The 72,089-nt window shown below is 37.4% G+C and overlaps 1 protein-coding gene and 3 non-coding genes across 4 annotated transcripts; 1 reads left to right on the top strand and 3 right to left on the bottom strand.

The window, feature by feature from the left end:
• Positions 1-28,639: 28,639 nt before the first annotated feature.
• On the bottom strand, positions 28,640-28,743 carry LOC112725825 (small nucleolar RNA R71). The gene has a single exon (XR_003164907.1). It is a non-coding gene; the product is annotated as a small nucleolar RNA R71 (small nucleolar RNA).
• Positions 28,744-38,189: 9,446 nt separating this feature from the next.
• LOC112725171 (small nucleolar RNA R71) lies at positions 38,190-38,297 on the bottom strand. The gene has a single exon (XR_003164295.1). It is a non-coding gene; the product is annotated as a small nucleolar RNA R71 (small nucleolar RNA).
• An 18,798-nt stretch (positions 38,298-57,095) lies between these two features.
• On the bottom strand, positions 57,096-58,724 carry LOC140176161 (uncharacterized). The gene is made up of 5 exons (XM_072206050.1): positions 58,526-58,724; positions 58,241-58,435; positions 58,069-58,169; positions 57,857-57,951; positions 57,096-57,411 (listed from the first exon to the last, which is right to left on the bottom strand). Exons 1-5 carry the CDS (start codon positions 58,722-58,724, stop codon positions 57,096-57,098), a joined length of 906 nt encoding a protein of 301 aa, XP_072062151.1.
• Positions 58,725-65,369: 6,645 nt separating this feature from the next.
• Positions 65,370-65,473, top strand: LOC112726087 (small nucleolar RNA R71). The gene has a single exon (XR_003165155.1). It is a non-coding gene; the product is annotated as a small nucleolar RNA R71 (small nucleolar RNA).
• The last annotated feature ends 6,616 nt before the right edge of the window (positions 65,474-72,089 follow it).

Raw genomic sequence — 72,089 nt, 5'->3', positions numbered from 1 at the left:
CTTCTTGTTTTACTTTCTTAACAAGAATAAAAAAAAATCAAACAAAGAAGAAGAAGAAACACATAATGCTGCAAAATTATGATGAACCTATATTCATTTAACTAAAAAAAGAAAGAAATAAGGAAAAAAAAGAAGAAAAAATGCAGCATTAAAAAAATATTTTTGTGTATTTGTAGCAAATTTCATTGTAAAACTAAGATATTGATGAGTATTGTTAAGAATTTTGGATGTATTTGTACGGATAAGTTCTGCATAATATAAAACTCTTCCTCTTCCTTCTCCTCATCTTCTACTACTTCTTCTTCTTCATCTTCTTATATTATTTTCTCATAATTTTTCTTGGGAGGAAAGATTAAACAAAGAAAAAAAACATACATAATATTGCAAAATCAATAGAAAGAGGAGGAGGCAAAAAATACAGCAACAACAGTAGCAATAAAAAGTACGACGAAGAGGAAGAAGAAGGAACACAATGAAAAAGAAGGAGGAGTGCAAAGAAGAAGAATAAGAAGGAGGAAGAGGAGGAAGAGGAGGAGGAGGAGGAACGCCGGATGGAAACGTTGGAGGAAGAATGGCGTAATTTTACGCTCGCGTTGTTAGAAAGGGGAGAGGGAGCAATAGGAAAAATATTTGAGTATTTAAGTTGTCTATTCAAGTTGTCTGGAATGATACAATATAAAAGGGTATTTATAGGTACTAAGAGAATCGTAATAATAAAGACGTAATCTCCTATAATAAATATTCAAATATACTAAATAATACTAATTGATCCTAACTGATCCTAATTATATTCTAGCATCCCCCCTCAAACTCAAGTAACAACATGAGTTTGAAATTTATTTAAAACAACGAAATAAAGAGAAAAAAAACTGCATAAACTAATAAAACGGGTGCAAACGGAACTGCCGGAAGAAAGCGCAGATGGAACTGCTGCTTGTCTGAAGGAAGCACAGATGGAACTGCCGCTAGTCTGAAGGAAGCGTAGACGGAACTGCTGCTTCTTTGAAGGAAGCACAGACGCAACTGCCGCTTGTCTAAAGGAATCGGAGACGCAACTGCTGCTCTCTGAAGGAAGTACAGACAGAACTACTGGAAAGAAATGCAGACGGAACTGCCACAAGGAAATACAGACGAAACGCAGACGGAAAACACAGATGAAACTGCCACGAGAGAACACAAACGGAACTGCCACGAGAGAACGCAGATGGAACTTCCACGAGAGAATGCAGATGGAACTGCCACGAGAGAACGCAGATAAAACTGCCGAAAGAGAGTGAAAACTATATGATTTCTTCATGAGAATAGGTAAGCAGCGAATGAGAATGGTGTTTGATCGTTCAACTCAGAAAAACAGAAGACAACGAGAATAAGCTAGTCGGTGAGGTGAAAAAGTATCAAAGGAGTGACAAAAGCTAAGGAAAAATGGCATAAAAAAAAGTGCAAAAACTACGGTAATTTTACCGCAAGGAAAATAACCTATCATCTTCAAGGAGGATACCATGGCTCTGATACCATGTTAGAAAGGGGAGAGGGAGCAATAGGAAAAAATATTTGTGAGTATTCAAGTTGTCTATTCAAGTTGTCTGGAATGATACAATATAAAAGGGTATTTATAGGTACTAAGAGAATCGTAATAATAAAGACGTAATGTCCTATAATAAATATTCAGATATACTAAATAATACTAACTGACCCTAATTGATCCTAATTATATTCTAACACGCGTTATGTAAGTCGGTTTTATTGGGTTAGGGTTAACTTATTTAGATTTGTTTGCCAAAAAAATTGTATGTATAGCAAGGCTAATAAAAATAATGGTATCTAACAAACAATTTGAAAATATTAAAATAACAAAATAATTTGAGAAGATATAAAAATTTAACAAACAAGGTTAAATGTCAAGTACGTTTTTATTTAATAAATTGAAAACTAAGATGAAGTTGTATAATGTAGCATAGTCTCTAAAGGAAGAAAAAATCGTATGGATAATTTGTATGGTGAGACACAACTTGCAAAATCGTGCACAATAAATAATCTTCCTTTGCATCATTATTTCGCGTGTAGAGTAAAATGAGAAAAGGTTTCTGCGTTTTTGTGAACGGAAGATAATAATTTAGTTGTAAGTTGCAATTTGGGACATAAAATACAAACACTCTTGCTTGAAATTTTATTTAAGCAGAATAAAGAGAAATTAACATTATGTGGTTGCAAGGAATGAAGTATGTGAGAATAAAGGCCAATGAATTAGACATCTCTGATTTTAAGTTTTGGTATACAGAAAAGGTAGAAATAGATAGAATAGGCATTATTGTTGATAAATAGTGAAAAAAGGATGTTTATTATTGTCGTGGTTACTTTTATCTTTTTATTGTTGTCAATTTTATTTTATAGGTGTCTAACATGGCATTTTGTTGTATAGTTGCGTAGTTTTAAAGTGTTCTGTAAAGAAAAAGGTTTAACCAATTGATTTTGAAAGAAGTTGATGTAAACTTTTAATCGACCCCATTAACAATATAGAAAAGAAAAGAAAAGATATGTTAATTTCTAAAGAGCCTTTAATAATTTTGTTCTTTAGAAACATAAATTGTAGTTAGGACAGAGAACTTTCTAAGTTTTGAAATAAAAGATACCATTCAATCTTGAAATCAATTCTTCTTGTTTCGGTGAGTTATGTAAGAACCGCAATTAATCAACTGGTTAATCAAGTGATTATATTGCCCCAAATTAGATTCCGAAAAGTTAGAGAGAGAATTTGAGGATTTAAAGGAGATTTTTGGACTCAGTGGATCTTTCCGAGTCAGAAAATGTATTTTCTATGAAAAACTGTGAAAAATCATGAACTGGCAATTGAACCAGTTGAACTGGTTCAAGCCTGCCCGGTGCTGCGCGAGAAAAAGTGAAAACAGTTGAAAACCTTAGAAAAACATTAGAAATGGAAAACCGGGCGTTAATTATAAAGGTTTGACTCGAAGTTGGGCCAAACGGGCTAAAAACGCTAACGAGTTGGACCGGGCCCAAGTTGGGCACATGTCCAACATATATAAGGGTTCATTAATGAACCCTTCACCCATAAACTCACACACACCAGCTGCAAAGAAGAGAGGAGAAGAGAGAAGAGCACTATTCACTTCTCCATTCAATCTGCGATATCTTGAGCTACGGTGCTCTAATTCGTGTGCCGTCAGTGGCTACGCGAAACTCTTGCTGAGCCCGTCCTTTCTATCTAATAATTGTGGTAATTTTCTCGAGTTTCCTTGCCCAGTTTTCGTGCCTTTTAGAATTTCGAGTTTTAGGGTTTGGTTTTGAGTGAAATCTTGTGTCTTGGGTGTTTTAGGTACACTCTAGCACTTGATTGTTAGTGGTTTTGGCTTTCAAAACTGTTGGGCAAGGTAAGAACTCTTGAAACCTTCATTAGATTATGTTTATGTTGAGCCCTAGTTTGATTAGTGATGTTTGGTGTGTATATAGCTTGTTTGATGTGAGTTTGGAGCTTGTTGGTGATTGATTGGAAGCTTGGATTGTGTTGGAAAGCTTGTTGGTGATCTTTGTAGTGCTCGTTGTGGGTAAAGGACATTTTGGAAATCGGTCAAGGTATGGTTTCGGTTTTCTCTATGTAGTATATAATATTTATGGACATTTAGGCTAGTGACCCATAGGATAGGATTGAATTTATGTGGATGTTGATGATGGTTAGTTGATGTTGTATGTTGAATTAATATGGTTATGTTGAGAAATAAAGATATTGAGATTACGATGTATGATAAATTGGGGTGAATGACTATTGTTGTTTATGGCTTAGAAGCATGAATGAGTTTGATGATAGAAAATTGATGTTGATATAATGATGAATGGTGAGTGTGTTGGTGGAAAGCTATTGATAATTGTGATATGATGATATTGATGTTGATAATGATGAGGTATGATGAGAGATTGGTATAAATTGTGGTTTGTGACCCAAGAGGGTTATTTTTGGTGAAAAATGGATTTTGGAGTGACTTTAAGTGGTTTGGTATGATTTAGAATGTGTATGGTAAGAAATTGTATAAATGGTGAAGTTTGGTAAAATTGAGTTTTTGGTAAACTTTGTTCGATCATAACTTTTGCCTCGGTTTTCGAAACTGATTGAAATTTATTTAGAATTAAAGATCTTTTAAAACCCTTTAAATCGATATAAAGTTTGTGAAAATTAGAATTTTGTAGAGAAAGCTATGATCATTCAAAGTTGGTGTTAAAAATCTGAAATTCTGCAATGTTGCAGAATTTCATGATTTCTGATATGTGCGGGCGCACATCCTTGTGCGGACGCATACCCTGCGAAAATTTTGACCTGTGCGGACGCACACACCTGTGTGCACGCACAGGCAGGGAAGTGCGTTCTGTTCGCAGCGCTAGCACAGCTTGTGCGCGCACATATCCAAGGAAAAACTTCAACCTGTGCGGACGCGCACGTCGGGAAGGTCAGTCTGTTGGGGGCACTGGCACAGGTCGTGCGGGTGAACAGATTCTGAAAATTTTGTCACCTGTGCATACACACACCCCTGTGCGTACGCACATATCTTAAAACTTCCTGGGCGTGCGCACGCACACACCCCTGTGCGGCCGCACACCCCCTGTTTCTCAAATTTTGTTTGTTTTTCAACTATTCTTCCTTCCCAACAAGGTTGTAAGTTTCTATAACACCATTCTAGGACTTTTGGGCCTAGTTTTGAGTATTAGAACATGGGATATAACCTAAGGGTTCTAGTAGATGATTTAATGATAAATTAGAGAACGGAGGCCTAGGTTTCTGGTGTGCTGAGAATGGGTTGGGTGGAGATTTAAGAAGGATTGGTATATGAGATGAGAACTGAGGAACTATGAGTTCGGAATGGAAATCATGAATTGAGGATGGTTGAGATGAGTCGAGGACTCGTAGAGAAATGATGATATTGATGAGTATTGAGAATTGATAACTGAAAGTGATTTGAGATGAGAAATGGTAATGTCTGGTGATGATTTGACGATGAGGAAATGATTGGATTATATGAGAGTGTGTGGAGCCTATATCTCTGGCGTGGCAGATGTTTCTGTCGCATGACTTGTTGAATGTTGAGAGTGTGCGGGGCCTATATCTCCGACGTGGCAGATTATTCTGCTGCATGATTTGTTGTGGTTGGTTCTTTCTCTGCTGCAGGAAGTGTGTGGGACCTATATCCCCAGCGTAGTAGACTCCATACTACATGAGTGTGCAAGGCACTATATCCCTGGCGTAGCAGAAGAGCTGCTGCATGAGTGTGCTGGGTACTATATCCCTGGCATAGCAGAAGAGCTGCTGCATGAGTGTGCAGGGCACTATATTCCTGGCGTGGTAGAAAAGGCTACATCCAGGAGGATGTGTTGGGTTGGCATTTATGGACCAACAAGTGATATCACGAGCCAATAGGATAGACATTCATCATATGCACTTCTTATGTGCTTGTTTGCTTTGATTACTTGAGTTTGCCTAAATGTATAATATGCTTACTTGCTTCTTGAATTACCTGTTATATATTTGAAGATTACCTGTGTTTTACTTGCTTGTATTATCTGTGTTTGTATGGACTTTGAGGAGGTTAGGTAGGCAGTGGCGATGGGATCGCACGGAGAGTAGGATGGCGAAGGCTGTGGGACAGCGGTGAATAGTTTAGTTAGCAATCCCCTAAGATAGATTTCCTTCTATATGCTATTAAGGTTTTAAGTCAAGATAAGATTTATGTATATATGCTTTATGGTTTTTAGTATGCTTTAAGATGAAACATTGTGATGGATATGGAGCTTAGGATTGCCTTCGGTGTCCCGGGGTCTTATATCCTATATCACTGGGCACTGTTACGATACTGAGAACCTCCCGTTCTCATACTATATATTTGTTGTGTTTTTCAAATGCAGGTCGCAACTGATAAACCCCATATTTAGGGTTTATCTTGTGTTGAATTTAGAGGGTTTTGTCAACCTTTCTCCTATTTATCCAATTGAATAGCATGGTTTTATAACTTCTCCTTTAATTGTGCTTAAGAGTGAAAACATGCTTTTTAGGACTCAAAATATCTAAATTTAATTCACCTTGATTCCATTAGATGCCTTGATATATTTGATAAGTGATTTCAGATTTAGGAGGCAAAGATTGGATCAAGGGAATGAAGGAAAAGCATGTAAAAATGGAGAACTCATGAAGAAATGAAGGAATCGCAAAAGCTGTCAAGCCGACCTCTTCGCACTTAATCGACCATAACTTGAGCTACAGAGGTCCAAATGATGCGGTTCTAGTTGCGTTGGAAAGCTAACATCCGGGGCTTCGAAACTCTATAAGATTTGCCACAGATGCTACACGTATGCTGACGCGAATACGCACTGTACACGCACACGTTGTTGCTGCCATATGATCCACTTAAAGCAATTAGTGGCCAGCGAATTCTAAAGCCTTGTGGGCCCAATCCAACTTATTTCTTATGCTATTTGACCCAAGGTTTGAAGGGGAATGAGACATCTAGTCATTAGTTTAGTTTTATTTTAGTTTTATCATGCTTTAGTTAGTTTCTAGAGAGAGAAGCTTTCACTTCTCTCTAGAATTAGGAGTAGGTTAGATTTAGATTAGGAATTCTTAGATCTAGGTTAATTTCATGCTTTGATTTATTTTTTCTTTTGCAATTCTTCTTCTTCTACATCTCTTCTCTCTACTTTAGCATTTAATTCTTGTAATTATTTACTTTTATGTTGATGCACTTTTGTTCTTCCATTTTCCTTTAATGCAATTTATGATTCATGTTCCTTTATTGTTGATTTGATTTGTTGTTGTTTAATTCCTTGCAATTGAGTAGTGTAGATTTACTTTCCTTGCTATTTTACTATGTTTTCCTTTTATGCCTTCCAAGTGTTTGGTGAAATGCTTGGTTGGATTTTAGTGTAGATTTACATTCCTTGCAATTTTACTATGCTTTCCTTTTATGCCTTCTAAGTATTTGATAAAATGCTTAGTTGGATTTTAGAGTAGAATTTTAGTGCTCTTGGCTTGGGAAGGTAACTTAGGAACTCTTGAGTTACTAATGTCCAAGTGATTGACGATTGGGAGCCATTAACTCTAGATCTCACTAATTGATTTGGTGTAGAACTAGGACTTATGGACTTGGATTGACATAGCTCATTTGACTTTCCTTTATTAGTTAGAGGTTGACTTAATGGGGTTGATCCTTGCCAATTCTCATGTTGTGGTTAGTGATTAGGATAGAGATCCTTGACCATCAAACCTTGCCAAGGCCTTTTTGTTATTTGAATTTCATTTCCATTTACTTTTCATGTTTCTTATCAAAAAACCCCAAAATACCTCATAACCAATAACAAGATACTTCATTGTAATTCCTAGGGAGAACGACCCGAGGTTCCATATTTCAGTTTATAGATTTTAGGGGTTTGTACTTGTGACAAATAAATTTTTGTATGAATAGACTATTGTTGGTTTAGAAACTATTTTGCAACGAGATTTCATTTGTGAATTCTAAACCACACAAAAGTCTGTTCATCAAAATGGCGCTGTTGCCGGGGAGTTGGAATGGTGTTGTGTTATTGGTTATTGTATATATGTGAATATTGTGAATAGCTTGATTTTTGAATTGCTTGTTAGTTTTTGCTAGTTTTAGGATTTTGTTTGATTATTTCTTATTAGCTTTAGTTTCTTATTTCCTCTTGCTATCATGAATTCTCACTTTGGCGATGAGCTTGGTTCTAATTGTGTTGTAGGAAATGTGAACTTCAATGATGACACTCATTATGGATGGAACACTTCAAGATGGAAGGAGCCTCAAGGAATTAATCATTCCTATTGGCAACAACCTCCGGATGCGTATAGGTATAATTTCCATCCTAATGTATGTCAATTCAATGGCTATGGTGAAACCTTTTGTGATAATCAACTACCACCATCATATGCCTATAACTCTTATCCTCAACATGAACCTCAAGCATTATCACAAGCCTCTCCATACCAAACACTTTCCTATGATCCATATCCATCATATGACCAATCACCCATACCATATTCTCATGACCATTATGAGCAAGAACCTTTGGAACCACCACAACCTTATCATGACTACTATGAAGAACCATCTCAATGCACACCATCTCCATACCCTTACCAAGAAGAACCACCTTCCTACTATGAACCCTCTCTCCAAAATGATGAACCCTCTCATCCACCCCAAGACCCAATAGATGATTCTCTCACCTTGCTACTTCAAGGACAAGCGGATATGCAAAGGAACACTTTAGAGTTTGTAACTAACTTGACCAAGGTAGTGCATACTTTAGCCTACCAATGCTTGAACACTCAAGGTGCTTCCATGGCCACATGTGAAGAATCAATTGAAGACCATAGCATGAAGGAGAGATTGGAAACCCCGGTGGGTGATGAGGGATGCCACTTTGTGTTAGAAAAATTGGAGAAGCCTATGGTTATTGAAGAAAAAGAAGAAGTGGTTGAAGATTTAGGAGATGTTGAAAGTCCATGGGAATGTAGCATCAAGGAGCACTCTTCCAAGAAGCTTGATATTGATGTTGATGAGGGTGCGCAACCTCCAAGGCATATCATAGTTGGAGACTTGGAAGGGGTTTATCAAGAGATGGATTCAATCATGGATGAATTTCTCTCTACAATGGAATCCTCTCCTATTGGACATGAAGTTGAAATTATAGAAGAATGTGCACAACCTCCCATACCCTTGGTGAGCAATGAGAAAGAGAGCGAATCGGAAGAAAGCTACCAAGGAGAAAAAAGTTGAATTGGTGTATATCGAAATTGAAGAATATGAAGAGGTTGATCAAGAGATGAATTCATTTATCAATGAATTCCTATCCAAAATTGAATCACCTCTCATTGGGCAAGAAATTGAAGTTCTTGAAGACAACACCAAGCCAAGTGATAAAAGGAAAAAGGTTGAAATTGAAGAAGCTTGCGAAGAGGTGGAAGTAACTAAAGAAGAGCCTAAAGAAGTAGACCTCGCGTTGTCTAAGTGTGGGGAGGTTTCCCTCCCCAAGTCACCATCCAACACAACATTCAAGTGGGTAAAATTCTTATCCCTAAGCTTCACTTTCTCACTTGAATATGGTTTGATTGAAAATGATGGTCAACTTAGAGCTCTTTGTGGAGTTAAAAGTAGAAGAGAGTTGTGTAGTGGTTGGAAACATCGTTCTAAGTTCATGATGGTTGCATGCTCAAAGTTGTATAGTAATGATTGGTGGAGAACCAAATTGCATGGGTCTAGGAAGTTGTTTGGAACCTTCTATAAGAATTCTAAGGTCATGCCACCCGGATGGAATATTGATGACCAACTCAAGGACGGGTGTCAAAACAAAGTGTGGGATCCCAGATCGCACAAGGAAAATCAAATTTGGGAGCTCATGGTTTGTGAAGAAATCCATCAAAGCTTGAAGATATTAACTTTGAAGAATGGAGCTTATTGGAGATTCAAGCATTGATGGATGTTCAAAGATAGCTTCAAGCACAAGCCTCCTTGATAAGAAGCTCCCCATAAGTCCAACTTAAGGACAATAAATAAAAGTGCTAGGTGGGAGACACCCCACCATGGTAAACTCTTTCCATTCTCTTGTATGTCTACCTGATAAGTGATTTGAGTTGCCATCATAGGTAGTTTTCTTCTTTAATATACTCTTATACATTTTGTTTTGATTGATAGGTTGTTATAGTGTGTTTTGATTGGTTTAGATTGTTGTTAAAGTAGGTTACTTGAAGTGCAAGTTGTGTTTGTTTTGACTTTGAAAATTTTTCAAAAACTTAAAGATTTTTGTTAAATTTGAATTTTGGTTGCTTTAGAGTGTTTATAGGTTAGGAGAGTGTCAAATTCTATTTCTATGCTTCTAAACAAAAAAACGCCATGCGCGCGTACGCGCACTGCGCGCGTACGCGTGCATTAAGCATTTTCACCAATCCGCGCGCACGCGTGGATTGAGAAATTCTACCCCCAAGCCAAAAACCCGAGAGTTGTGCGAACGCTGCGCGCGCATTGTGCCTTTGGCACAAAACCACTGACGCGTATGCGTACATGACGCATACGCGTCACTCTCAAAAAAAAAAAAAGAAAGCCATCGACGCGCGCGTGCCATGCGCGCGTACGCGTCGATTTGCACCCTATTTTTCTCCTTTCTCCTTTCTCCTTTCTTCTTCTTTCTTCTTTTCTTCTTCTTTCTTTCTACCTTTCTTCTTCCTCTCTTGAAATAAAAATATTTTTATTAATAAAAAAAATAAATAAATAAAAATAAATAAATAAATAAATAAATAAATAAATAAAATTTTTTTATTTCTTTTCTTCCATTTTCTTTTATTTCATTTGCTTACTTTCATTCATTGCATTTTAATTTTGATTTTATAGCTTGTTCTAATTTTCTCTCTTTAAGTTTCTTATTTTAATAATGGTGTTGAATTTTTCTATTCAATCGCTGAGAACTTCTTGCATTATTTTGGTGCCTCTTGACTTGTTTGATATTGATGGGTGATGAAAACTTTTAAATCAATGCTTCATCTTTTATGTCTTTTATGACCCACTTTTTCTTATTTGATCTTGATGCTCAATATGCTCTTCATGCTTTGACTTTACTCTTGCATCAAGTATTAGTTAATATGCCATTAGCTTATATTGCTTTCTCACTTACATGCGTAGCTAACATGTAGTGAGAACCGTACTCTTATTTGGCATTAACCCTCGCCTATGCTCTATTTGTTTTGATATCTTTGTTGTAGGCTTAATTTTCTTTCTTTTTCTCTCCTTTTAGGTTGGCCACCAAGAAAGGAGGAAAAGGAAAAGCTTCAAGATGGGGCAACGAACAAGTCATCCGCACAACCTTTCGGAGAAGCTCATAAATTGTAGCAACCCATCCACCTTGCTCTTCTTTGCATGCACCGAGGACGGTGCAATCTTCAAGTGTGGGGAGGTCGTCCGACCGATCTCCATGGGTAATAATTTCCTTTTCAACACCAATTCTTAGTTTTCTTTGATAGATTAGTTATTGCATTGCATGATAGGTTGCATGTTAGTTAGAATTTGTACATATTTTTGCTACTTCTTTCTTATTAGGACTACTTGGTTAGGGTGATGATTTCTTTTCCAAGAAATTGTTTTTAGGGCAACCTACCAATTTAAAAACTTTTTGTTGAACTTGCTTGAAAGAATTTATTTTGGAACATAGTTTTTGAGCTAAGAACACAAGCTTGTGAGATTTGAGCCTAATGGTGTGGTTACATCTTATAACCACTTATTTACCTTCTTGTGTGCATTATTCTCTTTCTATGATTGTAAATTTGATTTGTTTGATTTTTTTATGTCCATTATTTTGTGTATTCATGCATTTATATGATTGAGGCCATCATTTCATTTAGCTCACTTACCCAAATAGCCTTACCTTTTATCTCCCATTGTTAGCCAATTTGAGCTTACGATTAACCCACTTTGTTCATAATTTTAGCACATTACAAGCCTTAAAGCGAAAAACAATAAAAGTTCTTATTTGGATCTTTGATTAGCTTAGGCTAGAGTGTGTGTATCATTCAAGTGTGGGAATCTTGGGACATTGGGGGAATAAAAGGGTAGTTTTGTATTTCTATTGTAAATATTGGGAATTGGGTACATGCTCATGTGTAATGAATGTAAAACCTTATGCATTGATGATCTTGTATATAAAAAAAATGAGAAAAAAGGAAAAAAAAAACAATATGGAAAAGAAAAAAAATAGAAAAAAGAAAGAAATAAAGAAAAAGAAAGAAATAAAAAGGGACAAAATGCCCCAAAGCAAAGCTCAATAAGGGTCAATGCATAAGTGTTGTGAAATGAAAAGGAGTACATGAGTATGTGAAAAAGTGGTAAAAATAGGTAGTTAGGTTAGCTTTAAAATTGTATAGGATGTCATAGGTTAGGTGGGAAGTTTAAGCTTATCAAAGATTCAAATTTTAAGCTCACTTAACCATATATGCATCCTACCTTGTCCCTAGCCCCATTACAACCTATGAAAAGACCTCATGATACTTGTATGCATGCATGAAATATATGTTGATTGTTATAAGAAAAACAAATCTTAGAAAGCATGATTAGGGAAGAATTGAGAGAATCGACCCTACACACTTGAGCGACTAGAGTGCAAACACTTCCGGTGAGGGTTCGATGCTCAATTCCTTGATTCCCAGCTTTCATGAGCATTCTTCTTGCAAGTCTACTTGAACTTCATTTTGATATTTAGATTGGTAGGATTCATGAGTCGTCATAGGACCTTAGCCCTACTTGTGCATGTATGTCTTGGAGATTGAATTATTTTTAACCAAGTAGGTAGAATCATTTTGCATTTAGTTGCATGCATATAGATAGGTGCATTTAGTTAGATCTCATTGAATAAATGTTGATACCCTTTGCTTTCTCTTGGTTTAAGCATGAGGACATGCTTGGTTTAAGTGTGGGGAGGTTGATAAAACCCATATTTAGGGTTTATCTTGTGTTGAATTTAGAGGGTTTTGTCAACCTTTCTCCCATTTATCCAATTGAATAGCATGGTTGTATAACTTCTCCTTTAATTGTGCTTAAGAGTGAAAACATGCTTTTTAGGACTCAAAATAGCTAAATTTAATTCAACTTGATTCCATTAGATGCCTTGATATGTTTGATAAGTGATTTCAGATTTAGGAGGCAAAGATTGGATCAAGGGAATGAAGGAAAAGCATGTAAAAATGGAGAACTAATGAAGAAATGAAGGAATCGCAAAAGCTGTCAAGCCGACCTCTTCGCACTTAATCGACCATAACTTGAGCTACAGAGGTCCAAATGATGCGGTTCTAGTTGCGTTGGAAAGCTAACATCCGGGGATTCGAAACTATATAAGATTTGCCACAGCTGCTAGACGTATGGTGACGTGTATGCGCACTGTATGCGCACGCATCGTTGTTGCCATATGATCCACTTAAAGCAATTAGTGGCCAGCGAATTCTAAAGCCTTGTGGGCCCAATCCAACTCATTTCTGATGCTATTTGACCCAAGGATTGAAGGGGGATGAGACATCTAGTCATTAGTTTAGTTTTATTTTAGTTTTATCATGCTTTAGTTAGTTTCTAGAGAGAGAAGCTCTCATTTCTCTCTAGAATTAGGAGTAGGTTAGATCTAGATTAGGAATTCTTAGATCTAGGTTAATTTCATGCTTTGATTTACTTTTCCTTTTGCAATTCTTCTTCTTCTACATCTCTTCTCTCTACTTTAGCATTTAATTCTTGTAATTCTCTACTTTTATGTTGATGCACTTTTGTTCTTCCATTTTCCTTTAATGCAATTTTTGATTCATGTTCCTTTATTGTTGATTTGATTTGTTGTTGTTTAATTCCTTGCAATTGAGTAGTGTAGATTTACTTTCCTTGCTATTTTACTATGTTTTCCTTTTATGCCTTCCAAGTGTTTGGTGAAATGCTTGGTTGGATTTTAGTGTAGATTTACATTCCTTACAATTTTACTATGCTTTCCTTTTATGCCTTCTAAGTGTTTGATAAAATGCTTAGTTGGATTTTAGAGTAGAATTTTAGTGCTCTTGGCTTGGGAAGATAACTTAGGAACTCTTGAGTTACTAATGTCCAAGTGATTGACGATTGGGAGCCATTAACTCTAGATCTCACTAATTGATTTGGTGTAGAACTAGGACTTATGGACTTGGATTGACATAGCTCATTTGACTTTCCTTTATTAGTTAGAGGTTGACTTAATGGGGTTGATCCTTGCCAATTCTCATGTTGTGGTTAGTGATTAGGATAGAGATCCTTGACCACCAAACCTTGCCAAGGCCTTTTTGTTATTTGAATTTCATTTCCAATTACTTTTCATGTTTCTTATCAAAAAACCCCAAAATACCTCGTAACCAATAACAAGACACTTCATTGTAATTCATAGGGAGAACGATCCGAGGTTCCATACTTTGGTTTATAGATTTTAGGGGTTTGTACTTGTGACAAACAAATTTTTGTATGAAAGGACTATTGTTGGTTTAGAAACTATATTGCAACGAGATTTTATTTGTGAATTCTAAACCACACAAAAGTCTGTTCATCAGCAACCCACCTCGGTGAATTGTTTTGGATGGTGACAGAAGCGGAGGATCTTGGATTGATTTGGAGTCTTTTTGGTTTATCTTGTTTATACATCTCTCTTTTGTATTTTGTTTAGCCTAGAGGCTTGTATTTGAGAGAACAAACTTGTATAAGCTGTTTTTTCAACTGTCAGGTTTCTGTATAGTTCTGTATATCTGTATATGGCTAGCCGGCTTAAACTTCGCGAGTCGAGACTAGTTTTCTATGATATTATATACTTATATTTTGTTGTATCTTATCTGTTTCTTGTGCCTTAAGATAGTAGCTTCATTAGTACATTTTGCGCTTTTGAAATCCTGGTTTTGAGCTATATCTTTCATCGGGCTTTTAGATTATATTATTTCTTTTATATATTATACGTATGAGCTTTAGAACTGTCATAATCTCTGATTAACCTTTGCTTTATGGCGCGAGGTAAGGTTTAGGGTAATTAGGGGGTTACAAGTTAGCTCTCTTGTGATATGTGACTTTTGATTCTCTTTATTTCCATCATTTAATTAATTTTCTTTTTTGGTGCTAGAACTAAGAATGAAAAACATAAAAGAAGAAAAAGGAAAAGACTCTAAGCTACATTACGCTGCAAAGTCTGCTCTGGGGGTGCAAGCAATAGAGAAGAAATTGTTTCCCACTGAGCTCCCTGCCTTGCCAACCAGTCAGCGGCCATGTTTGTCTCCCTTTGAATCAAATTGAACCTCATTGACCAGCTCGAAAATTCTTGGAAGCACATCAAGGTCCGCATGTCCTTCAGGGAGCTTCCAATGATTTACCAAGAAATATGCTTCTGCCGAATCTGTCTCACACTCAATTAGAACACTACCACCTTCGAAAGCTAATGTAGAGCTCTATACGCTGTCTCTAATGCAGAGCTGATCCCATTTTTAAAAGTTGAATCATTCCTATTCTGCCAGAGACTCCATAAACCGGCCACAAACCTTACTGAGTTCCTTCTGGCAGTGTTGTCCTAGAGCCAACGATGGAAATTTGCTTTGCATAGAAGGCCACACTATCAAAACCATGAAGCTCCCAAACATCTCTTACTTTAGGACAATCACGTAATCAATGCAGGCTATGCAGCAAAGTTTCTGCACGTTGAAGACAACACTGACAAAATGAATTTGATAAAGAACCCACGTCCCAAATCAAAATTTTCCTTAAAATCTCAGCTGCTTTACTTTCAAACAGAGGATGAAGCACTCCCTGGTAGTCCCTGCTTTGCCTCAAAGATGTTACGGTTCTTTAAATATTTGTACCCAACGCTTGTCATGATGATGAAGGATTTGCCAAACCAACTTGCCAAATGCCAAGAAGAGCAATATTAGCAATCTGAGAATCCTGAAGAGCTAAGATGATATCAGCTACATTTACTACTATGCTTATAATTACGTTCATAGTAATCCAAATCTTTAAACAAAAAGTGATATAAGATGATCTTCTAAAAAGTAGTAGGACTATTGAGATAAATAATAAGAATTATTCTCCACATCTAAGTAATTTTAGCATCCAAGTTTATCCAAGTTATTTAGAGTCACGCATTTTTTTTCCGTTTTATTTTCCATCCGCGCTTCTTCTTCTTCACCCCTAATGCTACGTCTTCTTCTTCTTTTCATCAATTTTTTATTATATTTCACTTTCGTTATCATCGTCACCACCATCACCACCACCTCCTCCTCCTCTTTCTAATTCTTTTCTCATTTTTTGTTCATAATTCAATTTTTGTTTGTGTGTTTGTTTTCAAATTGAGTTTATGTGTCGCAATCATTAAATAATTTCGGTTCATCCTGCATTTAAATAAGATGCACTTGGTCTGTTCTTGTTTTGAAACGAGTTTACATTATGAATTTAATTTTCGGTTCATTCTGAATATAATTTCAGTTCATTTCTGAATATAATTTTAGTTAATTTCTGAGTGAATTATTTTGTTATGATTCTTCTTGTTTCACGATCTTGAGAGGAATAAAACCAAGAAAAAAGAAGAAAAATCAAACAAAAAAAGAAGAAACAAGAAAAAAAATTCCTCAAAACTTCTCATCATGTTCTTTTTTTTCTTGTTTTGTTCATCTAATCAAACAAAGAAGAAGAAACAGATAATGCTGCAAAATTACTTTATGAATTTGGATGTGTTTTAGTTCATAATTCAATTTTATTTGTGTTTGTTTTTGAATTAAGTTTGTGTGTCGCAATCATTAAGTAATTTCGGTTCATTCTGAATTTAAATAAGGTGCATTTTGTTTTGAAACGAGTTTACATCCTGAAATTAATTTTTGGTTCATTTTGAATATTATTTCGGTTCATTCTAAATATAATTTCGGTTCATTTTGAATATAATTTTGTTTCATTTCTGTTCTGCACAATTCAAAACTCTTCTTCCTCACCTTTTAATGCTTCTTCACTAGGGAGATAAGAAGGAAAAAAAAATACAGTAGCAACAACAAAAGAATAACGATAAGGAGAAAACATGTGAAGAAGAAGGAATGTGAAAAAAAGGAGGAGGAGGAAGGCGAAGAAGACACCCCGTGCATAAACGAGCATAAGGAAAAGAAGAATGCTCCATGCGTAAATGAGCGTGAGAAGAAAAAGAAGATGCGTGTGTAATTACGCTCTTTTAATGAGAGTGATTTTTGTTGATGTTGGATCTGCAACTTAAATAAACTTTGATGAAAAAATATTTAGATATGTAGCAATCCTGGAATAATAATAATAATAAAACATGTAAAGTTTATATCAAAAAATTTGTAAATAATTATTTTCATGTGACGATCTTGTTTTAATGAAATATTTTAAATATTTTTCTAAAAAAATATATATTAATCTTATTGTCTTATAAATATTCCAACAATTTATATTTATTTAGAGAAAAAGAATTATAGAATTGTGATGAATACAATTTTAACTTATTGAGAATGCTTTTTATATGGAGCTAATAGTCAACAAAATTTATATATATATTTTTTGACAATACTCTTACTACTATATTTTTTATTTTATATTTTTTATTTTACTTTAATGATAATGATTAACATCTTAAGTATCTCCACTAATATATAATTTATTTTTATTACTTTAAAATATAATATCATTTGCCATTCAGATGTTTTTGCTGCAAAATTCCATTTCACTTCCTACTTTTCTAATTATTAACAAATACAATAGATCTTTGGGGAGAAAAGGTCTATCAAGCATACTCTCCATAAATCTTCTTTACATGTACAATTGATATTTGGAAGAATACATATCAAATGTCATCAAGGAAGCAATAAACTCAATCTCATTTTTGCCTCTTGTATTTCAGAAAAGAAAAGGTAAAATATGCTTTTTGTCTCTAACATTTTTAAAAATTTTTAAAATTACCTGTAATGTTAGTTTAATTCAATTTTATCCCTAACGTTTGAAATAGTTTTAATTTTATTCTTACTGTCAAATTTTTACCAGTCAACAGTTAGTCAATTTTTTTCCAATTTTAACCCTAAGAAAAACCTTAATCCTAAATGCCCACCATCTCCATCACTCTAACCCTCACTCCCACTCCTTTATTGTCACTGTAACGGCCTAGCCTCGAAGAAACGGTGCTTTTTCGAGATCAAACAGAATTTTTATGAAATTTTTAAAAATTTTAGTGCATATAAGCACCTCTGTTGCACAGGTGCTGTGTCATCAAGCTGCTGACTCACCAGCTTGATTGCACCAGACAACTCTCCTAATCTAAGTAAGCATGTCACGAAAAGTTGCGTTTTTGAGTTACTTTGGGGCCGAATTTCAAAATTCTGATTTTCGTGGTTAGTCTCATTGTGACGAGCCAGTCCCGAATTTTGAGAGAAAAATTATATTAATATAATATTCATATATTATTATTTTATTTAGATTATTATATTATTATATTCTCTACTGTGATTAATGTTGATCTATGTTTAGTAATATAATAACTGAGCTAGAAATCTACCGGTAATCGATAATACCGGCATTCTTAGATGAACTTAGCAATGCTAATGCTTCATCATATATCTTTTATCCTCAAGAATATCATGTTACTAGTGTCATTTATACTAGTAAAGCTCATGCTTATCCTGTAGTAGTGTAATATGATGTATCTAGTTTTAATAATTATCTTCTGAATGATATTTTATTATTAAACTCTGATGAGTCAGCACCCTATGACGCGTGGCTCTCCCAGAGTTAGCTACCACGTGTTTCCTTTCTTGCTCTCCAAGAAAAGGTTCCTTAAGAGAAAGTAAGAAATACTTGTGTTCTAACACATCTAGCTTCAGTATTTATCCTTTCTTGAGATATTTTTACACCAAACTTTAGGATAATGCTTATCCTAACCCCACGGATCCCTAGGCTCATCATTACCATCACCTTTTCTTCCAAGGCAAGCCAAATTTCGAAAATTTCTTGAGAGAGAAATGGAAGAACTTCCATGAAAACTTCCATGAACACCTGAGCTTCAACCTCCGTCCTTTCTCAAACTAAAACCCCTACCAAAAATCTAATCCAACCAAAGTGTTCACCTCTTCCTCCTCTTCATTTCTATGTCACTTTTCATGGATTAAATAAAGGTATAATGGCTGCTCCTCCTCCTTGAAGTTTCAGCAATGGTGGAGAAATCAAGCTAATGATGTTTTCTTCATGTTTTCTCTTAGGATCTCTTGTTCACTCACCATAAGCTCTAAGAAAATGTAATTTCTAGCTGCTTTAAGGTGAGAATAACCTTTTTTTCATCATCATGAAGCTTCAGCCTTCATGATTCATATGATTCTAAAGTTATTTTTTATGTTAAAATAGGCATAAAAGTGCTTTTGGAAGCTTGTTTTGGGTTCAACTTTTGGGCAGCAGCAAAGGAGATAAGGTTTGGTAAATTAATCAATGATTGGCTATGTTCTTGATGTGTGAAATTCAATCTTGTTGCTTGAGATTTGATTTTGAGTGTTTGTGTGATGGTTTGATCATGAGATCTTGTTGTTTAATGCTTGAAAATCAAGTTTATGATGGTTTTGAAGTTTCTATTGTTGCTGCTGGAAAACGTGGCTTTCCAGCCATAAAATTCATGATATTTGATGCTTATTTGATGTGTATTTAATGTCTGAAATATTGCTCTTTGGTTTCATAAAAATCAGGTAAAAATCGGTTACCGAAAAGATTGAAAAACTAGCTGAAAATCAAGTGGAAATCTGATGAACTTTTGGAAAAATATTTTGGATTTTTGGAAGGATGTGAAAATGTTTATTTTGATGATTTTGACGTCAAAATGTAATTATTAAAAAGTTTGGAGTTGAAAGTTAATTAAAGAAAAGTTAAGGGGCCAAAGTGCAAATATTAAAAGTTAAGGGGTCAAGATGCAATTTCCAAAAAGTTCAGGGGTCAAAATGTAATTTTTGATAGTTGAATAAAATATTATTATTTTATTAATAATAATAAAATATTGATAAAAAGGCAATTTTTCCTTAAAGCCTCAGGAAGGTAGTGTTGAGTCCAAAATTTCTTAATGCTCTTATTTAAACACCTAAGAAAAGGTATAAGAGAAGGTATTGAGGTATGTCAGGTAATGAAAAAGGATTTAGAAGCTTGCAGACATGTTAGAAAGGAAAATAGTTAAAAGCTATATAGCTGTGTGTTTGACCTCACAGAATAAGTAGAGAGTTGTTATTCCTGTAAGCCGAAGTTCACCTACAGTGAATATCAATTGTGTATCTTAGGGTGTTGCTCCTGTAGGCCGAAGTTCACCTACAGAGAGTTGTGATTCCTATAAGCCGAAGTTCACTTACATGGGTGCCATTTCTGTAAGCCGAAGTTCACTTACAAGGGTGCCGTTTCTGTAGGCCGAAGTTCACCTACAGAAAGTTGTTGTGTTGTGGTTAGACTATTCCTGTAAGCCGAAGTTCACTTACAGGAGTGCTATTTCTGTAGGCCAAAGTTCACCTATAGAGATAAAGCCATATCTAGGACTAGTTCCTAGGTAATGTCAGGTTGCAGGGTGTAAACCGACACGTGAGATCATGGCCTGCATAGGACAAACATCCATCATACTTGGTTGTGCATTTTCTCGTTATGATTGTTGTATGAATGTGTGATTTCTTTGTTTGTATTCTATTCTTTATGTCTGTGTTTTATTTTCTTGTTTTCTTTGTTGTGTTCTGCTTTCTAATTTCTTAGTTTCTTTATTTATCTGTATCTTCTGTTAACTGCTTCTCTGTATTATGCTATTTGTCTGCTAAGCAACACAGAATTAATGAACTTAGCTAATAACCCCGGCTTTACTAAGAACTCCCCAGTTCTAACCCCTTCTCTCTCCCTTCCCCTTTCAGATGGAAGCATGAGTACCGTACCGTAGTTCGCTGATGAACATTCGCAAAGAGGATTCCACTCTAGATAGTCTTCTGAGTCTAGGGTGAATCTCGTTTTTTATTTATATGTATACACTGTGAGACCAACCAATGTTTGCACCCCATTCATATGTGAACTTTAACCTAAATCCTATGTACGAGACTCCTGTTATGTGGCTATGTGATGAAGTACCAGTGAGACGTCATATGACAACGTATGATCGTGCAGAGGAGTAATAGACGATGCTCCACCTTTTGATGATGTTCCACTTGACTCGAGTTTTGAAGACTTAGAACATACTTTCCCTCGCTTTAGTAGTTTAGAGGACTAGGTGAGTATAGAGTCTAGGCTAGCCTGGGTGCCAGCTTAGGGACTTCTTGAATAGGTCAGGGCCTGGGATATTGTATGTATATATATGTATATAGTATTATCTAGCTATATCTAGGGGTGTCCTAACTAAAGATCTTTACTCTAATAAAGGCTAGATAACTGAATGTTGTTAACTGTTTAAAATGTGTATAAGTATGGTTGTTTATAACTGTTGTTTCTGTTATTATCTGAGAATTGATTGTGAATAATTCCGTTTATTAGTCCAAATGTTTTTTTAAAAAAATTACCCCGCAAAATAACAACTCTTTAGCAATGAATCAGGCTCATATAATAAGTAATAGATAATAATTAGGAAGACAAGTTGGTAGCACTCAGTTTCCGGTATGATCTAGACATACTGAAAATTGGGTCGTTACAATTTGGTATAAGAGCGGTCTTTCTTGTTAGAGCCTGGGGAATGGACTGAACCATGCTTTATCGCATGCTCTGTTTTGTGTCTCATGCTTATAGGATATCCATGTGATATGTGTTGCATGATTGTCTTTGTGCTTTCATTCTGATAATGTTCACGCCCAACTTGAGGTATTAAGACTGATCACCTTGGTATTGATTGTTTGGTGTAAACAAAATCAGGATGCTTCCACAAAGACGTAACGATTGGGAAGGGACTACTACTAACAATCCACCGCGAAACGATGATAATCTATTTGCTGCGATTCACGCTATGGCCGAGGCTGTGCGTGAAACGACGACTGCTACTACTCGAGCAGTTAACCATTTGGGGGAACGTAATGGTGAACGTAACAACGATTATAACGGTGAGAATGGTGAAAGAGATATGATGAACCATGATAGGCCTATGACATTAGCTACTTTCTTGAAAGTTAATCCACCGAAGTTCAAAGGTACGATTGTAGCGATTGAAGCTGATAATTGGTTTCGTGGCATAGAAAGGTCCTTGAAGGCACAACATGTTTCGGAAGGCCAATATGTGGAGTTTATTACTTATATGCTCGAAGGAGAGGCTGAGTACTGGTGGCAGGGGATACAGCGATTGCTGCAACAGAATGAATGTGACATTTTTTGGGATACCTTTAGGGACGAATTCTATAAGAAGTATTTTTCGAGAGCAGCACGTGATGCTAAGGAGATGGAACTTATGCAGCTAACGCAAGGAGATATGACTATTGCTGATTACGCCCGTAAGTTCGATGACTTGTGTCGTTTTTCCAAGATTTGTAAAGGGAACCCAGTAGATTTGAGTAATGTAAGTTTCTGAAGTTTGAAAGAGGACTCCAAGAAGAACTGATGAATTCTGTTGTTCTGCTAGAGATAAGAAATTTTGCTGAACTGGTAAATAAAAGTAAACTAGTGGAAGAATGTTCGAAGAAGGTGACAATAGCTCGAGAAAATCGTAGGGAAGCCTCACGAAGAAACTTTATTCAAGATCTAGCCCCTCAAGGTCGCAAATTTAAGGTAAATGGTCAGCTTCAACGCCAAAGTGGGAATCAACGGAATGGTCAATTTTAGGATATCTCGGTATGCTCAAAGTGTGGAAAGGATCATGGTAAGAAAACTTGTCGATTTGAGACAAACACTTATTTTACTTGTGGAGAACCTGGACACATAGCTAGGATTTGCCTAAAGAGGTTTGTCCGGGATCCAGCTAGACCACAGCAATAAGGAAGGGTGTTTACCGTCACTTCTGACAACACCAATGCATCCAGTCCTTCCTCTTGAGGTGAGTACTACACTATGATGTTGTTTATGATAGGTATTTCTACAACTTCTTTGTGCATGTCAAAATTTTGAGGGTAAAATTTTCTTTTAGGAGGATAGAATGTAACAGCTTAGCCTCAAAGAAACGGCGCTTTTCTGAGATCAAACGGAATTTTTATGGAATTTTTAGGAATTTTAGTGCATATAAGCACCTCTATTGCACGAGTGCTGTGTCATCAAGCTGCTGAGTCAGCAGCTTGACCGCACCAGAAACCTCTCCTAATCTAAGTAGGCATGTCGCGAAAAGTTGCGTTTTTGAGCCACTTCGGGGCCGAATTTCAAAATTCTGATTTCCGTGGTTTGTCTCATTGTGACGAGCCGGTCTCAAATTTCGAGAGAAAAATTATATTAATATAATATTCATATATTATTATTTTATTTGGAATATTATATTATTATATTCTCTACTGTGATTAATGTTGATCTATGTTTAGTAATATAATAATAGAGCTAGAAATCTACCGGTAATCGATAATGCCGGCATTCTTAGATGAATTTAGCAATGCTAATATCTTTTATCCTCAAGATGATCATGTTACTAGTGTCATTTATACTAGTAAAGCTCATGCTTATCCTTTAGTAGTGTAATCAGATGTATCTAGTTTTAATAATTATCTTCTGAATGATATTTTATTATTAAACTCTGATGAGTCAGCACCCTGTGATGCGTGGCTCTCCCAGAGTTAGCTACCACGTGTTTCCTTTCTTACTCTCCAAGAAAAGGTTCCTTAAGAGAAAGTAAGAAATACTTGTGTTATAACACATCTAGCTTCAGTAATTATCATTTCTTGAGATATTTTTACACCAAACTTTAAGATAATGCTTATCCTAACCCCATGGATCCCTAGGCTCATCATTACCGTCACCCTTTCTTCCAAGCCAAGCCAAATTTCGAAAATTTCTTGAGAGAGAAATGGAAGAACTTCCATGAACACCTGAGCTTCAACCTCCGTTCTTTCTCAAACTAAAACCCTTACCAAAAATCTAATCTGACCAAAGTGTTCACCTCTTCCTCCTCTTCATTTCTATGTCACTTTTCATGGATTAAATCAAGGTATTATGGCTGCTCCTCCTCCTTGAAGTTTCAGCCATAGTGGAGAAATCAAGCTAATGATGTTTTCTTCATGTTTTCTCTTAGGATCTCTTGTTCACTAACCATAAGCTCTAAGAAAATATGATTTCTAGCTGCTTTAAGGTGAGAATAACCTTCTTTTCATCATCATAAAGCTTCAGCCTTCATGATTCATATGGTTCTAAAGTTGTTTTTGATGTAAAAATATGCATAAAAGTGTTTTTGGAAGCTTGTTTTGGGTTCAACTTTTGGGCAGCAGCAATAGAGGTAAGGTATGGTAAATTAATCAATGATTGGCTATGTTCTTGAAGTGTGAAATCCGATCTTGTTGCTTGAGGTTTGATTTTGAGTGTTTGTGTGATGGTTTGATCATGAGATCTTGTTGTTTAATGCTTGAAAATCAAGTTTATGATGGTTTTGAAGTGTCTATTGTTGCTGCTGGAAAACGTGGCTTTCCAGACATGAAATTCATGATATTTGATGCTTATTTGATGTGTATTTGATGGCTGAAACGTTGCTCTTTGGTCTGGTAAAAATCAGGTAAAAATCGGTTACCGAAAAGATTGAAAAACTAGCTGAAAATCAAGTGAAAATCTGATGAACTGTTGGAAAAATGTTTTGGGTTTTTGGAAGGATGGGAAAATGTTTATTATGATGATTTTGAGGTCAAAATGCAATTATTAAAAAGTTTGGTATTGAAAGTTAATTAAAGAAAAGTTAAGGGGCAAAAGGGTAAATATTAAAAGTTAAGGGGTCAAGATGCAATTTCCAAAAAGTTCAGGGGTCAAAATGCAATTTTTGAAAGTTGAATAAAATATTATTATTTTAATATTAAAATATTATTTTATTAGTAATATTATTTTATTAATAATAATAAAATATTGATAAAAGGCAGTTTTTCCTAAAAGCCTCAGGAAGGCAGTGTTGAGTCCAAAATTTCTTAATCCTCTTTATTAAACACCTAAGAAAAGGTATAAGAGAAGGTATTGATGTATGTTAGGTAATGAAAAAGGATTTAGAAACTTGCAGACATGTTAGAAAGGAAAAGAGTTAAAAGCTATATAGCTGTGTGTTTGACCTCACAGAATAAGTAGAGAGTTGTTATTCCTATAGGCCGAAGTTCACCTATAGTGAATATCAATTGTGTATCTTAGGATTTTGCTCCTATAGGCCGAAGTTCACCTACAAAGAGTTGTAATTCCTGTAAGCCGAAGTTCACTTACAGGGGCGCCATTTTTGTAAGGCGAAGTTCACTTACAAGGGTGCCGTTTCTGTAGGCCGAAGTTCACGTACAGAAAGTTGTTGTGTTGTGGTTAGACTATTCCTGTAAGCCGAAGTTCACTTACAGAGATAAAGCCATATCTAGGACTAGTTTCTGGGTAATGTCGGGCTGCAGGGTGTAAACCGACACGTGAGCTCATGGCCTGCATAGGACAGACATGCATCATACTTGGTTGTGCATTTTCTCTGTTATGATTGTTGTATGAATGTGTGATTTCTTTGTTTGTATTCTATTCTTTGTGTCTGTGTTTTATTTTCTTGTATTCTTTGTTGTGTTCTGCTTTCAGATTTCTTAGTTTCTTTATTTATCTGTATCTTCTGTTTACTGTTTCTCTGTATTTTGCTATTTGTCTGCTAAGCGACACAGAATTAATGAACTTAACTAATATCCCCGGCCTTACTAAGAACTCCCCAGTTCTTATCCCTTCTCTCTCCCTTCCCTCTTCAGATGGAATCATGAGTACCCTACCGTAGTTCGCTGATGAACGTTCGCAAAGAGGATTCCGCTCTAGATAGTCTTCTGAGTCTAGGGTGAATCTCGTTCTTTATTTATATGTATACACAGTGAGACCAGCCAACGTTTGCACCCCATTCATATGCGAACTTTAACCTAAATTCTATGTACGAGACTCCTATTATGTGGCTACGTGATAAAGTACCAGTGAGACGTTGATGCCAGGGCATCTTGGCCAGTTTCACTGACCTTTTCTTTATTGTTTTTAGGGTAGTTTCATGTATTTCTTTAGGAAATAAGCTAGTTTTGGGTAGATATTCACTTACACCTTGATTCAAGCATACATTGTGCATTTTACATTATTTCATGAGGATTTTGCATAAGTTTAGTGACAAATTGTATGTTGCATTGCCCATGACTTGGACTAGAACTTTGATGCACTCTATTGCTTGATTTCAGGACCAAAGGAAGCAAGGAAAGGGAGGAAACTTGAAAGGTTAATGAGAAAAGTGATTGCCAATGACAATCTCAAAGCCATCATTGCCCACGTTAAGAGTCACGTTAACTAAGTTAACGTGAACTCTAACGTGGAAAAGGGAAGTTGAGCCAATGTTAGTGACACTTAACATTGTCACTAACGTTGGCAAACACTCATGAGTGGCCACGTTAGAGCCCACGTTAACCTAGTTAACGTGGCCTCTAACGTTAAAGGGGGAAGAGAAGCCAACGTTAGTGACATTCAGCATTGTCACTAACGTTGGCCTAAGGATGCAACACACCACGTTAACTCTCACGTTAACTTGGTTAACGTGGGAGCTAACGTAAGAAGTGAGAGTTGTCGACAACGTTAGTGACACTCAACATTGTCACTAACGTTGGAAGCAACCACACAACCCCCCAAGGAACCACGTTAAATTAGTTAACGTGGAAGCTAACGATGAGGAATGAATGATGAGCCAACGTTAGTGACACTCAACATTGTCACTAACGTTGGGATGGCTAAGAATGGCCACGTTAGAGGCCACATTAATCTAGTTAACGTGGACTCTAACGTGAGATCTAGGGGCACATTGGAACGTTAGTGACAATGTTGAGTGTCACTAACGTTCTTGAAGGTTGGCAAGGCCACGTTAGAAGCCACGTTAACCTAGTTAACGTGGGGTCTAACGTGAGGCAAAGGGGTACAATGGAACGTTAGTGAAAATGTTAAGTGTCACTAACGTCCTCGAACTTATACTTTCACTAAATGTTAACACCCCTAATGCCCTGAGCTGAAGTCTCTGCCCACTTAGCACTTTTTCTCTGCAAGTAAAGCCAAGCCCAAATGAAGAAAAGAACTGCTTCAAACTCAAGATCCAAAGGCCCAAGACTTGAAGAGCCAACTAGAAGCTGAGAGAAATAGTATATATATATGAGTAGCTTTGAATTGTTAAGGAGCTCTGGAAGCTGGAAAAAGGAGAACTACTCTCTGTATTTTATCTTCTCTGCATTTTCTAGTTTTAGGATGTATTCTCCATCTTTGTTTTCATTTTCAAGAGCTATGAACAACTAAACCCCTTTCATTGGGTTAGGGAGCTCTGTTGTAATTTGATGGATCAATACTAATTTTCATTATTCTTCTTCTATCTTTTCTCTTGATTTTACTTGAAAGCTTTTGATCTTCATCCAATTGAGTAGTTATCTTGGAAGAGAAGCTATTCAAACTTGGGTCTCTTTTGAACCTTGAAAGAGGAATGAAGAGATCAAGCTAGAAATGCTTTCTCATGCTGGACCGAATTGGGTTTGGATGGGTATGTGACTATAACCCTCTCAATACTTGATTTGGGAAATGCATGTGGTATAATCAGTGACCATACTTCATCTCTTCTCATGAGCAATTGACCAAGGAATTGGCTATTGATCAAGATTTGAGAGATTGAATTGCAAGAAATTGTAATTCAATCACTTAAGATTGCCAAGGAGATCAATGAGTGCATTGATTGAGGAAGAGATGAAAATGAACTTGATCTGGAGAATTGCAACATCTCCTAAGCCCAATGAACTCCCCATCTCTGATCTTACCCATTCTCTTTAATTTCTGCCATTTACTTTTATGAGCAAATCCCCCATTCCCATTTACAATTCTGCAATTTATTTTCAGTCATTTACTTCCAATCCTTTAATTCTAGCATTTACTTTTCTGTTATTTACATTCCCGCCATTTTATTTTCTGCAATTCTCAACCCAAATTCTGGATTCGCTCAACTAGAACATTCTTCTAATTAAAGTTGCTTGATCAATCAATCCCTGTGGATTCGACCTCACTTTATTGTGAGTTTTTACTTGACGACAAATTCGGTACACTTGCCGAAGGGAGATTTGTTGTGAGACAAGTTTTCCCCGCATCAAGTTTATGGCGTCGTTGCCGGAGATTGATTGTGCATCAACAATGATTAAATTGGAAGATCACTAGATTGAGCATTTTTATTTTGTGAATTTCATTTTCTGTTTGAGTGATTTACTTTTTGTTTTAGTTAAACTTCTTCCCTTCCCCCTCTACTCTTTTGTTTTTCTTTGTTATTTTCAATTCTGTTTGCTAACCCACTAACTGTTTGATATATTGCATCACCCACAACTAACAGTAATTCTGACACAAATACTTTCTGCACCTATCTTTTCTTGCTTGCACTTGATGGTTGTATGACAGGGAGAAGAAGTGGGGCTTCAACTTCCTTCGATTCTGAACCTGATAGGACCTTCCTTAGATTAAGGAGGGAGGCAAGAGGAAAAAAAGTGGTTGGTGCTGAGGAAGAAGAGGAATTCTTTGAAACAAACATGGAAGACAACATGAAAAACCATCATGAAGAAGAAGATCACAACCATGGGGGAGGAGGTAGAGCAAATCATGATGGGGAGGATAGAAGAGTTTTGGGCTCTTACATCAATCCAAACCCAGACAATTGTGGAAGTAGCATCCAAAAGCCAACAATCCATGCCAACAACTTTGAACTTAAACCACAGCTCATCACCCTTGTTCAGAACAACTGTTCGTTTGGAGGAAGTGTTCAAGAAGACCCCAATCAACATTTAACCACCTTCATGAGAATATGTGACACAGTGAAGTCTAATGGTGTTCATCCTGACGCCTATAGACTGCTCTTATTTCCATTATCACTCAGGGACAAGGCAGCCAAATGGCTGGAATCTTTCCCAAGGGAAAGCTTGACAACTTGGGAAGACGTGGTGAACAAATTCTTAGCAAGATTTTACCCTCCTCAACGAATCAATAGGCTGAGAGCTGAGGTCCAAACTTTCAGGCAACAAGATGGTGAGACTCTATATGAAGCATGGGAGAGGTTCAAGGACTTAACAAGGAGGTGTCCACCTGACATGTTCAACGAATGGGTGCAGCTGCACATTTTCTATGAAGGGCTCTCTTATGAGTCAAAGAAGGCCATAGACCATTCATCTGGAGGATCTTTGAACAAGAAGAAGACCATTGAGGAAGCCATAGATGTTATTGAAACAGTAGCAGAGAACGACTACTTCTATGCTTCCGAAAGAGGGAACACAAGAGGAGTAATGGAGCTAAACAATGTAGATGCTCTGTTGGCCCAAAACAAGCTCATTACCCAGTAGCTGGCTGACCTCACCAAGAAGATGGAGATGAACCAAGTAGCAGCAATCTCCACTTCATCAACAATCCAAGAAGGAGTGAATGAAGAAGCAGAGGGGAGTCAGGAGCAAGCCAACTACATTGGGAATTCACCAAGGAAAAACTATGATCCATACTCCAAGACCTACAACCCTGGATGTAGAAACCACCCAAACTTTGGGTGGGGAAGTGAGCAAGATTAAAACCAAGACCAGAGACGTTACAACTCCAACAACAATGCAACTCACCAGCAATTCACACAGAGGACGTCTCAACACCCCCACAACAACACTTCTTCATATGCTTATCAAAACCAAAATAGCACATCTGCTCCGAATCACGGAAACGGCGCCATAAACTTGATGCACGGAAAACTTGTCTCTCAACAAATCTCCCTTCGGCAAGTGTATCGAATTATCGTCAAGTAAAACTCACAATAGAGTGAGGTCGAATCCCACAGAGATTAACGGATTAAGCAATCAATGGTTAATTGATTATCCTAGTTAGACGAATCATAATGGAGTGATAAGTAACAAGGAAATGTAAATTGACAGAAAAGTAAAGAAAGCAATAAAGTGCAGAAAAGTAAAATGACAAGAAAAGTAAATGTAAGAACTAAAAATAAAATGAACATTGGGATCAAGAGATATTGCAATCCTCCGGATCATGTTCATTCTCATCTCTTCCTCAATCAATGCACTCATTGATCTCCTTGGCAATCTTAAGTGATTGAATTACAATTTCTTGTAATTCAATCTCTCAAATCTTGATCAATAGCCAATTCCTTGGTCAATTGCTCATGAGAAGAGATGAAGTATGGTCACTGATTATACCACATGCATTTCCCAAATCAAGTGTTGAGAGGATTATAGTCACATATCCATCCAAACCCAATTTGGTCCAGCATGAGAAAGCATTTCTAGCTTGATCTCTTCATTCCTCTTTCAAGGTTTAGAAGAGATCCAAGTATGAATAGCTTCTTTTCCAAGATAACTACCCAATTGGATGAAGACCGAAAGCTTTCAAGTAAAATCAAGAGAAAAGAAAGAAGAAGAAGAATAAGAACTACAATTGATCCATTGAATCACAATAGAGCTCTCTAACCCAATGTAAAGAGTTAGTTGATCATTGCTCTACAAAAATAGAAAAGAAAGCAAGTGCAGAAAAGTAAAAATGAAGATAAAAACTGAAAATAAAACTTCAAAATTCATAAATGAAAAGTACAAAGAAAGAAAAGGAAAAGTGTGTGAGGGAAGGGAGTCCGAAGACCCCTCTTCCATCCCTCAATTCCCCAATTTCCAGCCTCATCTAGCCTAAGATGATTTCAATGTAAAAACTAAGGCCTTTATATAGGCTCTCCTAAATTACAAAATGAAATTAAAAGCAAATTACAATTAAATGAAAATTCCTATTCTAGATGCTTCTTGTGGCCTTGATTGGTTGACAATTGTGGGCTTGCTTGGTTGAGCTTTGAAGTGGGCTTGAGAGAGAAGTGAGTCAAGTTGAGGTCTAGGTGCTAAAGTTAGTGCCAAAGTTAGCCAAACTAACGCTACAAGTGTGGCGTTAGTGCTAAAGTTATTGTGGCTAACGTTGCACTTGCTGCCCAGTTGGTGTTTTTGGGGCTTAAAAAATACCTCTTGTTTGTGCTCCAATTTCATGCCCACTATAGAGTATTATATATCGTTGGAAATCTCTGAATGTCAGCTTTCTAACGCAACTGGAATCACCTCAATTGGACCTCTGTAGCTCAAGTTATGCTCCTTTGAAGTGGACATGGTCGCTGGCATATATGCCAACGTTACTGGAAATATTGATTGCCAATAACGCTAGCAATTTCCCGTTTCTGAAGCTCAAACTTTGTGTCCACCCCATACTATTATATATCGTTGGAAAGCCCTGGATGTCTACTTTCCAATGCCTTTTGAAGTGCATCATTTGGAGCTCTACAACTCGAGTTATACTTCTTGGAAGGTGAAGAGGTCAGTTGGCCTAAATACAGGCTGATACCATGTTCATCATTGCACTTTCGGGGCAGGTTTTCTCCCTCAAATTTAGTTTCAACCATGTAGTGCCATATATGCTTGGAAAGCTCTGGAATCCTACTTTCCAATGCCACTGGAATCACCTCATTTGGAGCTTTGTGGCTCATGTTATACGTGTTTGAAGAAGGCATGATCAGGCTGCCAGGTGGGACTTTTGCCCACGTTAACTACCACGTTAACTAAGTTAACGTGGGAGTTAACGTGGCTTGTTGGGGGCTTGTGAGCTCACTCCAACGTTAGTGAGAATGTTTGGTGTTACTAACGTTGTCGATCACCACCTTTCTCCACGTTAGCTTCCACGTTAGCTAAGTTAACGTGGGAGTTAACGTGGCTTTGTTGTAACTTGGGCCAACGTTAGTGACAATGTTGAATGTCACTAACGTTGGCTTTCCCCCTTTCTTCTTAACGTTAGAGGCCACGTTAACTAAGTTAACGTGAGAACTAACGTATCTACTTATGATCTTGGTCCAACGTTAGTGATAATGTTAAGTGTCACTAACGTTGGCTCCATTTCCTTTCTTCAAAGTTAATGCGACTAACTTTTCCCACTAACGTTGGGGCTTTCCTTCCTTCCACGTTAGTGCCTACGTTAGTGTAACTAACGTAGCCACTAACGTGGCTCTTCTCTTCTTCTTTTGGCTCTTCCATGAAGAGTTCCATCCTAGCAAGTCTATCTAAAGGTGGTTGGGTAGGGTTGGTTTGTGAATGGAATTGGTTGTTTTGTGGTTGTGTGTTCTGAAAGTGGTATGACTTTTGTGGGTAGTGGACTGAGTTTTGTGGATGGTGAAATGAATTATATGGATTTTGGATAGACTTTTGTGCTGAGGCATACTCAAATGATGAAGAATTTAGGCATGTAAAACTTGGAGGTGAGGTTGTATAATTGAGAGGTGATAGCTCTTGATGAATGGGGTATGAATGAGTGAAATCTCTTTGACTTTGATCTTCCCAGCCACAACTTGAGTAGTGATCAAAGTCATCAAAATATGGACCATTTTGTGACCCTGGGAAGCACCCCATTTCATGTTCTTGATCTTCCCACCCACCATTTTGTGACCCTGGGAAGCACCCCATTTCATGATCTTCCCACCCACCATTTTGATCTTCCTAAAGCTCTACATATCCATATGGTGACACACTTGTAATCACATATGGTCCCTTCCACAGGGATTTCAATTTCCCAGGAAATAATCTAAGCCTAGAGTTAAACAGCAGAACCTTCTGTCCTGGCTCAAAGAATCTAGATGACAGCTTTCTGTCATGCCACCTTTTTGCTTTCTCCTTGTAAATTTTAGCATTTTCGAAAGCATTGAGTCTGAACTCCTCCAACTTATTTAACTGGAGTAATCTTTTCTCTCCAGCTACCTTAGCATCAAGGTTTAGGAACCTGGTTGCCCAGTAGGCCTTGTGTTCCAGTTCCACTGGCAGATGACAGGCTTTTCCATACACAAGCTGGTATGGAGAGGTCCCTATAGGAGTCTTGAATGCGGTTTTGTATGCCCACAGAGCATTATCCAGACTTCTTGCCCAATCCCTTCTACGGGTACTTACAGTCCATTCCAGGATTTGTTTTAGTTCTCTATTTGAGACTTTAGCCTGCCCATTTGTCTGTTGATGGTATGGAGTTGCCACTTTGTGATTAATTCCATATCGGATCAGAGCAGAGTCAAGCTATTTATTGCAGAAATGAGTGCCTCCATCACTGATCAGTACCCTAGGGACACCGAACCTGCTGAAGATATGCTTCTGGAGGAACTTCATCACTGTCTTAGTATCATTAGTGGGTGTTGCAATTGCCTCTACCCATTTAGATACATAGTCTACTGCCACCAGAATATAAGTGTTTGAATATGATGGTGGGAAAGGCCCCATGAAGTCAATACCCCATACATCAAACAACACAATCTCTAAGATCCCTTGCTGAGACATGGCATAACCGTGAGGCAGATTACCAGCTCTCTGGCAACTGTTACAGTTACGTACAAACTCTCGGGAGTCTCTATAGAGAGTAGGCCAGTAGAAGCCACATTGGAGAACCTTTGTGGCTGTTCTCTCACCTCTGAAATGTCCTCCATATTGTGATCAATGGTAATGCCATAGGATATTCTGTGCCTCTTCTCTAGGCACACATCTATGGATTATTCTGTTTGCACATCTCTTAAAGAGATATGGTTCATCCCACAAGTAGTACTTTACATCAGAAACCAATTTTTTTGTTTGCTGCTTACTGTACTCTTTGGGTATGAATCTCACAGCTTTATAGTTTCCAATGTCTGCAAACCATGGTACTTCCTGAATGGCAAAGAGTTGCTCATCCAGAAAGGTTTCAGAGATTTTAGCAGGAGGGAGGGACGCTCCTGCTACTGATTCTATCCGGGACAGGTGATCAGCTACTTGGTTCTCTGTCCCTTTTCCATTTCTTATTTCTATATCAAACTCTTGCAGAAGCAACATCCATCTTATGAGTCTGGATTTTGAATCCTGCTTTGTGAGGAGATATTTTAGAGCAGCATGGTCAGTGTACACAATCACTTTTGATCCTACTAAATAAGATATGAACTTGTCAATGGCATAAACCACTATAAGCAACTCCTTTTCTGTGGTTGTGTAATTCTTTTGCGCATCATTTAAAACACGACTAGCATAATAAATGACATGCAGAAGCTTGTCATGCCTCTGTCCTAATACTGCACCAATGGTATGGTCACTGGCATCACACATTAGTTCGAATGGTAATGTCCAGTCTGGTGTAGAAATGATTGGGGTTGTGACCAGCTTAGCTTTCAGAGTCTCAAAGGCCTGCAAACATTCTGTGTCAAAGACAAATAGTGTATCAGCGGCTAGCAGATTGCTCAGAGGTTTTGCAATTTTTGAAAAATCCTTTATAAACCTTTTATAGAATCTTGCATGCCCCAGAAAGCTTCTGATTGCCTTAACATTGGCAGGTGGTGGTAATTTTTCAATTACCTCTACCTTAGCTTGATCCACCTCTATTTCCTTGTTCGAAATTCTGTGCCCAAGGACAATTCCTTTAGTCACCATAAAGTGACATTTCTCCCAGTTTAAAACTAGGTTAGTCTCTTGACACCTTTTCAGAACAAGTGCTAGATGGTCAAGACAGGAGCTGAATGAGTCTCCAAATACTAAGAAGTCATCCATGAAGACTTCTAGAAATTTCTCTACCATATCAGAGAAGATAGAGAGCATGCACCTCTGAAAGGTTGCAGGTGTATTGCACAGACCAAATGGCATCCTTCTGTAGGCAAATACTCCAGATGGACATGTGAATGCTGTTTTCTCTTGGTTCTGAGGATCTACTGCAATTTGATTGTAACCTGAATAGCCATCCAAAAAGCAGTAGTATTCATGACCTGCTAGTCTCTCTAGCATCTGGTCTATGAATCGTAAAGGAAAATGATCCTTTCTGGTGGCTGTATTGAGCCTTCTATAGTCAATACACATACGCCACCTTGTAACTGTTCTTGTGGGAACCAGTTCATTCCTTTCATTATGAACCACTGTCATACCTCCCTTCTTGGGGACAACTTGGATAGGGCTCACCAAGGGGCTATCAGAAATAGGATAAATAATCCCAGCCTCTAGTAACTTAGTGACCTCTTTCTGCACCACCTCCTTCATGACTGGATTCAGCCGCCTCTGTGGTTGAACCACTGGCTTAGCATCATCCTCCAATAGGATCTTGTGCATGCATCTGGCTGGGCTAATGCCCTTGAGATCACTTATGGACCACCCAAGAGCTGTCTTGTATGTCCCCAGCACCTGAATTAGTACTTTCTCTTCCTGTGGCTCTAAAGCAGAGCTTATGATCACAGGAAAAGTGGCATCTTCTCCCAGAAATGCATATTTCAGGGTTGGTGGTAGTGATTTGAGCTCGGGTTTAGGAGGCTTCAACTCTTCCTAAGGAGTTTTCAGAGGTTCTTTTGTTTTCTTTGGTTCCTCCAAATCAGGCTGAACATCTTTAAAAATGTCCTCTAGCTCTGATTCTTGACTCTCAGTCATATTGACCTCTTCCACCAGGGAGTCAATAATATCAGCGCTCATGCAGTCTTTTGATATGTCTGGATGATGTATAGCTGATGAGCGGATAATTTATACGCTTTTTGGCATTTTTTTAGGTAGCTTTTAGTATAATTTAGTTAGTTTTTACTATGTTTTTATTAGTTTTTATGCAAAATTCACATTTCTGGACTTTAATATAAGTTTGTGTATTTTTCTATGATTTCAGGTATTTTCTGGCGAAAATTGAGGGACTTGAGCAAAAATCTGATTCAGAGGCTGAAAAAGGACTGCAGATGCTGTTGGATTCTGACCTCCCTGCACCCGAAGTGGATTTTCTGGAGCTACAGAAACTCAATTGGGGTGGTCTGAATTGCGTTGGAAAGTAGATATCCAGGGCTTTCCAGCAATATATAATAGTCCATACTTTGCTCATGTTTTGACGACTCAAACTGGCGTTCAAATGCCAACTTCCTGCCCTATTCTGAAGTTAAACGCCAAAACAGGTTACAAACCAGAGTTAAACGCCACAAACAGGCTGCAACCTGGTGTTTAACTCCAAGAGAAGTCTCTACATGTGTAAAGCTCAATACTCAGCCCAAGCACACACCAAGTGGGCCCCGGAAGTGGATTTCTACATCATTTACTCATTTCTGTAAACCCTAGCTACTAGTTTAGTATAAAAACTACTTTTAGAGATTTATTTCACACCTTTGGATCATTTTTTTTAGATCTTTGAACGTTTAGTCCTTAGACCTATCTTTAGATCATTTTTGAGAGTATCATTGTATCACTTTTGATCTCTTGATCAGTTTTATGCTATCATAGATCATTGTACACGTTTGGAGGCTGGCCTCATGGCCATGCCTAGACCATTCACTTATGTATTTTCAACGGTAGAGTTTCTACACCCCATAGACTAAGGTGTGGAGTTCTGCTGTTCCTCATGAATTAATGCAAAGTACTATTGTTTTTCTATTCAACTCAAGCTTATTCTTATTCTAAGATATTCATTCGCACACAAGAACATAATGAATGTGATAATCAAGTGACACTCATCACCATTCTCACTTATGAACGCATGCCTAAAAAACACTTCTGTTCTACATGAAAATAACATTGAATGCATATCTCTTAGCCTCCTGGTTCACGATCAGAGTCTTCGTGGTATAGGCTAGAATTATTGGCGGCCATTCCTGAGATCTGGAAAGTCTAATCCTTGTCTGTGGTATTCCAAGTAGGATCTAGGAAGGGATGACTGTGACGAGCTTCAAACTCGCTAGTGTTGGGCGTAGTGACAGATGCAAAAGGATCAATGGATCCTATTCCAACATGAGTGAGAACCAACAGATGATTAGCCGTGCGGTGACAACGCATTTGGACCATTTTCACTGAGAGGACAGACGGTAGCCATTGACAACAGTGATCCTCCAACATACAGCTTTCCATGGAAAGGAGTATGAATGATTGAATGAAGACAGTAGGAAAGTAGAGGTTCAGAAGGAACAAAGCATCTTCATACGCTTATTTGAAATCCCACCAATGAATTACATAAGTATTTCTATCTTATTTTATATTTTATTTATATTTTAATTCTCAAAACTTCATAACCATTTGAATATGCCTGACTGAGATTTACAAGATGACCATAGCTTGCTTCAAGCCGATAATCTTCGTGGGATCGACCCTTACTCACGTAAGGTTTATTAGTTGGACGACCCAGTGCACTTGCTGGTTAGTTGTGCGTAGTTGTGAAGAAGAAGTGAGATTACAATTGTGCGTACCAAGTTGTTGGCGCCATTGAGATCAGAATTTCGTGCACCAAGTTTTTGGCGCCGTTGTCGGGGATTGTTCGAGTTTGCACAACTGACGATTCATCTTGTTGCTCAGATTAGGTAATTTTATTTTAATTTTAAGATTTTTGTTTTTTTATTCTTTTTATTTTCGAAAAAAATAATAAATTATTCTATGACTTCAGAATTTTTAAGAATAAATTCTAGAGTTTCATGATGATCTGTTGAAGTTTGGCTGGCTGTGAAGCCATGTCTAATCTTTTGGACCGAGGTTTCAACTTATCATCACAAGAGCTTGTTGATTTCTATCAATCTTGCTGTTGAATGTAATGATATGCTAAAGCTTGGCTGGCCATTTGCCATGTCTAGTGTCTTGGATCGGAGCTTTCACTGAAAGCTTGGCTGGCTAGTAAGCCATGTCTAATTCCTGGACCGGAGTTTTAGACTAACATTGCATGATTCCTGGAATTCTCATTAGAAATTTTGAAATCCTTATTTTTCTTTTTCTAATTAATTTTCAAAAAATACCAAAAAAAATTAATAAAATCATAAAAAAATAAAAAATTTGATGTTTCTTGTTTGAGTCTAGTGTCAATTTTTATGTTTGGTGTCAATTGCATCTTTTTAATTTCCTAAAAGTTTTCGAAAACTCATGCATGATGTTCTTCATGATCTTCAAGTTGTTCTTGATGATCTTCAAGTTATTTTTCATATGTATTTTCAATTTGTTAGTGTCTAAACATTGAAAATTTCTAAGTTTGGTGTCTTGCATGTGTGTCTTTTCTTAAAAATTTTCCAAAATAAGTTCTTGGTGTTCATCTTGACATTCAAAGTGTTCTTGGTGTTCATCTTGACATTCAAAGTGTTCTAGCATGCATCATGTGTTTTGATCTTAAATTCTCAAATTTTGCATTATTTTTATGTTTTTCTCTTTCTTCATTAAAAATTCAAAAATAAAAAAATATCTTTCCCTTATTTCACTCATAAATTTTGAAAATTTGAATTGATTTAGTCATAAAGTTTTAAAATTTAATTATTTCTTATTAGTCAAGTCAAATTTTCAATTAGTTTCTCTAATGCAGCAGAATTGCAAGTATCATGGACTTCCATTGGAAGATCCTCATCAGTTTTTAGCTGAGTTCTTGCAAATCTGTGACACTGTTAAGACTCATGGGGTTGACCCTGAGATCTACAAACTTATGCTTTTCCCTTTTGCTGTAAGAGACAGAGATAGGACATGGTTGGACTCACAACCTAAGGACAGCCTGAACTCTTGGGAAAAGCTAGTCAATGCCTTCTTGGCAAAGTTCTTTCCACCTCAAAAATTATGTAAGCTTAGAGTAGAAGTCCAAACCTTCATACAGAAGGAAGGCGAATCCCTCTATGAAGCTTGGGAAAGATACAAGCAATTGATCAGAAGGTGTCCTTCTGGTATGCTTTCAGAATGGAGCATCATATGCATATTCTATGATGGTCTGTCTGAACTGTCCAAGCTGTCATTGGACAACTCTACAGGTGGATCTCTTCATCTGAAGAAGACGCCTGAAGAAGCTCAGGAACTAATTGAAATGGTTGCAAATAACCAATTCATGTATACTTCTGAAAGAAATCCTGTGAATAATAGGACAACTCAGAAGAAAGGAGTTCTTGAAATTGATACTCTGAATGCCATATTGGCTCAGAACAAAATATTGACTCAGGAAGTCAATATGATTTCTCAGAGTCTGAATGGATTGCAAGCTGCATCCAACAGTACTAAAGAAGCATCTTCTGAAGAAGAAGCTTATGATCCTAAGAACCCTGCAATGGTAGAGGTGAATTACATGGGAGAACCCTATGGAAACACCTATAATCCTTCATGGAGAAATCATCCAAATTTCTCATGGAAGGACCAACAGAAGCCTCAACAAGGCTTCAACAATAATGGTGGAAGAAATAGGTTTAGCAATAGCAAGCCTTTTCCATCATCTTCTCAGCAACATACAGAGAATTTTGAACAGAGCCATTTTGGCCTGGCAACCGTAGTCTCTGATCTATCCAAGATCACACTAAGTTTCATGAATGAAACAAGGTCCTCCCTTAGAAATTTGGAGGCACAAGTGGGTCAGCTGAGTAAGAAGATTACTGAAACTCCTCCCAGTACTCTCCCAAGCAATACAGAAGAAAATCCCAAGAGAGAGTGCAAGGCCATAACCATAACCAACATGGCCGAACCTAGAGAGAGTGAGGAGGACGTGAGTCCCAGTGAGAAAAGCCTCATGGGACGTCCTCTGGACAGAAAGGAGTTTCCCTTTGAGGAACCAAAGGAATCTGAGGCTCATACAGAGATCATAGGGATTCCATTGGATCTCCTTCTGCCATTCATGAGCTCTGATGAATATTCTTTCTCTGAAGAGGATGAAGACATCACTGAAGAGCAAGTTGCTAAGTATCTAGGAGCAATCATGAAGTTGAATGCCAGGTTATTTGGTAATGAGACTTGGAAGGATGAACCCCCCTTGTTCACCAATGAATTGAATGCATTAATGAGGCAGACATTACCTCAGAAGAAACCGGATCCCAGAAAATTCTTCATACCTTGTACCATAGGCACCATGACCTTTGAGAAGGATCTATGTGACCTAGGGTCAGGGATAAACCTCATGCCCCTCTCTGTAATGGAGAAACTGGGGATCTTTGAGGTACAAGCTACAAGAATCTCACTAGAGATGGCAGACAAATCAATGAAACAGGCTTATGGACTAGCAGAGGATGTGCTAGTGAAGGTTGAAGGCCTTTACATCCCTGCTGATTTCATAATCCTAGACACTGGAAAGGATGAGGATGAATCCATCATCCTTGGTAGAACCTTTCTAGCCACAGCAAAAGCTGTGATTGATGTTGATAGAGGAGAGTTGGTCCTTAAGTTGAATAAGGACTACCTTGTATTCAACACTCAAGGTTCTCCTTCTGTAACCATGGAGAGGAAGCATGAAAAGCTTCTCTCAATACAGAGTCAAACAAAACCCCCACATTCAAACTCTAAGTTTGGTGTTGAGAGGCCACAACCAAACTCTAAGTTTGGTGTTGAGAGGCCCCAACCCTGCTCTGATTATCTGTGAGGCTCCATGAGAGCTCACTATCAAGCTATTGACATTAAAGAAGCGCTTATTGGAAGGCAACCCAATGATATTTAATTATATATATTTATTTTTTCATTGTTATTTTATGTTTTCTGTAGGTTGATGATCATGTGAAGTCACAAAAACAACTGAAAAATCAAAAACAGAATGAAAACCAGCATTAAAAATAGCTCACCCTGGAGGAAGAGCTTACTAGCGTTTAAACACCAGTAAGAAGCATCAGACTGGCGTTTAACGCCAGAAAGAAGCATCAAGCTGGCGTTAAACGCCAGAAACAAGCACCAGACTGGCATTAAACACCAGAAACAAGCACCAAGTTGGCGTTTAATGCCAAGAAAGGGAGAAAAGCTGGCGTTCAACGCCAGAAACAAGCAGCAGTCTGGTGTTAAATGCCAGGATTGCACTCTAATGGTATTTTACATGCCTAAATAGAGCAGGGATGATAAGTCCTTGACCCCTCAGGATCTGTGGACCCCACAGGATCCCCACCTACCTCAACTCACACCTTTTCATAACACTTTTCCCTAAATACCCTTTACCAATCACCTCCACTCTTCCCCAAAAATCCCACCTACCTCCAATTCAAAATCCTTTCCCTCCCAAACCCAACCCTATTACACGAAACCTATCCCTCCCCCCACCCCTATATAAACCCCTCACCACTCCTTCATTTTCACACATTATAACCACTACTTCTACCCCTTGGCCGAACCACATATCTCCCTCCATCTCCTCCAATTTCTTCTTCTTCTACTACTTTCTTTCTTCTTTTGCTCGAGGACGAGCAAACCTTTTAAGTTTGGTGTGGTAAAAGCGTTGCTTTTTGTTTTTCCATAACCATTTATGGCAGCTAAGGCCGGAGAAACCTCTAGAAAGAGGAAAGGGAAGGCAAAAGCTTCCACCTCCGAGTCATGGAAGATGGAGATATTCATCTCAAAGGTCCATCAAGACCACTTCTATGAAGTTGTGGCCAAGTCATTTGTACCCTATGCAATTCAGCTGGAATTGTCATAGAGGAAGATATCCTCATTGAAGGAGACAAGCCCATCACTAAAAAGAGGATGGAGCAAACAAGAGAGCCCACTCATGGACCTCAACAAGAGCATGAGAAATTTCCTCATCATGAAATCCCTGAGATGTCTCAAGGGATGCACTTTCCTCCACAATACTATTGGGAGGAAATTAGCACCTTCCTAGGAGAATTAAGTTCCAACATGGGACAACTAACGGTGGAGCACCAAGAGCATTCCATCCTCCTCCATGAAATTAGAAAGGATCAAAGAGCTATAAGAGAGGAGCAACAAAGGCTAGGAAGAGACATTGAGGAGCTAACGCACTCCATAAGATCTTCAAGAGGAAGAACTAGCCGCCATCACTAAGGCGGACCCGTTCTTTAATTTCCTTGTTCTTTATTTTTCCGTTTTTCGTTTACTATGCTTTATGTTTATTTATGTTTGTGTCTTTATTACATGATCATTAGTTTTTAAGTGTCTATGTCTTAAAGCTATGAATGTCCTATGAATCCATCACCTTTCTTAAATGAAAAATGTTTTAATTACAAAAGAACAAGAAGTACATGAATTTTAAATTCATCCTTGAAATTTGTTTAATTATTTTGATGTGGTGACAATACTTTTTGTTTTCTGAATGAATGCTTGAACAGTGCATATGTATTTTGAATTTGTTGTTTATGAATGTTAAAATTGTTGGCTCTTGAAAGAATAATGAAAAAGGAGAAATGTTATTGATAATCTGAAAAATCATAAAATTGATTCTTGAAGCAAGAAAAAGCAGTGAAGAACAAAGCTTGCGAAAAAAAAAGAAAGAAAAAGAAAAAGCAAGCAGAAAAAGCCAAAAGCTCTTTAAACCAAAAGGCAAGAGCAAAAAGCCAATAACCCTTTAAACTAAAAGGCAAGGGTAAAAGGATCCAAGGCTTTGAGCATTAATGGATAGGAGGGCCTAAAGGAATAAAATCCTGGCTTAAGCGGCTAAACAAAGCTGTCCCTAACCATGTGCTTGTGGCGTGAAGGTGTCAAGTAAAGAGCTTAAGACTGAGCAGTTAAAGTTATAATCCAAAGCAAAAAGAGTGTGCTTAAGAACCCTTGACACCTCTAATTGGGGACTCTAGCAAAGCTGAGTCACAATCTAAAAAGGTTCACCCAGTTATGTGTCTGTGGCATTTATGTATCCGGTGGTAATACTGGACAACAAAATGCTTAGAGCCACGGCCAAGACTCGTAAAGTAGCTGTGTTCAAGAATCAACATACTGAACTAGGAGAATCAATAACACTATCAGAATTCTGAGTTCCTATAGATGCCAATCATTCTGAACTTCAAAGGATAGAGTGAGATGCCAAAACTATTCAGAGGCAAAAAGCTACTAGTCCTGCTCATCTAATTGGAACTAAGTTTTATTGATATTTTTGAATTTATAGTATATTCTCTTCTTTTTATCCTATTTGATTTTCAGTTGCTTGGGGACAAGAAACAATTTAAGTTTGGTGTTGTGATGAGCGGATAATTTATACGCTTTTTGGCATTGTTTTTAGGTAGTTTTTAGTATAATTTAGTTATTTTTACTATGTTTTTATTATTTTTATGCAAAATTCACATTTCTGGACTTTAATATAAGTTTGTGTATTTTTCTATGATTTCAGGTATTTTCTGGCGAAAATTGAGGGACTTGAGCAAAAATCTGATTCAGAGGCTGAAAAAGGACTGCAGATGCTGTTGGATTCTGACCTCCCTGCACCCGAAGTGGATTTTCTGGAGCTACAGAAACTCAATTGGGGTGGTCTGAATTGCGTTGGAAAGTAGATATCCAGGGCTTTCCAGCAATATATAATAGTCCATACTTTGCTCATGTTTTGACGACTCAAACTGGCGTTCAAATGCCAACTTCCTGCCCTATTCTGAAGTTAAACGCCAAAACAGGTTACAAACCAGAGTTAAACGCCACAAACAGGCTGCAACCTGGCGTTTAACTCCAAGAGAAATCTCTACACATGTAAAGCTCAATGCTCAGCCCAAGCACACACCAAGTGGGCCCCGGAAGTGGATTTCTGCATCATTTACTCATTTTTGTAAACCCTAGTTACTAGTTTAGTATAAAAACTACTTTTAGTGATTTATTTCACATCTTTGGATCATTTTTTAGATCTTTGGACGTTTAGTCCTTAGACCTATCTTTAGATCATTTTTGAGACTATCTTTGTATCACTTTTGATCTCTTGATCAGTTTTATGCTATCATAGATCATTGTACACGTTTGGAGGCTGGCCTCACGGCCATGCCTAGACCTTTCACTTATGTAGTTTCAACGGTGGAGTTTCTACACCCCATAGACTAAGGTGTGGAGTTCTACTATTCCTTATGAATTAATGCAAAGTACTATTGTTTTTCTATTCAACTCAAGCTTATTCTTATTCTAAGATATTCATTCGCACACAAGAATATGATGAATGTGATGATCAAGTGACACTCATCACCATTCTCACTTATGAATGCATGCCTGACAAACACTTTCGTTCTACATGAAAACAAGCTTGAATTCATATCTCTTAGCCTCCTGGTTCACGATCAGAGTCTTCGTGGTATAGGCTAGAATTATTGGCGGCCATTCCTGAGATCTGAAAAGTCTAAACCTTGTCTGTGGTATTCTGAGTAGGATCTGGGAAGGGATGACTGTGACGAGCTTTAAACTCGCGAGTGTTGGGCGTAGTGACAGACGTAAAAGGATCAATGGATCCTATTCCAACATGAGTGAGAAGCGACAGATGATTAGCCGTGTGGTGACAGCGCATTTGGACCATTTTCACTGAGAGGACGGACGGTAGCCATTGACAACGGTGATCCCCCAACATACAGCTTGCCATGGAAATGAGTATGAATGATTGAATGAAGACAGTAGGAAGCAGAGGTTCAGAAGGAACAAAGCATCTTCATACGCTTATCTGAAATCCCACCAATGAATTATATAAGTATTTCTATCTTATTTTATATTTTATTTATATTTTAATTCTCAAAAATTCATAACCATTTGAATCTGCCTGACTGAGATTTACAAGATGACCATAGCTTGCTTCAAGCCGACAATCTCCATGGGATCGACCCTTACTCACGTAAGGATTATTACTTGGATGACCCAGTGCACTTGCTGGTTAGTTGTGCGAAGTTGTGAAGAAGAAGTGAGATTACGATTGTGTATACCAAGTTGTTGACGCCATTGATATCACAATTTCATGCACCAATAGCTTTGATAGCATTCAACTTAAACTCATCCTCATTGACTCTCAGGGTTACCTCCCCTTTTTGGACGTCAATGAGGGTTCGTCCAGTTGCTAGGAAAGGTCTTCCTCGAATGAGAGTTGCACTCTTGTGCTCCTCCATTTCCAGCACTACAAAGTCAGTGGGAAAGGCAAATGGCCTAACCTTGACAATCATGTCCTCAATTACGCCTGATGGAATTTTAATGGAGCCATCAGCAAGTTGGAGACATATTCGGGTTGGTTTGACTTCTTCAGTCAAACCAAGCTTTCTGATAGTGGTTGCAGGTATCAGGTTGATACTTGCCCCAAGATCACATAAAGCTGTCTTGGTACAAGCATCCTCTAATGTGCATGGTATCATGAAGGTTCTGGGATCTTTAAGCTTCTCTGGTAAGCTTTTTAAAATGAATGTACTACATTCTTCAGTGAGAAAAACTTTTTCAGTCTCCCTCCAATCCTTCTTATGATTTAAGATCTCTTTCATGAACTTAGCATAAGAGGGTATTTGCTCAAGTGCCTTTGCAAACGGAATCTTTATTTCAAGAGTCCTGAGATAGTCTACAAAGTGGGCAAATTGTTTATCCTGTTCTGCTTGGCGGAGTTTCTGAGGATAAGGCATCTTGGCTTTATATTCTTCAACCTTAGTTGCTGCAGGTTTATTTCCTACAGAAGTGGTTAGAGATGCTTGCTTAAGGGGGTTGTTATCAGCACTTGCAGGTGTCTGATCCCTCATTGGCGTTTGAACGCCAGAATTGGGTACTTTTTGGGCGTTCAACGCCAGATTGCCACCCTTTTCTGGCGTTTGAACGCCAGAATTGGCCATCCACTGGGCGTTCAACGCCAACTTCTGACCCTTTTCTGGCGTTTGAACGCCAGAATCATTCCTCTCTGGGCTCTTATTGTCCTCAGAGGGATTTTGGGCAGTAGTTTGGTCATCCTCTGTTAGATGTTCCTTTCTTGGCTTCTTGTTGCTTTGAGTTGAGACATTCAATGTCTTTCCACTCTTTAAATGAACAGCTTGGCATTCTTCTGTTATCTGTTTAGATAACTGCTGTCTTGTCTGATTCAATTATTTTTCCATATTCTGGTTAGCATCTTTGGTTTCTTGTAGCATCTCTTTAAATTTTGCTAACTATTTTGTTACAGAAAATAGTTGCTGATTGAGTTCAGCAATTTGTTCTAGAGGACTAAGTTCAGTGGATGCTGCCTCAGCCTCTTCTTTCATGGAGATCTCACCACTTGAGTACAGGTGCTGATTTCTGGCAACTGTATCAATGAGCTCTTGAGCCTCTTCAATTGTCTTTCTCATATGTATAGATCCACCAGCTGAGTGGTCTAGAGACATCTGGGCCTTTTATGTAAGCCCATAGTAAAAGATGTCTAACTGCACCCATTCTGAAAATATTTCAGAGGGTATTTCCTTAGCATCTCTCTGTACCTCTCCCAGGCATTATAAAGAGATTCATTATCCTCTTGTTTAAAGCCTTGGATGTCCAGCCTTAGGTGTGTCATCCTTTTTGGAGGAAAATATTGATTCAGGAATTTGTCTGATAACTGTTTCCATGTTCTTATGCTTGCTGTGGGTTGGTTATTTAACCACCTCTTAGCTTGATCTTTTACAGTAAATGGAAACAGTAATAATCTATAGACATCCTGATCTACTTTCTTATCACGTACTGTGTCAGCATTTTGTAAGAACTGTGCCAGAAACTCAGTAGGTTCTTCTTGTGGAAGACCGTGATACTGGCAATTTTGCTGCACCATGATAATGAGCTGAGGGTTTGGCTCAAAATTGCTGGCTCTGAAGGGGGGTATACAGATACTACTCCCATATGAAGCAGTAGTGGGGTTAGCATATGACCCCAGAATCCTTCTGGACTGTTCATTTCCACTTGGGTCCATGATGGATAAAGGGAGATGATGTGGATTGTAAATAAAAATTTTATTTCCTTTTTTTTTAAATTAAAGAAATTAAAATAAAGTAAATAAAAAAAATGATGCAAGTTTCAAAAATTAAGAAAAGAAAAAGAAATAAAAGAAATTAGAAAACTAAATTAATTAATTAATTAAAAAGATTTGAAAATTTTTTGGTGTGGATTTTCGAAAAAAATGAGGAGAGAGAAAGTGGTTAGGAAGTTTTGAAAAAGATTTAAAAAGATAAATTTCTAAAATTGAAATTTTGACTTGACTAACAAGAAACTACCAAATTTAAAAAATTTTGACTAAGTCAACTTAAGGAATTCGAAAATGATGAGTAAATAAAGGAAAAGATATTTTCTTTTGAATTTAATGAGGAAAGAGAAAAACAATAAAATGACACCAAACTTAGAATTTTTAGATCAAAACAAAGAAAACAAACAAGAAAACTTTGAATGTCAAGATGAACACCAAGAACGCTTTGAAGATTAAGATGAACACCAAGAACAAATTTTGAAAATTTTTAAGGAAGTAAGGACACAAAAAATACCAAACTTAAAAATTTTTTATACTTTGGACACTAATAATTCGAAAATGTATAAGATAAACAACAAAAGACACCAAACAAGAAAATTTAAAGATCAAATAAGGAAAATTATCAAGAACAATTTGAAGATCAAGAAAGAACTAAGAAGATGTAATTAAAAATATGAAGAAAAAAAAAACATGCAATTCGAAAAATTGAAGGAAAATAAAAACATGCAATTGACACCAAACTTAAAACATGAAACTATACTCAAACAGAAGACTCAATTATTAGTTTATTAGTTTTTATTTATTTATTAAAAATTTTCGAAAAAAATTAGAAAAATAAAACAAGAGTTTTAAAATTTTAACAAAAACAATAATAAAAGACTCAAGGAAAAATTGAAGATTAATAAAGAAAAATAAGATTTTTGAAAAGAAAATAAAAGACTCAAATTTAGTGACTCTAAACCAAAAAAGATAAATTTTTCCTAATCTAAGCAACAAGATGAACCGTCAGTTGTCCAAACTCGAACAATCCCCGGCAACGGCGCCAAAAACTTAGTGCACGGAATTGCAATCACACCTTTGCAACTGCGCACAACTAACCAGCAAGTGTAATGGGCCGTCCAAGTAATACCTTACGTGAGTAAGGGTCAATCCCACGGAGATTGCCGGCTTGAAGCAAGCTATGGTTATCTTGTAAATCCTAGTCAGGAGATTAATGATAAAAATGATTTTGTTTATGAAAAGTTGAGATAGAACGAGAGTGGTTGTCAAGCACGCGTTCATAAAGTTGAGAATGATGATGAGTGTCACGGATCATCATATTCTTTATATTGAAGTACGAGTGAGTATCTTTGAACAGAATCAAGCGTGATCGAAAAGAAAATAATAGTAATTGCATTAATCCATTGAGACACAGTAGAGCTCCTCACCCCCACCTATAGAGTTTAGAGACTCATGCTGTAAAAGATACAATATGAGATGTAAAATATCATCCGTCCCCCAAAATGAATCTCTAAAAGTAGTTTTTATACTAAACTAGTAACTTAGGTTTACAGAAAATGAGTAACTAAGTGCAGAGAGTGCAGAAATCTACTTCCGGAGCCTACTTGGTGTGTGCTTGGGCTGAGCATTGAGCTTTACACGTGCATAGGCCTTTTCTGGAGTTAAACGCCAGCTTGGATGCCATTTTGGGCGTTTAACTCCACTTCTGGCGTTTTACGCTAGAAAAAGGTCTCTGGCTGGCGTTGAACGCCAGTTTGGGCCATCAAATCTCGGGCAAAGTATGGACTATTATATATTGCTGGAAAGCCCAAGATGTCTAATTTCCAACGCAAGTAAGAGCGTGCCAATTGGGCTTCTTTAGCTCCAGAAAATCCACTTCGAGTGTAGGAGGGTCAGAATCCAATAGCATTTGTAGTCCTTTCTCAGCCTCTGAATCAGATTTTTGCTCAGGTCCCTCAATTTCAGTCAGAAAAGACCTGAAATTATAGAAAAACACACAAACTCATAGTAAAGTCCAGAAATGTGATTTTTGCATAAAAACTAATAAAAATATAATAAAAAGTAACTAAAACATACTAAAAACTATGTAAAAACAATGCCAAAAAGCATATAAATTATCCGCTCATCACTCACCATATCAATCCAAATTTCATTTCAACCAACATAATCAAACATAACCAAAAATCAAATTAATAATACAAAATTGAACTAAAGGAAATCCTCAACCTTCAAAACAACTTCATTCTAAATCAGTTTTGTTTCATAAATCTCATTTCTCACTTAACCAAAATCTTTGAACTAACTTCAAAATCATTTCAAGTTTAAACCTCTTTCAAAAGACTAAAAAATTATTTATTCTTAAATCAATCACTTTAAATTAGGATTTATTAATTAATCTCCACGGCAGAATCTCAAGACTTTAGGGGGTGATAACTAATCTCATTTTTAACCAAACTTACAAAATTTTCCCAAAAATCAAAATCTCAAATAGACAAAAGCATTTATCATTAATCATAATAACTTTGTAGGCTAATGAGCCAATCCTCCATAAATCCTCAATTTTAATTTAAAGCATTCCCACGGTCTTCAACCGTCATCTCAAAGTTAAATGAGTTAAATCATAAACCAATTTGTCAAATTGACGAAATCATAGAATTCATTACTTTAAATTCATTAAAATTATTAAATCATAACTTCTTAATTTGAATCACTCAAATAAACTCACTTTTGATTTAACCAAGTTTTCCCAAAACGATTTCTAGCTTCACTTTTAACTTTAAGACATTTTCAAAAAGTCTCGAAATCCATTTCATTTTCACCAAGAAAAATTCAAATATTTTAAATCCTCTAAAACTTCTCAAAACAAAATGCTTCAATCAAATTAACCATTTCTAACTTCTTTTTAAGCTCAAAACTTTTTCTCAAAGACTCAAAAAATGTTTAATCTTAAATACCCATTTTTATTTCTTCATTTTTTGCTTAAAGCGTCCCCAAAACATAATTCTTTTCATAGTTAATCAAACCCAAAATAAGTTCATTCTTGTTATCAAATTTCACTTAAAACACTTATAAAAATTTTGGCTGTACCTTCTCTAAAACTCAGACTTTACCACCCTTATGGGTTCTATCAAAACCACATTTCCCAAATCATTCTCCACCATTTTTAATATCAAACCATTTTCAAATATCAAATCACTTCTAATATCAAACTATTTTCATTATCAAATCATTTCCAATTTCAAACCAACTCTGATATTAAATCATTTTCAAATATCAGACCTTTTCCAATCTCAAACCATTTTCAATATCAAATCATTTTCAATCTCAAACCAATTTTGATATCAAATCATTTTCATATATCAAGCCACTTCCAATATCAACCATTTTCAATATTAAATAATTTTCAATAAATCATGAAAATTAATTTAACAAAATCAACCAACAAACCAGAACACCCAGCATACTCAAGCAGTCAATAAATCAATCTAGCAAACAAACCAAAAATCAAGATATTCACAATATTAACATATATACAATAACCAATAACAAGGAACACATTTGCAATTCCCCGGCAATGGCGCCAAAAACTTGACGGAGGATTATTGTCGGTTAGGAATTTTCACTAATTAATCACGTTGCAAGTATAGTTCTAAACCAACAAACAATCCTCAATCAAAGTTTAATTTTCTTGTCACAAGTATAAACCCAATAAAAATAACCGAAGTATTTAAACCTCGGTTCGTCTCTCAAAGGAATTGCAGGGAAGTATGCATATTATTGGTTATAAGAAAATATTTTTGGGGTTTTGGGTTTGATAACAAGAAAATATAAATTGCAAGAAAGTAAAACTAACAACTAAAATGGGTCTTGACAAAGATCAAGAGTCAAGGTTTCCTATCTTGGACCATTGACCACAACATGGTGATTACAAAGGATTAATTCCACTTAGTTATCCTCTAACAATTAAAGAAAATTCAAGTGGACATAATTGGTCCTAGAACTAATTAACAATCCTAAATCACCAATGGAACTGCACGTCAATAATCTCAAGGGACCTAAGTCCTCAATCACAAGCCAAAAGTACCAAAATCTACTCTAAAATCCAACCAAGCATTTTATCAAACACTTGGAAGGCATAAAAGGAAAGCATGGTAAAATGACAAGAAATATAAAATCTAACAACTACCAATTGCAAGAAAACAATAACTAACAATTAAAGAAAGCAACAATAAACATAGAAAACATAAATTGCATTAATAGAAATAAAAAAAGTAATAAGAGTTCATAAACGTGAAAATAACAAACTAAAGAAAATAAAAAATAAAACTAAGAGAGCAAAGATGTAAGAACAAGGAAAAACAATGAAAACCAAATCAAGATAAGAAATAAAACCTAAATCTAAGAGAGATTAACCTAAATCTAACCTAATTCTAGAGAGAAGGGAGAGCTTCTCTCTCTAGAAATCTATTCTAAAACATGGTAAAAACCAAACTATGACTACTTCCTTTATTCCCTTCCAATTCTTGAGTTCAAAAGCATCAGAAATGAGTTGGATTTGGGCCTCCTTGAGCTCAGAAATTGCCCCCAGTGTATTCCTTTAATGAGGTCATGTGACCAGTGTCACACGTACGCATGAGTGACATGTGCACGTCGCTTAGAAAATTTCTCTATCACGCGTACGCATAGATGACACGTGCGCGTGGCCTTGAATCCACCAAATCCTCATTTCTTCATGAATCCTCTACTTTGCATACTTTTCTTTTCACTTCTTCCACCCAATCCTTGCCTTTATGATCCTAAAACCACTTAACAAACATATCAAGGCATCGAATGGAATTAAAGTGAATTAAAATTAGCAATTTAAAGGCCTAAAAAGCATGTTTTAACCATTAAGAATAATTAGGAGAAATTCATGAAACCATGCTATTTTAGTGAATAAATGGGAGAAAAGTTGACAAAATCCACCAAATTCAATATAAAATAAACCATAAAATTGTGGTTTATCAACCTCCCCACACTTAAACATTAGCATGTCCTCATGCTAAACTCAAGAGAGACAAAAGGGATAATCAATTTATTCAATGCAAACTATCTAAATGCAAACTACCTACACGTAATCTATCTAAATGTAATGCATGCAACTACTTGGTCAAAATGAATCAATTCCCAAGAATACATATATGAACATAAGGGCTAAAGCAAGCTCAATCAAATCAAATCTACAATTGAATTGAGTTATTAAAAAGAATTTACAAACTTGCAAGATAAGAAATAATAACCGGTGGAAACATAGATTTTGAGCAATCGAACCCTCACCGGATGTGTATCCGCTCTAGTTGCTCAAGTGTATAGGGTTTATTCACTCAATTCTCCTCTAATCATGCTTTCCAAGATTTATTTTTCATCTAACAATCAACAATTATTCAATGCATGCATACAAATATCATGAGGACTTTTCCAAAGGTTGTAATGGGGTTAGGGTAAAGGTAAGGATACATATGGTCAAGTGAGCTTGAAATTTGAATCTTTGATTAACCTAAGCTCTCATCTAACACACATAACAACCTATACAATTCAAAGGCAAAACCTAACTCTCTATTCTTCACTTTTCCACACACTCATGCATTCTTTTCATTTCATATCACATATGTATTTTCATTATTACTTAACTTTGGGGCATTTTGTCCCCTTTTTATTGCTTTCTTTTTTTCTTTTTTTCTTTTTTCTTTTTATTTTTAATTTTTTTCTCATCATTTTTTTTCAAAATAGAATATATACAAGGTTATCAATGCATATATTTTAAATATTTGATGTATGAGTATGTACCCAATTCCCAAGATTTTCAACAACAATACAAAAATATACTTTTATCTCTACCAATGTTTCCAAGTTTTCCCACACTTGAATGATACACACTCTCACTAGCCTAAGCTAATCAAAGATCTATATTAAGGACATTTATTATTTTCCGCTTTAAGGCTAGTAATGTGCTAAATTTAAGAACAAAGGGGGTTAAAATAGGCTCAATATTGGCTAATAAAGGTAGTTAGAAGGGTAAGGCTATTTCGGTAAGTGAGCTAAATGAAATAAAGGCCTCAATCATATAAATGCATTCATACACAAAATAATAGACATAAAGAATCAAACAAATCAAAGATTACAATCATAGAAACAGAATAATACACACAAGAATGAAATTAGTGGTTATATGATGCAACCACACAATTAGACTCAAAACTCACAAGCTTATGTGTTCTTAGCTCAAAAACATGTTCCACAATATATAGTTCAAGCAAGTTTAATGAAAAATTTTTACTCAAATTAATTGGGATGTCAATGCCCTATATAAGAGGAGTTTTCTTGGAAAATTTCATTATTTTGACTAAGTTTATTATATATATGCAAACCAAGAAAATGCAACTAAAAATTCTAAAAGACCCAAAAATAACAGAAAAAATTAAAATATGAAAGTGTTAAGATTAGAAATTATCACCCAAAAATCGTCAATTGGTCGGACGACCTCCCCACACTTAAAAGTTTGCACCGTCCTCGGTGCATTCAATGATGAGCAAGGGGGTACGACGGCTTTCCGGATTACCACCTTCAGCTGGTGGATCAATCGGTGCTACGTGTTCTTTCTTCCGCTTCTATTTTTGCTTATGACAAATCATCCTGAACAATAGGAAACAAGATATAATAAGCCAAGTAAATGCACAAGCAAGGAAGCATAGATTGATAGAATGAGGTAAGAATCACTAAAATGAAGTGAGTGACTCAGTTTGTGACAATAAGGAGAATAGTGTGTGAGTTCTAAGTTTGTGCGCAGTTTAGAACACATACACTAGCATAAAATCTATGTCACAATTACTCAAAAGAAGCATGCACTTCACTCATTCTAGTGTACTTGAGACATTCTAAAGAAAACTTGTAAGTTAAGACAAACAAACAAGCAATAACGAAGCATGAAGGTACTCAAGCAATTGTGAAATGGATATTGAAAAGACATTGGTTGATGTGAACGAGAATTTAATTAACCAAATGAAGTATAGAACTCACACATCAAACAGTGACACAAATTGAAATGTTTGCATCACCTAATTGACATGAAGTGGGACACATGGTTGCTATGCAATGTAGTAAAAGAGAACTAGAGGTGAAAATCAATCACATAGCAAGCATGGTCCATAGAGCTTGAGAGTTTCAACAATATGTCCCTAGGTGAGCTTACAATCCAATTCACAGTTGAAGCACTATGCCAAAATGACTAGTTTCAAGTATGTGCAAAAGTTAAACAATTAAGGGTCAACATGTCATTAAGGCATAAGCATAACCTAATGTAACACCCTACCACACAGAGTCTTATGCTTAAGTCATAAAACAGAGGTGGCGAGGTATTACGACCTCTAAAAAAAAGTTTAGTACATATAGTAGTGTAAAAATGGTTTAAAATTAGGAGCCTTTAAAGAAAAAAAAGGCAAATCAAAACCGTTAAATCGAAAAGCGCAACACTCCGATCGATAACATAGACGAACATAAAAAGAGTAGCTAACGCGAAAAGATATACCAGTGAGTGCCAAAATATAGATATCAAGACTCAAGACTCAGTTTGTGAAGATAACCGGTCCGAGCATATAAGTATGCATACATATATAAAGGAACTACCTAAAAACAACCCAAAAGACAATATATAGAACCTGTTTCTCCAAAATAACCTCTAAGAGGAGTTAATACAAAATATGTATATACAATGGAGAATATAAACATCAAAGCAAGTATATAAGACCAAAATAAAATTCCGAGAGCTAAGGATCTTCGCCAAAATTGAAGTCTCTAGCATGCCTCAGCGAGGAGCCTCACGTCCTGCATCTGAAAACCACAAAATTCGCGATGGTAACAGTGCCCAAATATCTAACATGTAATATCCTGGGAAAGCCGAAGGCAATCCTAGAACTTCTAGATATAATCAAAGCGTATAAATATAACTAAACCATAAGAAAGTGAAAGTAGGCAACAAACTTAAGAATCTTCAATCTAACTAAATGTCCCCTTTTCAAGTCCTTCGAACCTCCCAACCGCAAACAGTAAAGGTATGCAAACACAAGTATATCACACAAGAAATGCACAAGTAGGAAGCAAGTAAGACAATTAGGAAATTAGTGAGTAATGATGCAATCAATTAGGCATTCCAAATAAATCACATATAATGCATATGATGCATGCCTGTCCTAGTGGCTGATGAGTCTCATCTGTCAGTTATAAAGCCAACCCGACAAGTCTTGGTAGCTAACCATTGGACTGTCTCTCTGTCGTGCATCCCCAACTCGAGTTATTCTCAACATAAATCATAATCCATATCCAACACCCTCAATGGTGTATATTCACGGGGGCGAGCTCATCCAGAACTTTCACAGTGTCCGGCCACACTTATGACATAGGGTCAGCAGAGTATCGAGTCTCCACCTGGAGCACGTGGTGGCTAGCTACTGCTTTCATCCAGGGAAACTCGTATCTCAGATAGGTGGAGTGCAATAATCACAATAATCAACAATTCAGCATATATGCATTCAATCACAGCCATACATTAACATTCATCTCAGCCATCCAGCTAATCATAATTCATAACTAGCCATAACCATCATCATACACAGCAATTCGTCTCATTTTATACTCAGCCATTCAGTTCATATCATATACAGCACCCCACCATCCTCCTCAATAACTCATATCTTCATCATTAATCATAACTCATCATAATATCCCTTTTCTTCATCCACAAGTTATCCCATTCCCTAGCTTTTTCTCAATCACTAGGCATTTTATATTTATTTAATATTTAAAAGATGAAAATGGAGGTTTATTAGCCTGAAACAGCGTCTCAGAAGGTCGCAAGCTTGTTGAAAATGTGAAAGACTTGAAAACAAAAGCTTTAGAAAAGAACAGGGTCGCTTGCGTACGCACAGGGGTGTGCGTGCGCACGCCAATAAGTATTTTTAAAAATGTGCGTACACACAGAAATTAAAATCTCCATTGTTGAGTGCGCGCATAAGGTGTGCTAGCGCCACTAACAGCATGTCATTCCCAACGTGTGCGTGTGCACAAGGCTGTGCGTACGCACAGCTTGCAAAACCTTAATGATTGTGTGCACGCACAAGGCGTGCTAGTGCTACCATCAGTAGCCCTTTCCCTGTGTGTGCATACACACAAGGCTGTGCATGCGTACAGGTCCAAAAATCCACGGGGTGTGCGTGCGCACAGGGCTGTGCGTGCGCACACAAACCAGAAATCACAAATTCTGCAAAATCTGCAGAATTTAGATTTTTGGCCCAAACTTCTAATGATCATATCTCCTTCCACAAAATTCATATTTCCGCCAAATTTAAACCGTTTTAAAGCTTATGAAATTATCTTTCTTTTGATATAAAAAAGCATCAAATTCCGAAAACAATAGCTCAAGATATGATCCGTTGAAGTTCATCGAAATTCCATTTTTACCAAAACTCACAAACTCCCAATTTCTAAAACATACACTTCCAATTCTCATTAAAACCAACCAAAACTCACCCTTCCAACATCAATCATTTCCAAACCCTCATTCCATCATCAACCCACCAATTCTTCCATATTTAACCAATCTCAATTCAATAATTCAATTCATAATCATCATTCCCTATCTCAATTTTCAAACAAATATTTAATATCATCAATCACCATATATATATATATATATATCACACTCCAAATCATGCTCATCAACAAGAGCTTCAACCTTATCATCAATTAAACATATCACTTCATATCACATACAACTTCACATGCTTTACCAATAATTATCACCATTCACAATCATTCAACCATTATTCATATATTCAACTCAATCCAAATCATCCAACAACCATATCAAAATTTTACAATCCACTAATCACATACACTACAACACAATTTATCTCAACCAATCAACAACATCAATAGTTCAACTCCTATCTTAGGGTCTCTAGCCTAAGTTTTCACACCACATTATATTTTAGATACAGGAAACCGAAACCACACCTTTGCTGATTTCTGTCTAACTCGGAACACTCTCAAGTTCAATTTCCAAGGTCTCCAAAACTTCACCAACAGATTTCCAAGCTTGGTACTCCACTCCAAAGGTTTCCAAAACCACCAATCAAGCTCCAATACACATATATACAATGCCTAAGCCACAATATCCCACCCAACACAATAACTCAATCACTAAATCACAAAATTCCAAGGGTTTAGCTTAGGGTTGAGATACTTACCAAGCCCAAGGATCAAGGAGGCAAGACTAAGCCTTCCCCTCAAGTTAATTTGATCCTATAACACAAAGGAGCTCAAAATTTTAACATTTTTGCCCAAAATTTTCGAAACTAAGAGCTGGGATTCAAAGAAGAAACGGTGGCTTACCTCAAGAATAATTGTGTGGGTTTTGTAGAGCTCAACGTCACGGTCGCGTGGCCACAAATGGCGCGTCAATCGGAGCTCCGGATCAAAAGTTATGATCAATGGAAGTTTGGAAGTGAAATTGGAAAAAGGGTTTCAATCTTCCCCCTTTCCCTTTCTTTGTTTCAGCGTGTGCGTGTTGAGAGGGGAGAGAGTGTGCTGAGTTTCTTTAATGAATGAGGGCTTGGCTGGGCCCTTGGGCCCAATATGGGTCCGGTTGGCTCGGTTTGGCCCGTTCGGCCCAATATTGGGTCGATTTCTTTAAAATTGGTGTCAAAATTCTCGTTTTAATTTTCTCTATCACATTAAACCATAAAAACCTCATTTCTTATTTTCTAGAATATATTTTAATTTATGGGTTAATTATTCATTAATTAACCGGGTTTTACATTCTACCCACTAAATTGGGAATTTTGCCCACAAAATTCAATTTCAGTTACCTAAGAATAGGTGCGGGTAGTCTGCTCGCATTTCTGACTCAAGTTCCCGAGTGTGTCCTTGAACACCGGCCCGAATCCATGCCACTTTCACTAATGAAACCTCTTTTCCGCACAACTTCTTAATGCTCGTGTCATCAATTCTGACTGGAGTCACTGGTAGAGTCAGATCTTCCTTTAATTGGACTAATTCAGGTTCTAACACATGGCTAGTATCAGGAGTATACTTCTGAAGCTGTGACATGTAAAATACGTCATGCAGGTTCGAAAGGTGAGGCCGTAGAGCCATCCGATACGCCACCGGTCCAACCCTTTTAAGAATTTGAAACGGACCGATGTATCGAGGGTTCAGTTTCTTTGTCTTAATCGCTCTACCTACTCCTGTTGTTAGAGTAACCTTAAGGAAAGCATGGTCTCCTTCTTCAAACTATAAGGGCTTCCGCCTCTGATCGGCGGAACTCTTCTGACGGCTCTGAGCAGTGAGCATCCTATCTCTAATTTTCTTAACTTGTTCAGTGGTTTCAGCTATTATCTTAGGCCCCAATAGACTTTTCTCCCCAGCTTCATATCAGCATAGCGGAGATTGGCATTTCCTCCCATACAGAGCCTCATACGGAGACATTCTGATGCTCGCATGGTAGCCATTATTGTACGCAAATTCCACCAGCGGCATGTACCAATCCCAGCTTGCCGGCTGGTCCAAAACACAAGCCCTTAACATGTCCTCTAGGGTTTGGATCATCCTCTCAGATTGACCATCTGTTTGAGGATGGTAAGCCGTACTCAAGCTCAAACGGGTTCTGAAAGCTTTCTGAAATGCACCCCAGAACCTCGAAGTGAAACGGGGATCTCTGTCAGAAATTATAGTCGTAGGCACACCATGAAGTCTCACAATCTCCTTGATATATAGTATAGTTCATCCGAATGGGTAGAAAGTGAGCCGACTTCATCAGCCGGTCCACAATTACCCAGACAGCATCAAAATCGGCTTTCCTGATACAAAATCCATCGCAATGCTCTCCCACTTCCATTACGGAATCTCCAAAGGTTGTAATGTCCCAGAATGTCTCTGATGTTCAATCTTCACCTTTTGACAAGTTAAGCACTTTGAGACATATTCCGCCACATCATTCTTCATACCAGGCCACCAGAACATAACTTTTAGATCATTGTACATCTTAGTACTCCCAGGGTGAATAGAAAATCCACTTTTGTGCACTTCTTTTAGAAAATCCTGCCGCAGAGCCCCAACATCAGGCACAATGATCCTATCTTTGAATCTCCATAGCCCATCTTGATCCTCTGACACTCTCCACTGCTTCCCTTGCTCGATAACTGGCCACACCTTCGGTAACATGTCATCATTTTGATGAGCCTTTAGGAGTTTGGATTTAAAGTCACTTGAGATCTGTAATCGACTCAAACACAGAGTTCCAGACTCTTCCTGGACACTGATCTTCAGACTCTCGAATGCCTTGAGCAACTCCTTTTCTCGAAGCATCATCCAAGCGGCATACAGCGATTTTCGACTTAGTGCATCTGCCACAACATTCGCTTTTTCCGGATGGTAATTCAACTCAAAGTCATAGTCCTTCTGTAACTTCATCCACCTCCTCTGCTGCATATTAAGCTCTTTCTGATCAAAGAGGTATTTCAAACTCTTGTGATCAGAAAAAACTCAGAACTTAACCCTATAGAGGTAATGTCTCCACACCTTTAGCGCAAACACAACTGGTGCACGAAATTGTGATTACACTTTTCACAACTTCGCACAACTAACCAGCAAGTGCGCTGGGTCGTCCAAGTAATACCTTACGTGAGTAAGGGTTGATCCCACGGAGATTGTCGGCTTGAAGCAAGCTATGGTCATCTTGTAAATCCTTGTCAAGGTGGATTCAAATGGTTATGAGGTTTTGATAATTAAAGGATAAATAAAACATAAAATAAAATAAAGATTGTAATTCATTGGTGGGAATTTCAGATAAGCGTATGGAGATGCCTAGTTGCTTCTGAACCTCTGCTTTCCTATTGTCTTCATCCAATCATGCGTGCTCCCTTCCATGGCAAGCTGTATGATCCTCTCGGATGAAAAATACCAAGTACGGTTTCTGCACGGCTAATCAACTGTCGGATTTCTCGTCTCGGATGAAAAATACCAGGTACAGCTACCGCATGGCTAATTATCTGTCGGTTCTCACTAGCGTCGGAATAGGATCTCTGTATCCTTTTGCACACTGTCACTGCGCCCAACATTCACGAGTTTGAAGCTCATCACAGTTATCCCTTCCCAGATCCTACTCGGAATACCACAGACAAGGTTTAGACTTTCCGGATCTCAGAAATGCTGCCAATTGGTTCTAGCCTATACCACGAAGGTTCTAACCCCCGAACTCGGTCTGTGGATTAGAGACCCAAGAGAATATACTCCGGCTATCCTCCAATGACTACGTTGAACATCATGTAGACCGCTTGTGGTTGTCAGGCACGCGGATCTTGGCTAAGCGAGTAACGAAGATAATGGGTGATTGTCACGGGTCACCCCTTCATTTTGACTTAACTGAATTAAGTACGAGAGTATATCTTGGAGAAGAAGTAAGCGTGAATTGAAAGAAAAACAATAGTACTTGCATTAATTCATGAAGAACAGCAGAGCTCCGCACCTTAATCTATGAGGTGTAGAAACTCCACCGTAGAAAATACATAACAGAAAAAGGTTTAGGCATGGCCGAATGGCCAGCCTCCAAGTCCTAAGATGATAAAGTTCATCCAAAGATGATAAGATCTGTATACAATAGTAAACAGTGCTATTTATACTAAACTAGTAACTTAGGTTTACAGAAAATGAGTAACTAAGTGCAGATAGTGCAGAAATCCACTTCTGGGGCCCACTTGGTGTGTGCTTGGGCTGAGCATTGAAGCTTTCATGTGCATAGGCCATTCTTGGAGTTAAACGCCAGCTTGGGTACCAGTTTGGGTGTTTAACTCCAGTTCTGGTGCCAGTTCTGGCGTAAAAAACGCCAGAAAAGGGTCTCTGGCGGACGTTTGAACGCCAATTTGGGCCATCAAATCTCAGAAAAGGTATGAACTATTAAATATTGCTGAAAATCCCAAGATGTCTACTTTCCAAAGCAATTAGGATCGCGCCAATTGGATTTCTGTAGCTCCAGAAAAGCTACTTCGAGTGCAGGAGGGTCAGAATCCAACAGCTTCTGCAGTCCTTTCTCAGCCTCTGAATAAGACTTTTGCTCAGGTCCCTCAATTTCAGCCAGAAAATACCTGAAATCATAGAGAAACATACAAACTCATAGTAAAGTCCAAAAATGTGATTTTTGCATAAAAACTAATAAAAATATAATAAAAAGTAACTAAAACATTCTAAAAACTATGTAAAAACAATGTCAAAAAGGGTATAAATTATCCGCTCATCACAACATCAAACTTAAATTGTTACTTGTTCCCAAGCAACTAAAAACAAAATAGGATAAAAAGAAGAGAATATACAATAAATCTCAAAAAATATCAATGAAGATTAGTTTCAATTAGATGAGTGGAACTAGTAGCTTTTTGCTTCTGAACAGTTCTGGCATCTCACTTTATCCTTTGAAGTTCAGAATGATTGGCATCCATAGGAACTCAGAATTCAGATAGTGTTATTGATTCTCCTAGTTCAGTATGTTGTTTCTTGAACACAGCTACTTTATGAGTCTTGGCCGTGACCCTAAGCATTTTGTTGTCCAGTATTACCACCGGATACATAAATGCCACAGATACATAAATGCCCAAAGCTCTTAAGCACACTCTTTTTGCTTTGGACCACGACTTTAACCGCTCAGTCTCAAGCTTTTCACTTGACACGTTCACGCCACAAGCACATGGTTAGAGATAGCTTGATTTAGCTGCTTAGGCCAGGATTTTATTCCTTTGGGCCCTCCTATCCATTAATGCTCAAAGCCTTGGATCCTTTTTGCCCTTGCCTTTTAGTTTAAAGGGTTATTAGCTTTTTCTTCTTGCTTTTTCTTTTTCTTTTTTTTTCTTTATGTTTTCTCCATTTTTTTCGCAAGCTTTGTGGTATTCACTGCTTTTTCTTGCTTCAAGAATCAATTTTATGATTTTTCAGATTATCAATAACATTTCTATTTTTTCATTATTCTTTCAAGAGCCAACAATTTTAACATTCATAAACTTCACTATAAAAAATATGCACTGTTCAAGCATTCATTCAGAAAACAAAAAGTATTGCCACCACATCAAAATAATTAAGCTAATTTCAAGATAAATTTTGAAATTCATATGCTTCTTTTTCTTTTTTTTTTAGAAAATATTTTTCATTTAAGAAATGTGAAAGATTCATGGAATCACTCATAGCTTTAAGACATAGACACTAAACACTAATAATCATATAAGAAAGACAAGAACATAGACAAAACGTAAAGCATAAAAACCGAAAAACAGAAAAATAAGAACAAGGAAATTAAAGAACGGGTCCACCTTAGTGATGGCGGCTAGTTTTTCCTCTTGAAGGTCCTATGGAGTGCTTGAGCTCCTCAATGTCTCTTCCTTGCCTTTGTTGCTCCTCTCTCATGGCCTTTTGGTCCTCTCCGATTTTATTGAGGATAATGGAGTGCTCTTGGTGCTCCATTCTTAGTTGCTCCATGTTAGAACTCAAATCTCCTAAAGAGGTGTTGAGTTGCTCCTAATAGTTATGTGGAGGAAAGTGCATCCCTTGAGGTATCTCAGGGATTTCTTGATGAGAAATTTCCTCATGCTCTTGTTGAGGTCCATGAGTGGTCTCTCTTGTTTGCTCCATCCTCTTCTTAGTGATGGGCTTGTCTCCTTCAATGAGGATGTCTTCCTCTATGACAACTTCGGCTGAATTGCATAGGTAACAAATGAGATGAGAAAAGGCTAACCTTGCCAAAGTGAAGGGCTTGTCAGCCACCTTGTATAGTTCTAGAGATATGATCTCATGAACTTCTACTTCCTCTCCAATCATGATACTATGGATCATGATAGCCCAGTCCATAGTAACTTCAGACCGGTTGCTAGTAGGAATGATAGAGCGTTGGATGAACTCTAACCATCCTCTAGCCACGGGCTTGAGGTCAAGCCTTCTCAGTTGAATTGGCTTGCCTTTGGAGTCTCTCTTACATTGAGCTCCTTCCACACAGATTTCCATGAGGACTTGGTCCAACCTTTGATCAAAGTTGACAATTCTAGTGAAAGGATGAGGATCTCCTCTCATTATTGGCAAGTTGAATGCCAACCTTATAGTTTTCGGACTGAAATCCAAGTATTTCCCCCGAACCATTGTGAGCCAATTCTTTGTGTTCGGGTTCACACTTTGATCATGGTTCTTAGTGATCCATGCATTAGCATATAACTCTTGAACCATTAAGATTTTGACTTGTTGGATGGGGTTGGTGAGAGCTTCCCAACCTCTTCTTCGAACCTCACGTCGGATCTCCGGATATTCACTCTTTTTGAGCATGAAGGGGACCTCGGGGATCACCTTTTTCTTGGCCACAACTTCATAGAAGTAGTCTTGATAGACTTTTGAGATGAATCTCTCCATCTCCTATGACTCAGAGGTGGAAGCAATTGCCTTCTCTTTCCTCTTTCTAGAGGTTTCTCCGGCCTTAGGTGCCATTAATGGTTATGAAAAAACAAAATGCAGAGCTTTTTCCCATACCAAACTTAAAAGGTTTGCTCGTCCTCGAGCAAAAGAAGAAAGAAAGGGGGAGAAGAAGAAGAAATGGAGGAGATAGAGGGGGTTTTGGGTTCGGCCAAGGGGGTAGGAGTGTTTATAATGTGGGAAATGGAAGGTGGTAAGGAGGGGTATTTATAGGGTAAGAGAGAGAAGGAAGTCGTGTATGAAGGGGTTGGGTTTGGGTGGAAAATGTTTTGAATTTGAATGGTGAGGTAGGTGGGGTTTTATGATGGGTTTTTGGAGTAGTGGATGGATGTGAGTGGTGAAGAGATTGTGGGGAAGAGGGTTGGTGTTGATGTGATTAGTTAAGGGCATTTGGGGAAGAGTGTTATGGAAAGGTGTGAAGAGGAGAGAAGAAGAGAGGTGGGGTAGGTGGAGATCCTGTGAGTCCACAGATCCTGAGGTGTCAAGGAATTCCGGTCCCTACACCTTTCTGGCATTTAAATGCCCTCTGTGTGCCATTTCTGGCATTTAACGCCATCTCTACTACCTTTTTTGGCGTTAAATGCCAAGCTGGTGCCCTTTTCTGGCCTTTAACGCCAACCAGACACCCTTTTCTGGCGTTAAACGCCAGTCTGTCTACCAATTCTGGCGTTAAATGCCAGTCTGTCTGCCAATTCTGGTGTTTAATGCCCAGAATGCTACCAAACTGGGCGTTAAACGCCCATTCTGCTATCCTTACTGGCGTTTAAACGCCAGTAAGCCTGTCCTCCAGGGTGTGCTATTTTTGATGCTGTTTTTGATTCTGCTTTAATTCTGCAGCTGCTTTTGTGACCTCACATGATCATTTACCTAAAGAAAACATAACATGACAACGGAAAACAAATGTCTATAAATATAAATATAATTAAATAACATTGGGTTGCCTCCTAATAAGCACTTCTTTAGTGTCAATAGCGTGATAGCTAGTGAGCTCTTAGAGAGCTTCACAGAGACTCAGAGCTTACTGGTGGCCTCCCAACACCAAACTTAGAAGTTGAGTGTGGGGGCTCTGTTTGACTTTGTATTGAGAGAAGCTTTTCATGCTTTCTCTCCATGGTTACAGAAGAAGATCCTTGAGCCTTAAACACAAGGTAGTCCTCATTCGATTGTAGGACTAACTCTCCTCTGTCCACATTAATCACAGTTTTTGCTGTGGCTAGGAAGGGTCTTCCAAGGATAATGGATTCATCTTCATCCTTCCCAGTGTCTAGGATTATGAAATCAGCAGGGATGTACAGGCCTTCAACTTTCACTAAGACATCCTCTACAAGTCCATAAGCCTGTTTCCTTGATTTGTCTACCATCTCTAGTGAGATTCTTGCAGCTTGTACCTCAAAGATCCCTAGTTTTTCCATTACAGAGAGTGGCATGAGGTTTATTCCTGACCCCAGGTCACACAGAGCCTTCTTAAAGGTCATGGTGCCTATGGTACAAGGTATTAAGAACTTTTCGGGATCCAGTTTCTTCTGAGGTAATTTCAGTTGAACCAAGGCATTCAATTCATTGATGAGCAATGGAGGTTCATCCTCCCAAGTCTCATTACCAAATAACTTGTCATTCAGCTTCATGATTGCTCCTAGATACTGAGCAACTTGCTCTTCAATAATATATTCATCATCTTCATAGGAGAAATACTCATTAGAGCTCATGAATGGCAACAGTAAGTTCAGTGGAATCTCTATGGTCTCTGTATGAGCCTCAGATTCTTTTGGTTCCTCATTAGGGAACTCTTTAGTGGTCAGTGGACGTCCATTGAGGTCTTCCTCACTGGAAATCACTGCCTCTTCGTCCTCTATGGGTGCGGCCACTTTGGGTATATTGATGGCCTTGCACTCTCTCTTTGGATTCTCTTCTGTATTGCTTGGGAGAGTATTAGGAGGGATTTCAGTAACTCTTTTACTCAGCTGACCCACTTGTGCCTCCAAATTTTTGATGGAGGACCTTGTTTCAGTTATGAAACTGAGAGTGGTCTTAGATAGATCAGAGACTATGGTTGCTAAGTCAGAGAGGCTCTGCTTAGAATTCTTTGTCTGTTGCTGATAAGATAATGGAAAAGGCTTGCTATTGCCAAACCTATTTCTCCCACCATTATTATTATTGAAGCCTTGTTGAGGCTTCTGTTGATCCTTCTATGAGAAATTAGGATGATTCCTCCATGAAGGATTGTAAGTGTTTCCATAGGATTCTCCCATGTAATTCACCTCTTCCATTCCAGGATTCTCAGGGTAATAAGCTTCTCCTTTAGGGGAGGCTTCTTTAGTACTGCCTGATGCAGCTTGCATTTCAGTCAGACTCTGAAAAATCATATTGGCTTGCTGAGTTAATATTTTATTCTGAGCCAATATGGCATTCAGAGTATCAATCTCAAGAACTCCTTTCTTTTGAGTCATCCCATTATTCACAGGATTTTTTTCAGAAGTGTACATGAACTGGTTGTTTGCAACCATCTCAATGAGTTCCTGGGCTTCTGCAGGCGTCTTCTTCAGATAAAGAGATCCACCAGCAGAGTGGTCCAAGGACATCTTGGATAATTCAGACAGACCATCATAGAATATACATAGGATGCACCATTCTGAAAGCATGTCAGAAGGACACCTTTTGATCAATTGCTTGTATCTTTCCCAAGCTTCATAGAGGGATTCACCTTCCTTCTGTCTGAAGGTTTGGACTTCCACTCTGAGCTTGCTCATCTTTTGGCCAAGAAAGCATTGACCAACTTTTCCCAAGAGTTCAGGCTTTCTTTAGGTTGCGAGTCCAACCATATCCTAGCTCTGTCTCTTACAGCAAAGGGGAAAAGCATAAGTTTGTAGACCTCGGGATCAACCCCACTGGTCTTAATAGTGTCACAGATTTGCAAGAATTCAGCTAAGAACTGATGAGGATCTTCCAATGGAAGTCCATAAAACTTGCAATTCTGCTGCATTAGAGAAACTAATTGAGGCTTAAGCTCAAAGTTGGTTGCTCCAATTGCAAGAATTGAGATGCTTCTTCCATAGAAGTCAGAAGTTGGTGCAGTAAAGTCACCAAGCATCTTTCTTGCATCTCCACCATTGTTGTTATTTTCGGCTGCCATGTCTTCTTCTTTTTCAAAAATTTATGTAAGGTCCTCTCCAGAGTGTTGTGCTTTAGCTTCTCTTAGCTTCCTCTTCAGAGTCCTTTTAGGTTCAGGATCAGCTTCAACAAGAATGTTCTTATGCTTGTTCCTGCTCATATGAAAAAGAAGAGAACAGAGAAGAAGAGGAATCCTCTATGTCACAGTATAGAGATTCTTATGTAAGTAGAAGAATGGAAGAATAGAAGAATGAGGTAGAGAGAGAATAAGAAGAATTTGAACACAGAGAGAGGGAGTGGGTTCGAATTATGAGTAGAAGAGAAGTGTTAATAAATAAACAAAATAAATAGAAAGAGATGATAGAGAGAGTTATTCGAATTTTAAGAAGAGGGAGAAGACAAATATTTTTATTTTTATTTAATTAATTAAGTTAGAATTCAAAATTTAAGAAAAGAAATAAAATAAAATTAGAATTTAAAATAATTAATTAATTAAAAAGAATTTTGAAAACGTGGTTAGTGATTTTCAAAAATTAGAAGTGGAAAAGTAGTTAGGTGATTTTGAAAAAAATAAGAAATAGTAAACTTTTTAAAATTAAAACAAACAAGTCAAGTGGTTAATTGAAAAAGATTTGAAAATCAATTCTGAAAGGGTAAGAAGTTAGAAAAAGATTTTGAAATTAAATTTTGAAAAAGATATGATTGAAATTTGTTTTGAAAAAGATTTGAAAAAGAAATTAAAAAGATTTTATTTTTAAAATTAAAGTTGATGACTTGACTAACAAGAAACTAAAAGATATGATTCTAGAATTTAAAGATTGAACCATTCTTAAGAGGAAAGTAACAAACTTGAAATTCTTTTGAATCAAAACATTAATTGTTAGTAAAGTTTTCGAAAATATGAAATAAAATTAAGGAAAAGATTTTGAAAAATTTATTTTGAAGAATTTTCGAAAAACATGAAAGAAAAATGAAAATGATTTGATTTTGAAAAAGATTTGAAAAGATGGAATTTTTAAATTAAAATTTTTGCTTGACTAACAAGAAACAACTAAATTTTAAAAATTTTTGACTAAGTCAACCCAAAATTTCGAAATTTATGAGTAAAATAAGGGAAAGATATTATTTTTGATTTTTTTTTTGAATTGATTAAGAAAGAGAAAAACAACAAAAAGAATTTAAGATCAAAACAAATAATGCATGCAAGAACACTTTGAATGTCATGATGAACATCAAGAACACTTTGAAGATCAAGATGAACATCAAGAACATATTTTTGAAAATTTTTAAGAAAAGAAACACATGCAAGACACCAAACTTAGAAATTTTTAATGTTTAGACACTAGGAATTCGAAAATGCATATGAAAAACAACAAAAAACACAAAACAAGAAAATCACAAAATTAAACAAAGAAAATCATCAAGAACAACTTGAAGATCATGAAGAACATAATGCATGAATTTTCAAAAATTTTAAGAAAATTAAAAGAACGCAATTGACGCCAAACTTAAAATTTGACATTAGACTCAAACAAGAAACACAATTTTTGGTTTTTATGGTTTTATTAAATTTTTTGTATATTTTTCGAAATTTTTTTTTGAAAATAAAATAAAGGTTGAAACAAGAAGAATATTACCTAAGCTAAGCAACAAGATGAACCGTCAGTTGTCCAAACTGGAACAATCCCCGGCAACAGCGCCAAAAACGTGGTGCACGAAATTGTGATTACACTTTTTACAACTCCGCACAACTAACCAGCAAGTGCACTAGGTCGTCCAAGTAATACCTTACGTGAGTAAGGGTCGATCCCATGGAGATTGTCGGCTTGAAGCAAGCTATGGTCATCTTGTAAATCTTAGTCAGGTGGATTCAAATGGTTATGAGGTTTTGATAATTAAAGGATAAATAAAACATAAAATAAAATAAAGATACTTATGTAATTCGTTGGTGGGAATTTCAGATAAGCGTTTGGAGATGCTTTGTTGCTTCTGAACCTCTGCTTTCCTATTGTCTTCTTCCAATCATGCGTGCTCCCTTCCATGGCAAGCTGTATGATCCTCTTGGATGAAAAATACCAGGTACGATTTCTGCACGGCTAATCAACTATCGGATTTCTCGTCTCGGATGAAAAATACCAAGTACAGCTACCGCACGGCTAATCATCTGTCAGTTCTCACTAGCATCGGAATAGGATCTCTCTATCCTTTTGCACACTGTCACTTCACCCAACATTCGCGAGTTTAAAGCTCGTCACAATGATCCCTTCCCAGATCCTACTCAGAATACCACAGACAAGGTTTAGACTTTTCGAATCTCAGGAATGCTGCCAATTGATTCTAGCCTATACCACGAAGGTTCTAACCCCCGGACTCGGTCCATGGATTAGAGACCCAAGAGAATATACTACGGCTATCGTCCAATGACTACGTTGAACATCATGTAGGCCGCTTGTGGTTGTCAGGCACGCGGATCTTGGCTAAGCGAGTAACGAAGATAGTGGGGGATCGTCACGGGTTACCCCTTCATTCTGACTTAACTGAATTAAGTACGAGAATATATCTTGGAGAAGAAGTAAGCGTGAATTGAAAGAAAAATAATAGTACGTGCATTAATTCATGAAGAACAGCAAAGCTCCGCACCTTAATCTATGAGGTGTAGAAACTCCACGGTAGAAAATACATAAGAGAAAAAGGTTTAGGCCTGGCCGAATGGCCAGCCTCCAAGTCCTAAGATGATAAAGTTCATCCAAAGATGATAAGATCCGAATACAATAGTAAAAAGTGCTATTTATACTAAACTAGTAACTTAGGTTCATAGAAAATGAGTAACTAAGTGCAGATAGTGCAGAAATCCACTTCCGGGGTCCACTTGGTGTGTGCTTGGACTGAGCATTGAAGCTTTCACGTGCATAGGCCATTCGTGGAGTTAAATGCCAGCTTGGGTGCCAATTTGGGCGTTTAACTCTAGTTCTGGTGCCAGTTCTGGTGTTTTACGCCAGAAAAGGGTCTCTGGTGGGCGTTTGAACGCCAGTTTGGGCCATCAAATATCGGGAAAAGTATGGACTATTATATATTGCTAGAAAGCCCAAGATGTCTACTTTCCAGCTCAATTAAGAGCACGCCAATTGGGCTTCTGTAGCTCTCGAAAATCCACTTCGAGTGCAGGAGGGTCAGAATCCAACAGCATCTGCAGTCTTTTCTCAGCCTCTGAATCAGACTTTTGCTCAGGTCCCTCAATTTCAGCCAGAAAATACCTGAAATTATAGAAAAACACACAAACTTATAGTAATATCTAGAAATGTGATTTTTGCATAAAAAACTAATAAAAATATAATAAAAAGTAACTAAAACATGCTAAAAACTATGTAAAAACAATGCCAAAAAGGGTATAAATTATCTGCTCATCAACAACCACAGCGAGTTCCAGGTCATGCGTCGGGTAATTGACTTCGTGAGGTGTCAACTGTCGTGAGGCATATGCCACCACATTCTGGTGCTGCATCAGCGCGCACCCCAGACCCTTTAGTGAGGCATCACAATACACCTCAAATGGTTCATTCGGCTCAGGTAACACCAACACAGGCGCGGTAGTTAACTTTTGCTTCAACGTTTGAAAGCTCTCCTCGCACTTAGAAGTCAACACAAATGGTGCGTCCTATCGGGTTAGCTTTGTCAATGGTAAAGCCATTTGCGAAAAGCCTTTGATGAATCTCCGATAGTAGCCAGCTAAGCCCAAAAAATTCCTTATCTCAGTAATTGAGGTCAGTCGCCCCCACTCCATACTGACTTCCACCTTGGAAGGATCTACTGCTATTGATAAACCACTATTTTATAGTTTATCTTGTGCTGATTTGAGTGGCTTTTATCAAGTCTTTACACACTTATTCATACTATTTGCATGATTTTACAATTACTTCCTAGTTTTGTTCTATGATTGAAAACTTGCTTCCTAAGCCTTTACTTTGTGTATTTAAATTCCCCTTTAATACCATTCGATGCCGTGATCCGTGTGTTAAGTGTTTCCGGCTTTATAGGGCAGGAATGGATTAGAGGATGGAGAGGAAGCTTGCAAAAATGGAAGGAACACAAGAAACTAAGGAGATAACCAGCGAGCGTTGACGCGCACACATGGCTCACGCGTGCGCGCGATTTGGAGAAATTTACAGCGACGCGTGCGTGCATCTGATGCGTACGCATGAATTGGAGTTTGCACAGAGACGCGTGAGCGTGCCTGACGCGTACGCGTGACTGATGCGTACGCGTGACATGCGTGATCTGCAGAAGTTGCAGAAAACGCTGGGGGCAATTTTGGGCCGAGTTTGGACCCAGTTTCCAGCCCAGAAACACAGAATAGAGCCACGGGATAGCAGAGACTCAAGGGACACATTCTCATTACGCATAGTTTGAGTTTTAGTTTTGAATTTGAGAGAGAATTCTACTACTCCCTCTAGGTTTTCTTCACATTCATAGTTTTAGAGTTTATTGCTTTTTCTTTGGATATTGAGAAGAGTTATTACCTCCGTTGAAGTCATCATTATTCTAGTTTGCTTTCTTTTTCCCTTACTCTTTCATATCCTTAATTTTTGTTCAGAATTACAATTGGAATGTCTTTAGAATTTATTAATGCAAGGAATATTTTTTTCATTTAATTTTATTATTTATTTAATTACTTCCAATTTTATTTCAATTATCATGTCTCTTTTCTATTCCTTTTTCATATCAACAAAGATGGTATTCATGTTAATGGAGTAGTTCCCTAACTTGATTGGGAGTTGATTAAGAGGAGAACCTTGAGTTGGAATACTCAAGTGTTAACCTTAACTGGAAGTTGTTGGCTGACTCTCTAGTCTCTGACTCTAATCCTCCCTCAGGAGAGGATTAGGGCTTGGGTGATAGAGTTGGTTAGTTAGTTGCTTGACTTTCCCTTATTAAGTAAGGGATGACCAAGTAGAATAACAACCTTTTATTATTACACTTGGGAAATTTAACAAGGATAGAACTTCCAATTAATCTTCTCCCGGTTAAGGCTTTTATTTGAATTATATAAATTCTCTCATTAATTTCCATTGCTTCAATTTACAATTATTTATTTTTCTGTTTCTCAAACTCAAAACTCTCTTGGAAAACCTCTGACCAATAAGCTGCACTCTTTTATCAACTCGTTGGGAGACGACCTGGGATTTCTACTCCCAGTATTTTTATTGTAAAAATTGTGACACTCTTTCTAAATTGATAAGCAGATTTTTGCTGGTTAAGAACTGTACTTGCAAGTATTTCTCATATTAATTTCTTAATTGGCTAATTTCCGCCCGCATCAATTTTCGGCGCCGTTGCCGGGGAGTTGCAACAATGTGCTAATTTATTGGTTGGAATTTATTTATTTGCATTTTATTTTATTTTATTTTACTTTATTACCATGAGATGTATGTTTCTTTCGTTGAATGACGCGTTCACTGCCTGATCTGAGCTTAGCCGTATTTGATCTTGAAATTGAAAGAACTATTTCACGTATTAGGCGAGCTCGGCGTCGGTTGGCCTCTGAGGGTGGTGAAGTGGTTACTATCAATTCACCAGTCTCATCTGAGGGTGAATCTGAACCGCCATCTGAGGAAAAAACAAGCTCCTCTACTACTAATTTGGTTGGTTTACGTGCAGGTAACATGGCAGCGCCCAGGAGGATTACTCTCCAGAAAGCAGGAGCCCCAGACTTTACACTGCAACCGTATCAAGCGCGTCACCCAAATTTGGCTGCAGATTTTGAACTGAAGACTGCGTTAATCAACCTGATACCTAAGTTTCATGGCTTACCTGCTCAGGAGCCTATAAAGCACCTCAGGGATTTTCAGACAGCCTGTTCTACTGTTAGGCGTCATGGTGTAGATGAAACTTCTATTCTGCTAACTGCCTTCCCATTTTCTCTTGAGGGTAAGGCGAGGGAGTGGTACTACACTCAACCTGAAGCAGTTGTAAACTGGGATATGCTCAGGAGAGAATTCTTGGAAAAATACTTTTCGGCTGAAGTTACAGACAGACTGAGGAAGGATATTTCCTGCATTATCTAAGGTGAATCAGAAACTCTTTATAAGTATTGGGAGCGTGGTGCACGAAATTGTGATTACACTTTTCACAACTCTGCACAACTAACCAGCAAGTGCACTGGGTTGTCCAAGTAATACCTTACTTGAGTAAGAGTCGATCCCACGGAGATTGCCGGCTTGAAGCAAGCTATGGTTATCTTGTAAATCTTAG

The sequence above is a fragment of the Arachis hypogaea genome, chromosome 11, assembly GCF_003086295.3.
Source record: "Arachis hypogaea cultivar Tifrunner chromosome 11, arahy.Tifrunner.gnm2.J5K5, whole genome shotgun sequence".
Classification (NCBI taxonomy): domain Eukaryota; kingdom Viridiplantae; phylum Streptophyta; class Magnoliopsida; order Fabales; family Fabaceae; genus Arachis; species Arachis hypogaea.
The sequence above is the reverse complement of the archived record's forward strand: the minus strand, read 5'-3'. Positions and strand labels throughout refer to the sequence as shown.

What these genes read in the sequence shown, in the direction of transcription:
- LOC140176161 (XM_072206050.1), bottom strand. Translation starts at nt 58,724, where the DNA reads ATGCAGCAGAGGAGGTGGATGAAGTTACAGAAGGACTATGACTTTGAG. An exon ending in GGAAGAGTCTGGAACTCTGT is followed by an intron (nt 58,436 to 58,525) that starts GTTTGAGTCGAT and finishes AGGTGTGGCCAG; the next exon opens with TTATCGAGCAAGGGAAGCAG. An exon ending in CCGATTTTGATGCTGTCTGG is followed by an intron (nt 57,952 to 58,068) that starts GTAATTGTGGAC and finishes AATTTCTGACAG; the next exon opens with AGATCCCCGTTTCACTTCGA.